At 38.6% G+C, this 72089-nt stretch overlaps 4 protein-coding genes and 1 non-coding gene across 5 annotated transcripts; 4 read left to right on the forward strand and 1 right to left on the reverse strand.

Moving 5' to 3' along the window:
- Positions 1-7487: 7487 nt before the first annotated feature.
- LOC130962940 (uncharacterized) lies at positions 7488-9077 on the reverse strand. Its single transcript, XM_057889098.1, has 5 exons — positions 8927-9077; positions 8549-8597; positions 8138-8405; positions 7892-8024; positions 7488-7783 (listed from the first exon to the last, which is right to left on the reverse strand). Exons 1-5 carry the CDS (start codon positions 9075-9077, stop codon positions 7488-7490), a joined length of 897 nt encoding a protein of 298 aa, XP_057745081.1.
- A 6314-nt stretch (positions 9078-15391) lies between these two features.
- LOC130962941 (uncharacterized) lies at positions 15392-20753 on the forward strand. Its single transcript, XM_057889099.1, has 4 exons — positions 15392-16469; positions 16609-17932; positions 18038-20065; positions 20186-20753. The coding sequence occupies exons 1-4, from the start codon at positions 15392-15394 to the stop codon at positions 20751-20753; spliced, it is 4998 nt and encodes a 1665-aa protein (XP_057745082.1).
- A 19740-nt stretch (positions 20754-40493) lies between these two features.
- Positions 40494-40841, forward strand: LOC130962942 (uncharacterized). Its single transcript, XM_057889100.1, has one exon. The coding sequence runs from the start codon at positions 40494-40496 to the stop codon at positions 40839-40841; it is 348 nt and encodes a 115-aa protein (XP_057745083.1).
- Positions 40842-53938: 13097 nt separating this feature from the next.
- On the forward strand, positions 53939-54046 carry LOC130964285 (small nucleolar RNA R71). The gene has a single exon (XR_009080386.1). It is a non-coding gene; the product is annotated as a small nucleolar RNA R71 (small nucleolar RNA).
- Positions 54047-61878: 7832 nt separating this feature from the next.
- LOC130962944 (uncharacterized) lies at positions 61879-63079 on the forward strand. The gene is made up of 2 exons (XM_057889101.1): positions 61879-62246; positions 62464-63079. Exons 1-2 carry the CDS (start codon positions 61879-61881, stop codon positions 63077-63079), a joined length of 984 nt encoding a protein of 327 aa, XP_057745084.1.
- The last annotated feature ends 9010 nt before the right edge of the window (positions 63080-72089 follow it).

The following is a 72089-nucleotide window of genomic DNA, read 5'->3' on the forward strand; positions in this document are numbered from 1 at the left end:
AGTGATTTTTGAAAAAGATTTTGAAATTAGAATTTAAAAAGATATGATTGAAAAGATATGATTTGAAAACAATTTTAAAAAGATTTGATTTTTAAAAATTAATGACTTGCCTAACAAGAAAAGATATGATTCAAACATTAAACCTTCCTCAACAGAAAAGGCAACATACTTGAAATGTTGAATCAAATCATTGATTGTTAGCAAGTATCTTTGAAAAAGGAAAGAAGTTGATTTTGAAAACATTTGATTGAAAAGATATGATTTGAAAAAGATTTGATTTTGAAAAACTTTGAAAACTTGAAAAAAAATTTGCATTAAAAACAGAATCTTCCCTCTTGTGCTATCCTGGCGTTAAACGCCCAGAATGGTGCACATTCTGGCGTTTAACGCCCAATGCACTACCTTTTTGGGCGTTAAACGCCCAACCAGGCACCCTGGCTGGTGTTTAAACGCCAGTCTGTCCTTCTTCACTAGGCGTTTTGAACGCCCAGCTTTTTCTGTGTAATTCATCTGCTGCATGTTCTGAATCTTCAGTTCCCTGTACTATTGACTTGAAAATAGAACCAAGATCATATAAACAATGCATGCAAGACACCAAACTTAAAATGAGACACTGGACTCAAACAAGAAACATAAAATATTTTTGGTTTTTATGATTTTTATAATTTTTTTTTTGGTTTTTTTTTTCGAAAATTAAGTGGAAAAGAAAATAAAGATATCAAAATTCTTAATGAGAATTCCAGGAATCATGCAATATTAGTCTAAAGCTTTAGTCTAAAGAAATTAGACATGGCTAGCCAAGCTTCAGCAGGACATTGCATTCAAGAGTTAAATTGATGAGAATCAATCAGCTTTGGTGATGATAAGAACATCACCTTGAAACACTAGAATTCATTCTTAAGAACTCTGAAAAATACCTAATCTAAGCAACAAGATGAACCGTCAGTTGTCCATACACGAAACAATCCCCGGCAACGGCGCCAAAAACTTGGTGCACGAAATTGTGATCACTACAACTTCGCACAACTAACCAGCAAGTGTACTGGGTCGTCCAAGTAATAAACCTTACGCGAGTAAGGGTCGATCCCACAGAGATTGTTGGTATGAAGCAAGCTATGGTCACCTTGTAAATCTTAGTCAGGCAAACTCAAATGGTTATGGGTGATATGGGAATAAAACATAAAGATAAAGATAAAGGTACTTATGCAATTCATTGGTAAGAACTTCAGATAAGCGAATGGAGATGCTTTGTCCCTTCCGTCTCTCTGCTTTCCTACTATCTTCATCCAATCCTTCTTACTCCTTTCCATGGCAAGCTGTATGCAAGGGTTTCACCGTTGTCAGTGGCTACCTCCCATCCTCTCAGTGGAAATGTTCAACGCACCCTGTCACGGCACGGCTATCCATCTGTCGGTTCTCAATCAGGCCGGAATAGAATCCAGTGATTCTTTTGCGTCTGTCACTAACGCCCCGCCCTCAGGAGTTTGAAGCTTGTCACAGTCATTCAATCATTGAATCCTACTCAGAATACCACAGACAAGGTTTAGACCTTCCCGATTCTCTTGAATGCCGCCATCAGTTCTAGCTTATACCACGAAGATTCCGGTTAAAGAATCCAAGAGATATCCACCCAATCTAAGGTAGAACGGAGGTGGTTTTCAGGCACACGTTCATAGGTGAGAATGATGATGAGTGTCACGGATCATCACATTCATCAAGTTGAAGAACAAGTGATATCTTGGAACAAGAACAAGCGGAATTGAATAGAAGAACAATAGTAATTGCATTAATACTCGAGGTACAGCAGAGCTCCACACCTTAATCTATGGTGTGTAGAAACTCCACCGTTGAAAATACATAAGAACAAGAGTGATCATTGGCTTCGGTCCCAAAGAGGGAACCAGAAGAACCAAGATGCAAATACAATAGTAAAAGGTCCTACGTATAGGGAACTAGTAGCTTAAGATTTACAAAGATGAGTAAATGACATAAAAATCCACTTCTAGGCCCACTTGGTGTGTGCTTGGGCTGAGCAATGAAGCATTTTTCGTGTAGAGACTCTTCTTGGAGTTAAACGCCAGCTTTTGTGCTAGTTTGGGCGTTTAACTCCAATCCTTGTGCCAGTTCTGGCGTTTAACACTGGGAATTCTGAGGGTGACTTTGAACGCCGGTTTGGGCCATCAAATCTTGGGCAAAGTATGGACTATCATATATTGCTGGAAAGCCCAGGATGTCTACTTTCCAACGCCGTTGAGAGCGCGCCAATTGGGCTTCTGTAGCTCCAGAAAATCCACTTCGAGTGCAGGGAGGTCAGAATCCAACAGCATCTGCAGTCCTTTTCAGTCTCTGAATCAGATTTTTGCTCAGGTCCCTCAATTTCAGCCAGAAAATACCTGAAATCATAGAAAAACACACAAACTCATAGTAAAGTCCAGAAAAGTGAATTTTAACTAAAAACTAATAAAAATATACTAAAAACTAACTAGATCATACTAAAAACATACTAAAAACAATGCCAAAAAGCGTATAAATTATCTGCTCATCAGTGTTACTCCTTCAGGAGTTTGATATTGAGATAAAAGACAGGAAGGGGTTAGAAAATCAAGAAGCTAACCACCGTTCCAAAATTGAGCCTGAAAAAAGGGTACAACACCTACAGCTGTGACTGAAACATTCCTAGATGAGCAACTATTCCTCATTCAGCAGGCTCCATGGTTTGCAGACATTGCAAATTACAAAGCCATGAATTTCATTTCAAAGGAGTACAGTAAACAACAGGTGAAGAAGCTGCTGACTGATGCAAAGTACTACTTTTGGGAGGAGCCATACCTTTTTAGAAGATGCTCAGATGGTATGATCTGGAGATGTGTTCCAGATGAGAAAACACAGCAGATTCTTTGGCACTATCATGGTTCTGATTATGGAGGCCACTTTGGTGGTGAACAGACAGCTACAAAGGTCCTTCAGATCGATTTTTACTGGCCGACTCTCTTCTGAGATTCAAGAGCATTTGTGAAGAACCGTGACAGATGTGAAAGAGCTAAGAATCTCCCTACCAACCATGAGATGCCACAACAGGGGATTCTTGAGATTGAGTTGTTTGATGCATGGGGTATTGATTTCATGGGACCCTTTCCACCCTCCTATTCCAACAACTATATCTTGGTGGCAGTTGATTATGTGTCTAAGTAGGTGGAAGCAGTGGCTCTACCCACCAATGATGCCAAAGTGGTGATGAGTTTTCTTCAAAGATATATTTTCAGCCGGTTTGGTGTCCCAAGGACACTCAGTAGTGATGGTAGAAGCCACTTATGTAATGGACAATTGGACTTACTCCTGTAGAGGTATGGTGTCCATCATAAAGTGGCAACCCCTTATCACCCTCAGACAAGTGGACAGGTTAAGGTTTTCAACAGGGAACTCAAGAGAATTCTAGAGAAGACCGTCAGTGTCTCAAGGAAGGACTGGTCTCGGAAAGCTTGATGATGCTTTCTGGCATACCGAACAGCTTACAAGACTCCTATTGGCATGTCCCCTTATCAGTTGGTATATCGCAAAGCCTGTCACTTGCCAGTTGAGCTAGAGCATAAAGCTTACTGGACAATCATGTATCTGAACATTGATGTTCAGGATGCAGGAATTAAGAGAATGCTTCAGTTGAATGAGCTTGATGAATTCAGGTATTCAGCCTATGAGAATGTCAAGCTCTATAAGGAGAGAACTAAGATATGGCATGAAAAGAAGATTGCCATCAGAGTCTTTGAGCTAGGTCAAGGAGTGCTTCTGTTCAATTCAAGGCTCAAACTCTTTCTCGGGAAGCTGAAATCCCAGTGGTCAGGACCGTTTGTGGTAACCAGAGCTTCACCATATGATAATGTGGAAATTTAGGAAGAGAATTTTGAAAGAAAGTTTACAGTGAATGGCAAGAGGTTGAAGCACTATCTTAGAGGCGAGATTGATCGCCAAAGGTCCGCTCATCTGCTGAACTAGTAGAACTAACCGTCAAGCTAGTGACGCTAAAGAAGTGCTTGTCGGGAGGCAACCCGATCATTTCGTATCATTGGTTTATTTTCTGTTGCATTGGTTTTATTATTTACTAGCAACTCAACAGGCACTAACGTGCCTGTTCAGCCGCTTTTCTATTATTTTGAAGAAATTAATTTAATTTTTAAAATACATTATTCGTTCTTCAAATTTATTAGATTAACTTTTTTTAATTTTAATATTGCCGAGATCTTATTTATATCATATTTTAGTGTAGGTGTTAATATATCATTTACCCTTTAAATTTGTCAAATAAGTATTTTTTTCATCATTTTAAAATTAAAGTAGCCTTATTTATATGATATTTTGTTGAGAGTAAAATTACTATAAAAAGTTTTAAAATGCTAAATTATAAAGCACACAATAAAGATATATGTATATATTATCAGAAAAAGGTATAGTTCAAAAAATAACAACAAAAATGTTATCCTAATTTAAAAAGAGTATATCTATAAACCCAAATACATGTTAGTTATTTACAAAAGATTAATTCTGCCTAAAGACCATGGATATTCATGTTTGTCTTCTTCTTTTCTAAGTGGTAGGCCAAAATATGATTCTAAATTTGAAGAGGCCTTCATTTTCCTACAAATAGTGGAAAGATAGAAGAAATGAATATGCTTATTTTGTTCATTTTTAAATCTCAAACTATAAGAGAATTAATGAAAAAATTAGGAGAATACAAAGATTGTGTACCTGAAAAAAATCCTTCATAATTCATCATACATCTCCTTGTCAATAACTATTTGCATCTTGAAAAGTTGTTAGATTTTGTTTACCATAAAAATAACCATGTAAACTCTTCAGGTTTATTCAATTAAATTGATTGCTTATTATAGAAAAGAATTCAATTAAAACCTGTAGAATTGTGATATTTTGTTTTGCATTGAACTTTCAGAAAGGACAAAAGAAATGACATTAATCCTTGTTTATCATTGACAAAATATATACAAATTAAATGATATTACATCCTTTTTTGTTAGGTTTTTTTTGTTAATAACAATTACCTGCAATGATATTGTTTTGTATCGAAATGAGTTAGGTGTGTTCTTCTAAGTGCATGGCTGAAAAAGAGTTAAAATTTTAACATAATTGGTATATAGGACGAAATAGACGGAAATATTTATTATGTAATAAAAGTTTATTGCATTACCTTTTATTCTTTTAATCCAATATTTCTCTTTTTATCATCTTCCATAATTGAGTTTTGTCTGCTTTAACTGTACCTCTCCAACCAATAGAATAAATTATGATTGGATGAACATGAGTCAATTTCACGTTTGATCAACAACACAAACAAAAATATGTATCATCAATGCAGTTGTCACTGTCATTAATGCTGTAATTCCTTACTTTATTGTTGATTGGTCTCATTGATGCAATTGATTGCTCATCTTTCCATGTACTCCATAACGATTAGAATCTTGTTTCCTGTAATTTATTGAATATATGTATCACAATATATTTCAGTAGTGTTTTATATATTACTTTAGAATTAAGTAATGATACATTCGAAATCAAACATACCTCTACCTTTTATTGGTTTTAAAATTTTAATTTTTATAATTTTATTGCTAAAATTATAAAATTGATAGCAACATTTAAAGAAATTAAATTTTGAATTTTTTCAAAGTAAATGTAAATATTGCAAATTATAATTTCTTAAAAAACCAATAATGATATATTTTAAGGATGTATGATATAATTTTTATAATTTATGTGAATCGTAGTTGGTGCATACCTGTTGGGTAAAGTAGAGGTTCCAGTTCCTTTCCCTTATCTCTTTTAATATGCTGATGAGCTATCTTGATATCAATTTATCTGTTAAAAATCTTAGTCATTAGTTGTTAAAATTAGTGAACAAAACTATCTATTCCAATGTTGATATTGTAATGATAAAATTACATAATACACGGATTATACACGGATTGTAATGATGCTAAAATTTTTTCGTCACCCAGAAATTTGTTTACGACTAAATCATTAAGTTGTTGCACATCATGATTCTTGGGTGTCAATATCGCTCTCTCCACCCATGAGATTGCAAATTTGGAAAGATTTTTTCTATTAATTTGTGTAATGACGCCTCACCTTCCAATGGTATTGCCATGTGTACTTCTATTTGTACCAAGTCTTCACATATGGTAGGCTCAATCCCATCTCCTATGCGCATAAGATACTCCGCAGAATCACGATCATTAAGAGATCCCATATTTTGTCGTGAGTGGAGAATTTCGGTGAATGCCCACAAATGTGATTTAACAATAGAAGCTGATTATTATTTTCTAAGATGTCTCGCAAATGGATTATTGTTTTCTAAGATGTCTCACAAATGTGTAGTCCAATGATTCCATTCTCTCTTTATTAGCCATTGGTGCTTCATCCCAAATTATCGTTGTCGTCTGCCTAATCAGTTTTGCGAGATCAGATTGTTTACTTATATTGCACGTAGAGGATGGCTCTGCATTAATTGTGATCTTAAATCTAGAATGACCTGTTCGACCATTAGGCAATAAAGTTGCAGCCATTCCTGAGGACGCAGCTACCAAGACAATATGCCTTTTACTTCTTAAGTCTGCAATTATAGCTCTGTAAAAAAATATCTTACCTGCTTTTCCTGGTCCATCAACAAAGAACATTCCACTTTCTCTTCGATCAACTGTATTCATAATGCACTTGAAAGCTGTAGACTGGTCATGATTTAATCTTTCTATAGAACACAGGTCTTCTTGAGAAACTTCGATGGACATTTCTTCTTGAATAATTCTAGGCATGAAGTTGTCGTTGTCATTGTTCGAGGTTAGAGCTGGTAAATCGTATTGTGCAATATATTTTCCATGCTGTAGGAGGATGTCATTTAAATCCCTAAGCAAACGATTTGTCAACCCATTGCAGGTTGTAGTGCTTGTTGATGCGTAATCATCCACCCTACATGAAAGAAACTCGTCCCACAGACTTCTTACATATGTTGGCTCACAAAAAATTAAAATGGTGGCAAACAACCTTCTTAAAGCACATGGCATTCTTAAAATGGATGCCTCAACCAAACATGATCTTATACTACTATCACTCTTCAACAGTCTTTGATGCTGAGTGGATTGCTTAAAGGATGAATATTGGACACCATCGGCTGTAAGCAAATCATCCCAACCAGTTGGGCCTCTTACATTTGACAACAGAATACGCAAATAGAATTTTTCACCTTCTGTTGGCGAAACGGTATAGATCCGAACGATAGCTCTCTTTTGTGACCTGCGTCGATGCCATTCTTTTTCCTTGCTGTGACAACTGTAATATTCTGGGATTTTTCTATACAAAAGATGCCTAGATTGTTGGTCATCGGCCCAATTAAGTGCAAAGAATTCAGTGAGCATTGTTCTTGAGAAATAGTCATTATTAACTATTTCAGAAATATTTTGGTGCTCAGAAAAGCTCACTTGATGTTAATTTGGCAAATGAACTTGCAACCTTTCAACTGATGGGTACATTTGGTAAAGGTTGAATCTAAATATCCTCCAGTATACCTCTGGAGCAGCAATCCATCTTGCATCAATAAATTGTTGCACCTCATCATAATGAGAACTTCTGTGAACATCCATTGCCACACGGTCTAGTCCCTTATAGCAATACTTATATAGATATTTTATGCTCTTGATACTGCTGCATATCTGTACATTGAGATGACAATCATACTTCAGTAGTAGCCAAGGGTTGTACGAAACCACCCATCTATTGTCAACTGTGACATTTTAGTTTATAGGGATTAGAGTATCAAATCGCCTCCTATATTGAGGATATGATTCATCACTTCGTCGTGTCTCTGGTACGAACTCTTTTGGGTACTTACGTTTACATTGACCGTTCTTCATGCACGGTGATGATTGATTTAGTGTCCCACAAGGACCATAAACCATATGCCTTAGCACTGCCTCATGTAAGTGTGGTTCTGTTTCTTTACATGGTATTCCACTCAGACCAAACTATCATATTGGTCAGGATCACTCAACTTGTCATTGTTTTCTAAGATTAGCAACATATGTACGTGTGGTAATCCTCTTTTCTGAAGCTCGGTGACATAAATATAACTTTTCACCTTTTCCAATACACCTTTGGTAATAACATCCTGCTTTAACTGTTCGAACTTGGCTCTGAAAATTTTAGTTGCTAGATCCGGATGATCCTGTGGAGTTTGAGTTGGACTGAGTTTCGAAGCTATTTCTGACCATGATGAATTGCATGTCATAGTTAAAAAAATATCCGGTTTGCCTTCTTTAAGAATAATAGCCATTCTATCCTCGTACCGTTGAGTCATGTACTGCCCACGAACGACGATGGTAATATCGTTCTTTTGCCAACATTTTCTAAAATCAATTTTAGAGAAAAGTATTATTAGTTTTAAAGTTTAAATTCAGGAACACGTAATGATCAATCGTGTGGCCATTAAATTGAATAATTACTAGCATTATTCTCCCCTGTGTGCAAAGCATCTTATAAGCTTTGATACAGTTCAACTCGAAGTTCCTTTTGTCTTTGTCGAACCCATCTTAACTTGCCTGTTTCCATTTTCACATAGTTGTCAACAACATATTATTGAAGAAGTCGTCTCGCTTTCAAAAATGTTGAGTGATCATCGGGGCGGATCTACAAATAATGAGGATTATAGAAAATTGTTAAAAATTGTGAAATGATGTATTGGTACAAACTATCATCAATGAAAGTCTATAAATAATGTAGCAAATATAGGAGTTTGTACCTGGAGCATATAACTATAATATGTCTGCCATGATACTTTGTTTCCACGTTGGGTTCCGAATGGAAAAAAGAAGAGGATATTGTAGTGGTTCGTAGTAGCCAACAAATTCCTGAATCCTTCTGAGGTTACCAGCATGAGTTTGAACCTTGATATCTCGTCCGCGCACCATTGTTTCAATGTCATCACCGACTGTTATGGCTGCTACTTGTGAAGCAGTTGGGAGACTGTGTTGTGGTTGATTAGCAGGTCGCTCTCTGATCACCAAACTACACTCTTGCATATCTAGTCGTTGTGCAAGCTGGCGGAATACATGGATAAAAGGATTATATCAGTGCAACAATTGTTGTAGCTTCAAAACCAAACTTTTATGCAGTTGTGTGTTCTTCAGCATCCTATTTTGTAACTCGTGCTCAGTATCGTATATATACAGTTGCAAGAAGCGTGGCCGCGTCCCGTGATCTGGATGAAATCCTCCTATACTGTGGTACATTGATCCTTGAGAACGGAATGTATATATACCATGACTTGCTGTAGCTAATTGTTCGTCTATGTATACACTGCACGGAGTGAATGAAAAAACATGATTGTAACCACGAATGTGTTTCCTGAATGGTTCCCTTCTGCAGAAGGGTCTAAGAAGATTTCAAGTAATTTCTGAGGAGCATTTACTTAGGGCAAAGAGACATTTCCTCCATTGCAACACATGTTAAATGTTTCATGGTGAAATAGATGTGCATTACAGTGTGTACATGTCCTTGTCGTAGATAATGTAGTTTGAAGCATTGTTGTATTCTCTTGAAAATTTTGAGCACCATTGTGAGATGTTCAGACATGGTGACTAATTTCTGCACTCGCATAGGAATATTAAAATATTATGTTATAGATTTCTTTTCCTACATGTGCCAATAATTGTATGGTTAGGTACTCGGGTAGAATTCATTAACTATTTCATATTATTTTAGATTGTAAAATCAAGAGTGAACAAAGAATATGTATACAACTTCTCAATTGAGGTTTGTTTTTTGAAAAATAAACGTAATTTTTAAAGATGTAGTGTCTTTTTCTAGATTTTTCTGTTGCCTAAACTCATATAAGATTGTCAAAGTTTGAAGTTCTAGGTAATATATGAGGTTAAATATATATTTAATAGAGCAAATTTTTATTTTGAGTTATACTAAAATATACAAAGAATATTTTTAAAATGATATGATTCTATTGTGTTTTTGTTTACTATTCAATTTTATGAAAGTTTTGAATGTCACCCAGTAATTTGTAATAATTTTAACTATATTTTTTAAAATTATTATGATACATTAACGATACAATAAAAATTTTGTCCATTAAAATTGCATAAATATTTTTTATGGTTAACATGCATGGTGTACTTTTAGTTTGTTACTTTTGTAGGTGTTTATGTAAATAATATTTCCTATATTATTAAATTTTAATTTGATAATCTTGATATCATCAAGGGTTTATTCCCTAATTACTGTAACATCGTTAAAATTTATTTTCCATCACTAAATAATATTGTGTCTCATGGTTTTTGCTATTGGATAACAGTTGTAGTAGCATTTTTTCTAGTTAGTACTTAAATTAGTGATTCATTAAAAATTTTTCTTGTAACTCATAAGAATGTATACACCGTTATCTATGTTTTTAATTTGAGGTCTACATTATTTAGTTACCTATTGACTTGTAACTTTTAATATAACTTTTAATATAATATTTAGTTTTTTTTATTTTAAGAAATTAGAACACATTGTGCCATTAGTAAATTTTACCATTTATAAATTCTTAATTTGTTAATGACCTTATAATAAAAAGGACCCATATAAATTGTACAGCTTATTTTTAAGTATATAAGATAGGACATCAATATTTTTGTAGGATCTGATAATTGTTGTTTTTGTGTTTAAATTATATATTTTTTTGTTCAGTTTTTCTCTTTAATTTTAAAAGATATATGTTGTTACGAAAATTTTATTATAAAATTATTCTAATTATTATTAGTTTTATGAATGTATCAACTATTTTAAATGTTTTATTTGTTAAGTATTTATTTTAAATTTTTTTATTAAATTCAGAATTTTGTTTACAATATACAGTAAGCAATATAGAAAATAAGCATAAGTTAAACTAATAAGAGAAGAATTAGTTATCATAATATTAGTTAATTTTGATTGCGTGAAACAAAATATCGATAACTTTAATTATTTTAGAATTAATAAAAAATTAGTGCTTAGCAATAAAATAAAGCGTGTTCATTAAGTTGGTTAATTTTATTAATATTTTATGTTCACAAAATTTAATGTGCAGACAAAATAACTTATATCGATATTTTTATATATTTAAAGCATATAAAGATACTAACCAGAGGATCTATTACTTAGATCAGCTCTATTACCATGTATTTCTGTACCTATATTTATAAAGAGCAATATAGAAAATAAGAATAAATTAAATTCATAAGAGAAGAATTAATTATCATAATATTAGTTAACTTTGATTGCGTGAAATAAAATATCGGTAACTTTAATTATTTTAAAATTCATCTATATTTCTTTATTATAATACAAATAGTTTTTTTTATGCTTGTATTATATTTTTTTAAAGTGTTTTTTTCAAAGGTTTGAATCTCGTCCATTAATGTTTGAGATATTTTAATTTGTTTTTTTAATTTGTTATCATAAATTGATGATATGATGAGTATTTTATCAATTAAGACAATTAATAATTCAAAAATATGTTTAAAAAATAATTTATTTGTTATACTGTAATGTATTCTTGTTTTTTTGTGTTAACGTTGACAATAAAAGGAACCAATCTTTATAATAAAAGAAATTAATCTTTATTTACACGGTGCTTTTTTAATCATAGGGAATAAAAAATAATAGTTCTTGTAATTTTTTTAACCGTTATATATAGTCCAATATATAATATATATTGGCATAAATTTCATTAGTGAGTACACTTTTATATGTAATTTTTTTAAAAATTAATACTGGACATAAAAAAATATAAACCATGTGTTGTAAATTTAATTATTCGAATGACTTTAGTTAATAATGATTTATTTTTCTTTATAACTTAAATACTATTGTCCCATGAAATAACTATTAATAAAATAATTATATTTTATATACTATCAGTTATTGTACTATAATGATATATTGCTCAATTATATATTATTGTATTATGGGTTATTATGTATGAAAAATACTAATAAGAAATAATAAATAACTAATATTTTGCTGACGTAATTTTATTTACATCATTATTATCATTATAGTATAACGTAATTTAATATTAATTATTTATATTTTAATAATTTTTAAAAAATATCATGAAAAATCAAAGATAAAAATATAATTAATAAATTTAATTTCAAACTATAATGTATCATGAGTATGTAGTGTCAGATTTTTCTATTAGAAGTGGTTCAGTTTTTAAATTCTGTCGTGGGTAAACCCAATTTTTTAATAAAAAAAAAAACAGGGGCAAAAGAGAAAAAAAATTGGATACTAAACATGTATCCCCATTATATATTGATATGGATAGCTTTCATAATTTTTTTAACCCTTATATTTGTGTGTAAGTGAGATATATCCTAATTTTATTTTTAATTATTTAGAAATATATATCATTACCAAAGTTCTAAAATATGAGAACATAAAGAATTTAAAATAATTAAATTAAAGTGTTGTTAAAAAATTTAATGTTACATTCATTTATTACTTTAATATATAAATTTTATTTTTTATTATAAAATTATTATGATAAACTTTATATAAGAGTATTTTTTGTCGTTAGTCTTACATGACATTATTCTTTTATTCTTTTTTAATATAAATATAAATATATAAATATTATATATTCCATTATATACTATATTATAGGATGAAAATAAAATATATTAAAAATATATATTATTATCATTTAGACCATTAAATTTTTTTTAATTATTTTTATGGATGAATAATGTCTAAAAAGTTGGATACCAAATTTTTTATTTTAACTTTATAACTTCCTATATGATTGATGTGTTGTTTGATTAAGAAAGACACTGCAATGTATGTATAATTTCGTGATATATATAAAATAAATCATGTATAGTAATATTAATTTAATTATTTTGTTATAGAATATCAATGATAGAATAGCAACCAATTATGTTATTTTGAATTTTGTTACCTGTGGCAGTTCTATTGTCATGCGCTTCCATTTTGAAACGTATAATATAATTATTAAGAACTAATTCAATTCATAACAAAGAAATTTAAATTTATTTATCGTGTTATTTGTAACAGATTGATTATAGGTGGTAGCTCTGACCATTTGTCTAATTGTAGTCAATCTAGTTACCCCTATGTTTGTAGTTAATTGGGTACCTCTACCTTTGTTTCACATTGGAGTCAGAAATGGAGTTGTATCAGTTGATATCGCTATTTGTTTTCCTTGTCAAATAATCTCCTTACACGTCTTCTAGCTAGGAGTTGTTTTTGTTCTTCAGTCATATTCTATCTTCTTCGTCTAGCATAATCTGTCCAAGTAAGTAAACGTTGATGTGACTATTAATTTCGTGAAGTTTTTATTTCTATTTGTCAGAAAGATAGCAATAATATGCAGAAAAGAAAAACGATTTGTGAGACCAAGATTGAAAGGGAAAAAGTAATTTAATTCTCTTGAGAGTTAAGTATGACTGAAGGTGGAACAATTTTTTATTGAAAGTGAGTTAGTTTTTAAATTGAGTACGTAGTAGTAGCAATTTTTTCAATTTTAAAATATATCGTGAGTTGATAGTGAATCAGTTTGATGGGGTAAATTCTTTTTTTCATAAAAAATAAAAAATATAGAGGACGTAGTAACAGCTTATTATATTGAATCCAGTGTTTAACAAAAAAAATAAGCAGGGGTAAAATAATAAGAAAAAATTGGATACCAAATTTTCTTATTTCTATTATACATTGGTATAGTACATTATATATTGGTATAGTCCATTATATATTGTATTGGTATAGATTTGATTAATGAGTACACTTTTATATGTAATTTTTTTTGACATAAAAAATATGTAAACCATGTATTTCCGTACCTACGTTTTTAAAGATACTAAGCAGGAAATCTATTACTTAGACTAGTTCTGTTACCATGTATTTTCGTACCATGTTTTTAAAGAACAATATAAAAAATAAGCATAAGCTAAACTAATAAAAAAATTAGTTAACATAATATTAGTTAACTTTGATTGCGTGAAACAAAATATCGGTAACTTTAATTATTTTAGAATTAATAAAAAAATAGTACTTAGCAATAAAATAAAGAGTGTTCATTAAGTAGGTTAATTTTGTTAATATTCTACGTTAAGAAGATTTAATGTGCAAACAAAATAACTTATATCGATGTGTTTACATGTTTAAAGCATATAAAGATATAAACCAGGGGTTCTATTACTTGGACCAGCTCCGTTACCATGTATTTCCGAACTTATATTTTTAAAGAGTAATATAGAGAATAAGCATAAATTAAATTCATAAGAGGAGAATTAGTTATCATAATATTAGTTAACTTTAATTGCGTGAAACAAAATATCGATAACTTTATTATTTTAGAATTAATGTATTTTCTTTATTATAATATAAATAGTTTTTTCTATGCTTCTATTATGTTTTTTATAGTATTTTTTTCAAAGGTTTAAATCTCTTCCACTAATGTTTAAAATATTTTAATTTGTTTTTTTAATTTGTTACCATAAATTGATGGTATGATGAGTATTTCATCAATTAAAGACAATTAAGAATTCAAAAATATATTTAAAAAAAAAAATTATTTGTTATACAAAACGTTGATAACAAAAGGAATTAATCTTTATAATAAAAAGAATTAATCTTTATTTATGCAATGCTTTTTTAATCGATAAAAAATAATAGTTCTTGTAATTTTTTTAACCGTTATATATAGTCCATTATATATTATGTTGGTATAAATTTGATTAATGAGTACTTTTTATATGTAATTTTTTTTAAAAAATAAATACTGGACAACAAAAATATATAAATCATGTGTTGTAGATTTAACTATTTCAATAACTTTAGTTAATAATTATTTATTTTTCTTTATAACTTAAATACTATTGTCCTATTGAAATAACTATTAATAAAATAATTATATTTTATATACTGTTACGGATCCGGCCCACGGACCCCGGACCCACGACCAAGACCCGAACCCGGTTTACCGGGTCAACCCATCTCGTCTTTCTAGAAGGCCCCAAATCTCTAGATCTTCTAACTAACTTTCGAATTCAAACATCTCCCTTATCTTAAGCAAATAAGATAAAGATAAGATTATCACCATCACCTATAAATAGAGGACCCAGATCCCTCCAGGTATTCATTCATCCCACATACCTTATACCTCTTAGATCTATTCTGACTTGAGCGTCGGAGTGTCTTTGCAGGTACCTCCCCTCCGCTCCATCAGGGCCGTCCGACATCCGACCCGACCCGCAGGTTCCCGATCCTCCTCTCAACCCGTATCAGAAGCATTCTGTACATTGGCGCCGTCTGTGGGGACCTGCAACAATCAGACCGGATGGAGGGCATCCTGGAGGATAACCCATCATGCCAGGACGACTCCCAACCGCGACGTCCGATCTCAGAACACCATGAAGCCACAAACCAAGCAAAAATAGCAAGCACCGTCCACCACGCAAACGAGGACGTCACGACGGACCCACAACATCCCGAGAAAGCCAGGGACAAAGCGGCACAAATCATCCAGGATCTCTGTCTCCGAGTCCAAGAACTTGAAGGCAAGCTAAGCGACCGGGAAAAACACAATAACGAGCATGGAAGCCAGGCAACTTCCAGGTCAAGATCCCACCACGGAAGGTCGCCAATCCGGCAGCACAATAGGAGAGATGGTCGCAGCACCTCACGCAACCGCCGACGCGAGAAGTCGCCCGAACGACGATACGACAAGAAACACCATCGCAGCGATTCTCGGGATGTAAACCGTCAGCATGATTCAGACGAAGACCGGAGATACCGAAGCACCAAACGCACGAGAAGCGACCATACTATAATGGGAGCTACGCCCTTCACGGAAGGAATCTTAAGAGCAAAACTCCCCAAAGGTTTCGACAAACCCACCGACATGAAGTACGACGGAACCAAAGACCCTCAAGAGCACCTAACGGCCTTCGAGGCCAGAATGAACTTAGAAGGAGCATCCGACGCAGTCCGATGCAGAGCCTTCCCAGTAACCCTGGCCGGGCCAGCGATCAAATGGTTCAACGCCCTCCCAAACGGATCCATAACTAGCTTCCACGACATCACAAGAAAATTCATGGCCCAGTTCACAACCCGAATCACCAAAGCCAAACACCCTATCAGCCTGTTAGGGGTCACACAAAGGCAAGAAGAATCCACAAGAAAATACCTCGACCGTTTCAACGACGAATGCCTAACGGTCGACGGACTCACGGACTCCGTTGCCAGCCTCTGCCTAACTAACGGACTCATGAATGAAGACTTTCGCAAACATCTCACCACCAAACCAGTGTGGACCATGCACGAAATCCAGAACGTCGCCAAAGATTACATCAACGACGAGGAAGTCAGCCAGGTCGTCGCCGCCAACAAACGGCAGCACGCCGCCACCCAACACGGCAACCCGACTCCCCATCATAACGCACCACCCAAAGAGAACCAACGAGACCACCTTAAACCGACCACCAAGAATAGGAAAATTTTCCAACTACACTCCCCTAACAACATCAATTACTGAGGTATACCACCAAATAGCAGACCGAGGCATCATCCCCAGAGCCCGACCACTCAAGGAAAGGACAGGAGGAAACAAAACCCTCTACTGCGACTATCACCGCGGATACGGCCACAAAACACAAGATTGTTACGATCTCAAAGACGCTCTTGAGCAAGCTATACGAGACGGCAAACTCCCCGAGTTCGTCAAAATCATCAGAGAACCAAGGCGCGCCGACAGAGACAAATCACCAGAAAGAGAAGGACGCAACCCAAGAACCCAAAAACCACCCAGGGAAAACACCGAAGAAGATCCGACCATCATAGTGAACGTCATCACGGGCAAAGACGTACCAAATAAATCAAAACTGACAATGAAAAAAGACCTCAAGATAATGGCCGTCAAAAACCACGACCCAGTAACCATTGCCGACAGCACGATAACCTTCTTACCCGAGGACTGCCAGCACGGCACCTCGGCAGGAGATGCCCCCTTCGTCATATCAGCCCGAATCGGAACAGGACTAGTAAGAAGAATACTCGTGGACACGGGTGCCGACTCCAATATCCTCTTCCGAGGAGCCTTCGACAAACTCGGGCTCCGCAACGACAACCTCCAAACGCATCGCCACGGCGTCACGGGCCTCGGAGATAACTTCCTCAAACCAGACGGCTCGGTCACCCTCCCCATCACCATAGGAACAAGCAATCAGAGAAAGACGATCCTATCCGAATTCGTCGTCCTAAAAGACTCCACAGCCTATAACGTCATTCTCGGGAGAAAAACAATTAACGACTTCTCGGCAGTCATCTTCACCAAATACCTCCTCATGAAATTCAAAGCCGATGACGGCACCATCGGAACCATTCACGGAGACCGAGAAGTTGCAGCCGAATGCGACAACAATAGCTTAGCTCTAAGGAAAAAATCCCGGGACGCGGCCGGAATATTCCTTGCCGACCTAGACGCACGGCTTGACGGCCAACCTAGACCGGAACCAGAAGGGGACATGGAAAAACTACAAATAGGGCCAACCAAAGATGAATACACGTTCATCAACAGAAACCTCCCACACGACCTCAAAGAAGAACTCTCTCAACTTTTGAAACAAAACAGAGACCTATTCGCATTCACACCAGCCGACATGCCGGGAATAAGTCCCGATCTAATGTCTCACCATCTGGCAGTAGACCCCCTAGCCAAACCCGTGGCGCAAAGAAGACGGAAAATGTCACCAGACCGAGCCGCCGAGGTCCAAAAACAAGTAAAGGCCCTGCTCGAAGCCAACTTCATCCGAGAACTCCCTTACACGACCTGGCTAGCCAACGTCGTACTAGTTAAAAAGACTAACGGGAAGTGGCGAATGTGCGTTGATTACACAGATCTCAACAAAGCATGTCCGAAAGACGCCTTCCCCCTACCAAACATCGACGGACTAGTAGATGCAGCATCCGGACACCGGTACCTCAGCTTCATGGACGCATACTCCGGCTACAACCAGATCCCGATGCACCGACCAGACGAAGAAAAAACAGCATTCATCACCCCAGACGGAACCTACTGCTATAAAGTAATGCCCTTCGGCCTGAAAAACGCCGGAGCCACCTATCAGCGACTCGTAAACAAGATATTTCGCAACCTAACCGGGAACAAAATAGAAGTCTACATCGATGATATGCTCGCCAAAACGGAATCCGGGGAGCAACTAACCGACGATCTAAAGGTCATAATGAACACCTTGCGAAAACACCAAATGCGACTCAACCCAACAAATTGCGCTTTCGGAATGGAAGCAGGAAAATTCCTCGGATTCATGATCACACAACGCGGAGTTGAGGCAAACCCGGAAAAATGCCGTGCCGTCCTGGAGATGACAAGTCCCAAGAACCTCAAAGATATCCAAAAGCTCACCGGCCGACTAACCGCACTATCCCGGTTCCTCGGAGCCTCGGCACAAAAGGCAATTCCTTTTTTCAAACTTATGAAAAAAGGGATTCCGTTCAAATGGGAGAAAGAATGCGAAGAAGCTTTCCAACACTTCAAAAAGGTCCTAACAGAACCTCCAATCCTTGCAAAACCTCAAACAGGGGAAACACTATACTTGTACCTCTCCATAACGGAAGAAACAATCGCAGCAGCACTCGTCCGGGAAAACGAGAAAAAGGAACAAAAACCCATATACTTCATAAGCAAGGTGCTACAAGACACGGAAGCCCGTTATTCACGACTAGAAAAACTGGCTTTCGCACTCCTCTCGGCATCCCGACGACTACGACAATACTTCCAGGCCCACCCCATAACGGTCCGAACCGACCAAACGGTCAAACAAGTATTACAAAAACCCGACCTAGCAGGAAGAATGCTAGCATGGTCCATCGAGCTATCCCAATTCCAGATCAGGTTCGAGCCCCGAAACGCCATCAAAGCACAAGCCTTGGCCGACTTCATCGCCGAAATGACTCCGACGAAGCTGACACCCGAACCATGGAAACTGCACGTCGATGGCTCATCAAACTCCACTCACGGAGGCGCCGGAATCATACTCGAAAACCAAAATGGGATCACAATTGAACAATCAATAAGATACGACTTTCCAGTATCAAACAACCAAGCAGAATACGAAGCCCTTTTGGCAGGCCTAAACCTAGCTCGGGAAGTCGGCGCCAAGATACTCGAGGTTAACACCGATTCCCAGGTGGTATGCTCCCAAATCAACAGGAGCTACCAAACCCGGGACCCCCTGCTCCAACAATACCTTAAAAAAGTAAGTGAAACAAAAGAAGGATTCGAAAACGTCTCCATACATCACGTCCCCAGGGAACGAAACGCCAGGGCAGATCTACTTTCCAAACTAGCCAGCACGAAGTCAGGACACGGCAACAGATCGCTAATCCAGGAGGTCGTTAAGTCGCCTTCCGTATCAACGGAAATCAACGCACACCTAACATCCTCAAATCGGGAATCTTGGACATACCCGATCTTGCAATATCTCCGCGACGGAATCCTACCACCAGACCCGAAAGAAGAGAGGAAGATAAAAAGAGAAGCCGCTAACTACACCATCATAGCAGGACAGCTATACAAACGCGGATTCTCGCAACCCCTACTCAAATGTGTAGAATCCGAGGACACGGAATATATACTCCGCGAAATCCACGAAGGCTGCTGCGGTCACCACATCGGAGGAAAAACGCTAGCCCAAAAAATCATCAGGGCCGGCTACTTCTGGCCCACAATCATTCGAGATTCCATACAACTCACAAAAAGCTGCGACAAATGCCAAAAGCATGCCAATATCCACCAAGCCGCCCCACACCAACTCAGCGTTATATCGGCTGAACGGCCATTCGGCATTTGGGGAATCGACCTCGTCGGGCCCTTCCCCACGGCACCCGGCCAACTTAGATATCTCATCGTCGCCATAGACTACTACACCAAATGGATTGAAGCCGAACCCCTGGCCTCCATCACGGCAACCCAATGCCGGAAATTCGTCTGGCGATAGATCATTACTCGGTTCGGAATTCCCGAAGTCATCATCTCCGACAACGGAACCCAATTCACAGACAAAAAATTCAGAGAACTCTTAGAAGGATTGCACGTATCCCATCGCTTCAGCTCGGTAGAACATCCCCAAACAAACGGACAGGTGGAATCCGCCAACAAAATTATCGTCAAAGGACTTAAGAAACGACTTGACGAAGCCAAGGGATTGTGGGCAGACGAGTTGGGATCAGTCCTATGGTCATACCGAACAACACCCCAAACAAGCACGGGAGAAACGCCCTTCCGACTCACATACGGCGTAGAAGCTGTCATCCCAGTAGAAATCGGAGACCCCAGCCCCAGAAAAACGGTTGGAGGTAACGACGAAGAAGCAGAACGAGACCTCATAGACGAGGCAAGAAGCATAGCCCACGTCAAAGAATTAGCACTCAAACAAAGGATCAGCCTAAGGTATAATCACGGCGTCATCCGACGAGAATTCGCGGACAACGACCTCGTCCTACGACGAAACAACATCGGCCTCCCGACCCCAGGAGAAGGAAAGCTCGCACCCAACTGGGAAGGACCATACAGGGTCAAGGCCGTAATAGGAAAAGGAGCGTATAAACTCGAACGACTAGACGGCAGCGAAATACCAAGAACTTGGAACGCGGCCAACCTACGAAGATACTATACTTAAATAAGTCACTCTTTATTTTTTCCTTTAAATCACCCTTTATTTCCCTTTATTTTTTGTTCATTGTCTTTTAGAACCTCGGGTACTCTTTCCCTCACGAAGGGTTTTAACGAGGCCCAACTATTCAAATAAAATTCTTTACAAAGTTATTTTCACTTCATCCCCATTACAAGTCACTACTGTTTCTTAAAACACCAAACGAAGACACGGCCATCGCTGGAGGACTGATCACCCTCCAGGCCGAACACACGGGTACCCAAAAAACCGACCAAACAAACGGTTACAACAAAAACAAACAAAAATGCAAGAAAAGCCCGAACGGCCAAATAAACACCACAAGCGGATCATACAAAAGGCCCGGACGGCCGAAAATACTATTGAACGATCCCCAAAAAGTCACGGCCCTTGGCCAAATAAAAACATTCAGAAACTTAACATGTTCAAAAATAAAGTACGAAAAGAAACTACTCAAATATCTACAATCCGACCATCACGAACGGTCTTGAAAGCTCCCGTCACAGACACATCCACACCAGGGGCCAACACAAGAAACTGCGCTTTCATCGTCTCCTCGGTAGCAGCAATGGCATCCCCGGCATCAGCCAACAAAGCCGCTTTCTCCTTCTTCAAAGCCTCAACCTCAGCCTTTAAGGTTTCCGACTCAACGAGGAGCAGGGCAGCTTGAGAACTCGCATCCGAAGATTTCTTCCGCTCCTCAGCCAATTGAGAAAGAAGCGAAGTCTCAAGGCCGGCAAGTCGGAGAATCTCCGCCCCGGCATCCTCCGACGACTTCTCCGCCTTCTCCTTTGCAACCTTGGCTGTCCCAAGCTCCTCCTTTAACTTGGTCACATCGGCCTGGGCCTGCCGAAGCTTCTTATCCAACAAACCCACTTGGGCCATCACAGGCTCCGCCTTCCTAACAACCACAGCAGACCGGAGAAGGGCACGGTAAACTGACTGAGCCTGGCCAGCAATGTCACAACCATCAAAAAACGACTCTGTCCCGGGCATTAAATGCTGATCAATAAAGCTCGTAGCGTCGAAACGACGGTCCATCACGCTAGGAACCAAGCCCTCCTCCTCAAAAGTATCACTACCCGGCTCCTCGGTTCTACTCCTCTTCCGAGAAGCCTCAGCAGCCGACACCACGACTACCTCAGGCGAGCCAGGAGGAGCCTCAACACCAGCAGGTCCCCCCGAAGGAACTACCTCCTGAGGAATAGCCTGCGAATCCACGGCCGGGTTGGAGACAGGGGTCGAAGGAGACGAAGACCCTTCCTCCCGAACCAAAGCAGCCTTCAACCTCGCCAAGGTAGTTAGCCCGCCCGCCATCTCAACTGCAAGGAAAAACAAAGAAAAGTAAAAAAAAAAAAAAAAAAAAAACAAAAATAATAATAATATACATATATATATATACACACCAATATATGTCCGACAAGCCTCGGGATCCCCCATAACGTCCCGAGGATTCAACGGACTCTCGCCAAACAAATGCCATAAAACGCTGGCGACATCCTTATCCTCCCGAGACAAATCGTCATAAAGAACTTTAGTCAGAACCGACGGCCCGGCACCAAAATTCCAGTAAGTCGGAAACCGGCGCTCGCCTTCCAAGGTAAGCCAAAACGGACGGTGCCCCTCAACGGGACGCACCTTAAAATACTCCCACTTAAACCCATGAAAGGAGTCCTCAAACAACCCGAAAATCCGACGGTGAGGCTGAGCCCGGAAAGACATATACCCTTTCTTATGCTTCCCCTCTTTAGTCGGAAGCGTGCACAAGAAAAGGAAAAGGAAAACAGGAACCGAAACCGGGAGATCAAGATACTGGCACACCAACTCAAAACACCGAACAGCTGCCCAACTGTTCGGATGAAGCTGAGACGGCGCCACGGAACACCGACTAAGTAGACCTTGAACAAACGGAGAGAAGGGGAACCGCACCCCGAGCCGAGTAAACATGGATTCGTAGACCTACATCCAGTCCGGCACGGTGGGAGAACGGAGGTTTAGATAGCAGACGCGCTCATCCGCATCAGGGAGCTCGAGTATATATCGCCCCTCCTCTTCACCGCCACCGCAGATCGCTCCCTGATCGCGGAGCCGTTGGAGATCACCCTCCGTCAACCGCGATGGAACGCCCCACACATCGCTGGTCACCCAACCATAGCGATTGGGAACGCCCCTGGAAGGGGAATGGGGGCACCCACACCCTCATTTCTCCGACGCTGCATACCTAAAACAGGGAAGAGCACCACCATCAGCCCACCAACTCGACACAATTGCGAAAAACAAAAACCTAAGACACCACTACAAGTAAAACAGAAAATGGCGGTGCTCAGCCCCTTCCCCAAACTCAATACACCAAACACAGCAAACAAAGACAAAGGGAAGTAGGCAGAACAAAACATGGCAAAAACAGAAAAAGGCACAAACAAACGAAGTAGCAAAAAGAAGATACCAACCTGGTAATAGTAGAAGAAAACTCGAAAGAAATGCAGGGAAATGAGGAGAAGCAGAAGCAGCACCAGGAAAGCAAAAAGCAGTTTTCTCTCAGGAAACGAAGAAGTTCTCTCTCAAAAGAGAAAAACGGACGAGGGAAATAAAAACCAAAAACGAAACGGTTTCAAAAAGACGAAAGGACGCACCTAACCCTCCACGCAATGAAAACTCTCGGGGGCAAAAAAGAGAAAACCCCCACCACAATAAATGCCCCCTCGGAAAAGCAAACTAATCAATTACGCCTCAAAAGACGCAACAGGCGCAGCAGACACGGAAAGGTCACGTCGAGACCAAAGTACGGTCAAGACGAATCTCTCACCAAACGAAATCAAGAAGCCGACCTTGTCGCCAAACGAATACTCGACCAGTACCAAAGACGCAGAAAAACGCTTCGAACTCTTAGCGACAAACCGACCTTACTCGCTCTCTCGCTACGGGGGCAACTGTTACGGATCCGGCCCACGGACCCCGGACCCACGACCAAGACCCGAACCCGGCTTACCGGGTCAACCCATCTCGTCTTTCTAGAAGGCCCCAAATCGGCCCTCTAGATCTTCTAACTAACTTTCGAATTCAAACATCTCCCTTATCTTAAGCAAATAAGATAAAGATAAGATTATCACCATCACCTATAAATAGAGGACCCAGATCCCTCCAGGTATTCATTCATCCCACACACCTTATACCTCTTAGATCTATTCTGACTTGAGCGTCGGAGTGTCTTTGCAGGTACCTCCCCTCCGCTCCATCAGGGCCGTCCGACATCCGACCCGACCCGCAGGTTCCCGATCCTCCTCTCAACCCGTATCAGAAGCATTCTGTACATATACTATCAGTTATTGTACTATAATGATATATTGATCACTTATATACTATTGTATTATGGGTTATCCTGTATGAAAATTACTAATAAAAAATAATAAATAACTAATAATTTGTTGACGTAATTTTATTTATATCATTATTATCATTATAGTATAACATTATTTAATATTAATTATTTATATTTTAATAATTTTGAAAAAATATCATGAAAAATTAAAGATAAAAATATAATTAATAAATTTAATTTCAAAATATCATGTATTCTGAGTACGTAGTGTCAGTTTTCTTTATTAAAAGTGGTTTACTTTTTTAAATTCTGTGGTGGGTAAACCCATTTTTTAATAAAAAAAACAAGGGTAAAAAAGAAAAAAAAGAATTGGATACTAAACCTGTATCTCCATTATATATTGGTCTGGATAGCTCTTGTAATTTTTTAACCATTATAATTGTTTGTAAGTGAGATATATCCTAATTTTATTTTTAATTTTTTAAAAATATATATCATTGCTAAAGCTCTAAAATATGAGAACATAAAGAATTTAAAAAAATTTAATTAAAGTGTTGTTAAAAAATTTTATGTTACATTCATTTATTACTTTGTTATATAAATTTTATTTTTGATTATAAAATTATTATGATAAACTTTAATATAAGAGTACTTTTTATCATTAGTCTTACATGACATTATTTTCTTATTCTTTTTTAATATCTATAACAATATATAATGACAAAACTTGTTTTGGTGTCTAATTTTTTTAATTCTAATTTTACCTTTTCTAATAATCCATTTCACTATATATCAGTTATTCTACGTTAAAAAACTTCCACTACTTCATCTTCTCTCTTATTACATACATTCGCATTCTCTCTTATCTCATTAATTCACATTCACGGAACTTCTATCATTACCTCTTACCTCCCTTCCTATCTATCATCTCATATTACTGTTATTGCATAATTAAAAAAACTTTTAAAACTTTTTATTTATTTATCTTCTCTTGCATCCTACTCATTTCACTTAAATATACTACCGTAAAACCTAATATAATTTGCCTAAAAAAAGTTAAGTAATTTTTTTAATCTTATAATCATTTTATATTTTAAGATTCAAAAATTTGTTTTTTTATTTTTATTCAAGGTTTATTTTTATATTTTATTTTAGTTTTATTAATAAAAAAGTATTAACATTAGTTTTAATATTTCACCTTTAGGATAAATAAAAAGATGAGAATTTTTATATAAATTAGATGATTGAAAAACTATTTATTATAAAAAAAAGTTAAGTCTATTTCTTGACTATAGAAATATATATAATTCACTCTTTGATTTAATCAAAATAAATATATGTTTATTTAATTTTTAAATTTTACATCAATTATTAAAATCATGATATAATACATGTACTCCAATAAAAAAAGTGAAAATAATTTCATAACTATTTTTTTTGTTGGAACGAAACATGACTCAATAACTATAAATTAAATTCTATTCTAAACAACTATAGATAAGTAAAATAAGTAATAAAAAACAGACATAAAATTTAACTTTTTTGTTATTTGGTACAAAAATAAATATAATAAAATAAATCACTGTTTTCATACATAATGACATAAAATTTAACATTATCCTTCTCTAGAGTCATTTATTTTTTTAGTTTTTATCTTTATTTTTGTATTTTATTTTAATTTTATTAAACCAAAAAGTACCAATGTCATTTAATTTTAATTTTTAACTTTTATCATAAATAAAAATATGTGGCTTTGTATGCATTAGATAATAAAAAAAATACTCATAATAAAAAAAATTAAATTTACTCATTCGTTACATTTATAGGAGTGTAAACGATTCACATAAGAGTTGTGAGATTTTTTTTTGAATTTTATTTTTAAATTAGTATTCACTTTTGGGTGTAATAATTATGAACTAATATATGATGGTAACTACCTGCGATTGAAGAGAAGATAGAACGAGAATAAAAAACAGAGGAAGAAAAAGAGAAAAAGCTAATATATAAGAATAGTAGTGAAGCATATGAAGATAGATAATGGTAAGAAAAAAGAATAATGAAACCAAAAATTAAAAATTCTAAAAGAATAATAAAACTAAAGATAATTTAAAATGTTGAATATAAAATTATAAGAAATAATTTTTTTAGCTATTAAAATTATGCGAAAGAAAGAGTGATTTAAATATAAATTTTTATAAATTTATAATTGAGAAATGAATAAATTTACAAATATTTATAAATTTATATCTTCATTGTTATACATAATAACAACGTAATGATTTTAGTATTATATCTAAATTAATTTAAATTCAATTATTCTATATATTAAAAAAATTAAATAACTTATAAATTTTTTTATTTTTTATTTAGTATTTTATACAAAATTTTTGAATGCTTGATATCTTAATTTTTTTTAAATGTTAAAATATGGTTTAACAAGTTAGTATGAAAAATAAGTATTTATATAATAGTTATAGATCTAGATATCTAAATCAAATAAGAAAATAATTTTTTTAACAAATTTTTAACAGCTCAAAAGTTAACACAATGGATATGTATGAATCAAAGTGATTAATAAAAATGAGAGCTACGATAATGGTACGGTGATAATTGATTACCATTGGGGTTAATAGAAGAAGAAAATAAGGAAGGATAATAAAACAGGGCAACATAATAGTGACGGTGAGACAATACTAATTATACATGTAAAAAAAATAAGAGAAAATAATAGTTTATAGTATGATGAGATGATATAATCAAAATAAAAATTAATAATTTTTAAATAATAATAAAATTTAAGATAATTAAAGATTTTTAATATAAGATTAAAAAAATAATTTTTTATTTATTAGAATTGTGTATCTTCTAAAAGAGAGTTTTAAATATGAATATAAATTTATTCCAAATTAAATAGGATTGAGAAAATAAGTAAATTTAATATATAGATAACTAATTTGTAAATAATATTAGTAAATCTTTATTTTGATTTTGTTACACATAATAACAACATAATTTTTTTAATTTAAATTTATTTAGTTATTTTATACTTTTTATATATATTAAATAATTTAAAATATTTTATTTTTTCATAATTTATTTTTTAATTATTGATGTTAAATTTATACTTTTAAAAATAAAATATAAAAATATTTTTTAACTCAATAGAAAAGCGGTTAAACAGGCACGACAGTGCCTGTTGAGCCGTTAGTAAATATAAATACATAAATATTATATATTTCTTTATATATTATATTGTAGGATGAAAATGAAATATACTAAAAAAATATTATTATTATTATTTTGACCATTAATTTTTTTTAAATTATTTTTATGGATGAATGATGTCTGAAAAAGTTGGATACCAAATTTTTAATGTTAACTTTATAACTTCATATATGATTGATGAGTTGTTTGATTAATATAATTTCGTGATATATATAAAATAAACCATGTATAGTAATATTAATTTGATTAGATTTGTTACAGAATATCAATGATAGAATAACAACCAATTATGTTATTTTGATTTCAGTTATCTGTGGTAGTTCTATTGGGCTTCCGTTGTATTTTTAAAAAGTAAAATATAATTATTTAGAACTAATTCAATTTATAACAAATAAATTTAAATTTAGTTATAGTGTTACCTGCAACAAATTGATGATAGGTGGTAGCTCTAGCCATTTGTCTAATTGTAGTCAATCTGGCTACCCTATGTTTGTAGTTAATCGGTACCTCCACCTATGTTTGGCGTTGGAGTTAGAAATGGAGTTGGAAATGGAGTTGTATCAGTTGATATGGCAATTTGTTTTCCTTGTCGAATCATCTCCCGATAACTTGCACGTCTTCTAGCTAGGTGTTGTCTTTAATCTTCGGTCATGTTCGGTCTTCTTCGCCTAGCATAATCTGTCCAAGTGGGTCGACGTTTACGTTAGTGTTGATTTAGTGAAGTTTCTATTTCTAAAAGATAGCAATAATATGCAGAGAAGAAAAATGATTTGCGAGACCAATATTGAAAGGGAAGAGTAATTTAATTATCTTGAGGGTTTAGTATGACTGAAGGTGAAACAGTTTTTTTATTGAAAGCGAGTTGATTTTTAAATTAAGTAGGTAGTAATAGCAGTTTTTTTTTGAGTTTTAAAATATGTAGCGGGTTAATAGTGAATCAGTTTGATATTCTGTCGTGGGGTAAATTCTTTCTTTGATAAAAAAATTAAAAATATGGAGGACGTAGTAACAGTTTATTATGTTGAATTCAATGTTTAACAAAAAAAATAAGCAGAGGTAAAATAGTAAGAAAAATTCAGATACCAAATTTTCTTATTCCCATTATACATTGGTATAGTCCATTATATATTGGTATAGTCCATTATATATTGTATTGGTATAGATTTAATTAATGAGTACACTTTTATATGTAATTTTTAAAAAAAATAAATATTGGACATAAAAAATATGTAAACCATGTGTTGTAGATTTAATTATTCCAATGACTTTAGTTAATAATGATTTATTTTTCTTCATAATTTAAATACTATTGTCCCATTGAAATAACCATTAATAAAATAATTATATTTTATATACTATCAATTATTGTACTATAATGATATGTTGATCACTTATATACTATTGAATTATGTGCTATTATGTATGAAAAATACTAATAAAAAATATTAAATAATTAATATTTTGTTGACGTAATTTTATTTATATCATTGTTATCATTATAGTATAACGTTATTTATATTAATTATTTATATTTTAATAATTTTTAAAAGATATCATGAAAAATTAAAGATAAAATATAATTAATAAATTTAATTTCAAAATATCATGTATCCTGAGTACGTAGTGTCAATTTTTTTTATTAGAAGTGGTTCCGTTTTTAAATTCTGTCGTGGGTAAACCCATTTTTTAATAAAAAAGAAACAGGGACAAAAGAGGAAGAAAGAGTTGGATACTAAATTGTGTATCCCATTATATATTGGTATAGATTTGATTTTTATTGAGTTTCTACTGTTTTTCCTTTGTTTTACGTGTGTTTTGATCATGTAGAATATTAGAAAACAGGAACCCGAAAACTTAGAAAAATTTTGGCCATCCTGGAGAGGTAGGTTTCGGACTTGGTGGCGCCAAACTTGGGATATTCAAGTTTGGTGCTGTGTGTGCGTGCAAAATGGAGTTTTCTCTCTAGAGGGTTGAAGCCAAACATAGGATTCCCAAGTTTGGCGTGGAACATAGCGCATAAAAAGAAGAATGGCTCTGTAAGGTTGACGCCAGACTTTGGCTTTTCCAAGTCTGGCGCCAGGAGCGACGCATCACGAGGACGCAAATAGACAAGAGGTGCCGCCAATCTTGAGCATTTTCAAGTTTGGCGTGGAAGCTGCGTATGCATTCTGCTAGGGGGATGCCAAACTTGGCTCCCCTGCCATTTGCCGTGGGAAATAAGTTAAAAAAAAGAGAACGAAGGTGCCAGGTTTGGCGCTAGAAGGAGGTCTTGTGTTCAGCAGATACGGCACCAAACTTCAAAGTTCCTAGGTTTGGCGCCAGGTTGTACATTTTGGCCAACGCCAAACGTGATCCCCCATATCCTAACCATATCACATGGCATCCCTCTGATTGATCCTTTCCCTTTTTACCTTACCTATTTATTCATTCCTTCATGCACTTTCTACTAAGCCTACACCACCAACCCCGACCCTCTCCTGACTTCCCTTCCCCCTTGACCGAATCCCACCCCCCTTCCCAATATATTCCACTCCACAACCCAACCTCCCATACACTGCAACCATCCCCTCTTGCCTTCCCAATACATACATGTGATCACCCCCACAGCCTTTCCTAAAGCCCGTGACCCCCTTCAAACGAGACTACTGGTGCACGAAATTGCAATCACACTTTTGCAATCCCGCACAACTAACCAGCAAGTGCACTGGGTCGTCCAAGTAATACCTTACGTGAGTAAGGGTCGATCCCACGGAGATTGTCGGCTTGAAGCAAGCTATGGTTATCTTGTAACTCTTATTCAGGATATCAAAAATTATCAGGATTGATTGTGAAAAGCAAAAGAACATGAAATAAGTACTTGTTTTGCAGTAATGGAGAATAGGTTGAGGTTTTGGAGATGCTCTGTCTTCTGAACCTCTGCTTTCCTACTGTCTTCTTCTTCAAACACGCAAGGCTCCTTCCATGGCAAGCTGTATGCAAGGGTTTCACCGTTGTCAGTGGCTACCTCCCATCCTCTCAGTGGAAATGTTCAACGCACCCTGTCACGGCACGGCTATCCATCTGTCGGTTCTCAATCAGGCCGGAATAGAATCCAGTGATTCTTTTGCGTCTGTTACTAACGCCCCGCCCTCAGGAGTTTGAAGCTCGTCACAGTCATTCAATCATTGAATCCTACTCAGAATACCACAGACAAGGTTTAGACCTTCCGGATTCTCTTGAATGCCGCCATCAGTTCTAGCTTATACCACGAAGATTCTGATTAAGGAATTTAAGAGATATCTACTCAATCTAAAGTAGAACGGATGTGGTTGTCAGGCACGCGTTCATGGTTGAGAATATGATGAGTGTCACGGGTCATCACATTCATCCGGGTTAAGAACAAGTGATATCTTAGAACGGAAGCAAGCATGATTGAATAAGAAATAGTAGTAATTGCATTAATCCATCAAGACACAGCAGAGCTCCTCACCCCTAACCATGGGGTTTAGAGACTCATGCCGTGGAAGGTACACAAAGAAACGTGTAAAGTGTCATGAGGTCCAGATACAATGTCAAAAGATCCTATTAATAGTGAACTAGTAACCTAGGGTTTACAGAAATGAGTAAATGACAGAAAAATCCACTTCCGGGCCCACTTGGTGTGTGCTTGGGCTGAGCATTGAAGCATTTTCGTGTAGAGGCTCTTTTTGGAGTTAAACGCCAGCTTTTATGCCAGTTTGGGCGTTTAACTCCAATTTCTATGCCAGTTCCAGCGTTAAACGCTGGGAATTCTGAAGCTGATTTACAACGCCGGTTTGGGCCATCAAATCTCAGGCAAAGTATGAACTATTATACATTGCTGGAAAGCCCAGGATGTCTACTTTCCAACGCCGTTGAGAGCGGGCCAATTGGACTTCTGTAGCTCCAGAAAATCCACTTTGAGTGTAGGGAGGTCAGAATCCAACAGCATCTGCAGTCCTTTTCAGCCTCTAGATCAGATTTTTGCTCAGATCCCTCAATTTCAGCCAGAAAATACCTGAAATCACAGAAAAACACACAAACTCATAGTAAAGTCGAGAAAAGTGAATTTTAACTAAAAACTAATAAAAATATACTAAAAACTAACTAAATCACACTAAAAACATACTAAAAACAATGCCAAAAAGCGTATAAATTATCCGCTCATCAACTACACTTGTGCCCTCCCTCCTGAACCCCAATGCACTTACCCCCTCTCCACTATATATAGCCTCCTATTTCCCACTTCAAACCACATCCCACAACACTTCCGTCCCTCTTTCTAAACTCAGAAAATACTAACTCTATTCCTCCTTCTATACTCTCCCCTCCACTTATCCCTAAAACACAATACCTGCCCTACGTAGCAACCCCTCCTCCAACCACATCCAAGCCCTTATTCATACACCTCAACCTAACCGTACCGCCTCCTCCTTCAATACCACCCTCTTCTATCCAGCACTTCCCCCTTCGTTCACCCCTTTCTATTTTCTGTTTTATTCTGAAAAAAAAGAAGAAAACTTTTAGCATTAATTTTTATTTTCTTCTGTTTCAATTTCTGCTATTCTTTCTTCTTCCCATTTGTATTTTTTTATTTTGTTTAGGGACGAGCATAGTTTTAAGTTTGGTGTTGTCGCTTTGCCAGTTTTATTTTGTTATTTTCATGGCACCAAAGACCTCCCAACCTTCCTAGAAGAGAAAAGAAAAGGAACCGGTCACCAGTTCTCATGATGCACGACGTTTTCGCACTAAATTACATGAAGAACATTTTTATGAGGTCACTAGCAAGGGGCCGGTTCTCCAAGAAGTGCGATTTAACCTCCAACCGAATGAATATCCAAAAATTCAACACCAAATTCAAAGAAGAGGATGGCAACTTCTGTGTAATTCGCACACACAGGTGGGACAATTGATGATTCAAGAATTCTATGAAAATCTATGGATTACATACAAGGATGTATCTGGAGTCAATGAAAGGAACCACAGAAGCTTTGTAAAGGGAAGAGTCATTAATTTTAGCCCAGAGATTATCCGGCAGACCCTCCAAATACCACGAAATATGCCCTCACTTCAGTCCTACAGTGAGAAGGCGAATAGAGATCAGCGACTGGAGCAAGTAGTCACTGACATATGCATTCCAGATGCCCAGTGGAAATTGGGGGCAGAGAGGATGCCATGCCATCTCAAGAGCAGTGACCTGAATTTGTTGCGGTCCTCCTATGGGAGTCCATGAAACTGACAGTTCTGTTGCACTAGAGTGACCAGTTAAGGCTTAAACTCAAAATTATTGGCACCAATGGCAGATACAGATATACTGTGCCCAAAAAAGTCAGGTGTGGGTGCAGTGTATGAGCCAAGCACCTTCCTTGCTTGCTCTTCAGTGTTCAGATTCCCTCCATTAGCTGCCATAGTGGTATCTTCAACTTTCTTCTCAAAGGTCTCCTTGAGATTTTCTCTGGCTTCTTGTTGCAAATGTCGCCTCAAGGTTCTTTCAGATTCAGAATCAAACTCGAAAAGGGGTTCTTTATCCCTATTCCTGCTCATAAACAACAGTAAATAATGAAAAAGTGAGAGTCTCTATGTCAGAGTATGGAAAAGCCGCCTGTGAGATATCCTACGTAAAAAAAAATTAAAACAAAAAGTAAACAATTAACAAAATAATTCGAAAATAAGAATGCAAAATTTAACCTAAAAATTTTTTACAATCGAAAATAAAAGGGTTCAAACATTTTCAAAATTCAAAAAGAAAGAAAAACACTAAAGGGATACTAAACTTAAAATTTGAAATTAAATGAAAATTAATAAAGCAAAAATTTGAAATTAAAGGGAAAGATAAATAATATAAAAATAAAAAATTTAAACGAAACACAAAAGCAAAATTGAAAATTAAAAGAAAAAATTGAATAAGCAAAACTAAGAAAAATACCTAATCTAAGCAACAAGACAACTGGTAGTTGTCAATCACAAACAATCCCCAGCAATGGTGCCAAAAACTTAGTGCAGATTTTCGGAATATCGACAACTGAACCGGCAAGTACACTGGATTGTCCAACTAATATCTCAAGTGAGTGAGGGTCGATCCCAAGAGGATTGTCGGACTAAGCAAGAAATGGTTATCCTGTTGAACTTAGTCAGGCAAACAGTAAAGAGAGTTGTTGTTGTTGTTGTAAACACATAAAAATAATAAATAAGCATGCAAAGAAAAGCGGGTAAAGGTTTAGTGAAAAACAATGATGAGAAATCAGTTAAGGTCTCGGAGATGTTTAGCTTTCTGGAATAAAACTTCTTACTAACTATTTTAACAATGAATGATTCATTCTATGGCAAACCATAAGTGATTAAATCCAAATCTTTTAGTAATTTAATCTCCTCTAACCCTCATCAAACGCCATTCCCGTTGTCACTCAATTCAGATTGGAGGGTGATGTTCAGAAAACTAGTTTATACCACAAAGGCCCTAATCACCCTAATCTCGGCTGAATAGATATTGCCTATCCCCATCAGATTGTGTGATTAGCCGTCTAGGAGGAGTGTTTTCAAGCTGTAGTTCAAGCGAGATAACTCTCCCGAGAATCACAAGAACTCATGTAGAAAAGGGTCATACTCTCGTTCCACCCAATTCATAATATCAAGAACAAAAACAACACCTTAGAATTTAATCAAACATATATTAAAATAGAAGAATAATAATCTTAATCCATAGAAATAAACAGAGCTCCTAACCTTAACCAGGGGGTTTAGTTGCTCATAACTTATAGAGAAAATAGGTTTCTGAAAAAGTGCAGAAAGAAGAAGATCCTAAACTTAAGTGATCTTTTCCTTTAAATACTAACCTAATAATAAATTCTAGACCTAAAAAGATATTATTTTGTAAATAAAAATTACAAAAAGAAAATCGAATAAAACTAAGAAGTGCTAAATCCACTTGGAGGCCCAAAGAGGAAGCGCATGTCTTAAGATTAAGCATTAGTTCATGTCGGTATAGCACTATCAGGCCAATGGGCAAGCAGAAGCCGCGAACAAAGTCATACTGGCTAGGCTCAAGCGAATACTACAAGATGCAAAAGGTGCATGGGCCAAAGATTTTCCCCAAGTCTTGTGGACATATCAGATAACTCTCCATTCCACAACTAGAGAATTCCTATTCCGATTTGTTTATGTCATAGAAGCCATGATTCCAGTAGAGGTTAATAAAGAAAGTCTAGGGGTCAGATTCTACAATGAAGTGAGAAACATTCAAGCTCAAAGGGAAGAACTCGATCTCCTTCCCAAAGTCCAAGAACAAGCTCGGGTAAAGGAGGAAGCATTAAAGCAAATAATGACCATAAGGTATAGTGGTGCAAATTTTGAATACCACAAACTAATTGGCAAGTGCACCGGGTCGTACCAAGTAATAACTCAGGTAAGTGAGTGTCGATCCCACGGGGATTAATATATTAAGGAACAATAGTTGAGTGATTAGGCTAGTTAGACAAGAAAAAAATGAATGGTTTTAAGCATAAAACAGTAAATCAGAGATTGAATGGTTGGTGAGAATAATATGAGAATACACTTAAGGTTTTTGAGATATATAAATTTTTATATTAACAATTCTTATCAACTACTTTTATCATGCAAGGATTCAATTCATAGCAAACCTTAAGTGATCAAACCTTAATTCCTTAGTAATTTAATCTCCTCTAAACCAATCAACCACCAATTCCTCGTTCACTTAATTTAAATTAGAAGATTAAGTCCAAATCTAGTTCATGAGCTAGACAAACCCTAAGTACCCAAAAATGAAGCTATTATATCTAACATATCGCGTGAATCCAGATAATCAGAGAGTTGTGAGGAATTGATTTCAAGCTGTAATTCCAATAATATAACTTTTTCAAGATTCAACAAGAATTCAAATAGAAAAAAAGTATCTTCCAATATACTTTAATTCCTAGGATGAAGAATGAAATCAATCCTTGAATTTAAATCTGTGCATTGATTAAGAGTAGAATGATAATAGTATTAATCCATTAAAATAAACAGAGCTACTAACCTTAACAATGGAGGTTTAGTTTCTCATGGATAAAAGACAAACTTAGAGTAAAAGTGTAAAAGTGCAGAATGAGAAAGAAGAAGATAAGAGAGTCCGAAAGGTTGAATCTTTTCTCTTTTTATATCTAATCCTAATTAATACAAAATTAAAATTCTAAAACCTAATAATATCTTTTCTTAATTCAAAAATTAAATTAAAAACTAAAAATGTCTTTCTTGGATTGTTGCTGCACATGTGGTCCCCACCTGAAAACACGGACCTGGCGCTAAACGCCAGGTAGTGGCGTTTAGCGCCACCAAATATAATGCAATTTCAACTTTTCAGATCACCTGGTGCTAAATGCCGGGTAGTGGCATGATGACTTGCATCATCTACCCTTCTTTCTTGCATAAAGAAGACCATAAAAGAGCATAAATCTCATTTGATCAGTACAATTCATGCATTATTTGATGAATATTATGGTACACTACTTTGAGATGAGTTGTGCTAAATTTCAGGTGAAAAATACATCAAAAATGGGTAGAAGACAAACAAGAAGCTAAGCGTGTGAAACTGGCGTGCCACTTGGAGCAAACACCACAAAAATGCACTGGCGTGGCACGCCAGTACTAAAGTCCAGAGAAGAAGTCCAAGCATGCATATGGGCATGGCACGCCAGGGACTGGGCGTGGCACCCTAGTACAAAATTCCAGAGAGCAAAATGGAGGACACAAAAGGGGCATGGCACGCCAGATTGGGCATGGCACGCCTGACCCATCAACTACTATGGGCGTGCCACTTAAGCAAAGGGGCGTGGCATGCTAACTCACCATCTCAAGAAGAACCTCCACTATGGCGTGCCACTTGGTGTCGAAGGCGTGGCACGCCAGCTCCAAGAAGTCACTTGGGCGTACCACTTGAGAACCCAGGCGTGGCATGCCAAGCTTGAAGAGTTTACAAATGCATGGGCCTGCCACTTGAGCAGCATGGCGTGACACGCTGGTACAATAATCCAGAGAAGGAGCTGAAGGCAACTAAAGACTAGGCGTGCCACTTGAAGTCGAAGGCGTGCCACGCCAACCTCTCAATCTCACTTAGGCGTGCCACTTGGTATCGAAGGCGTGGCGCGCCAACCCAATCATCTCACTATGGCGTGCCACTTGAAGCTGAGGCGTGGCACGCCAACCACTGGAATCAAGGCAAGATTTTGAGCATGGCATGCTAGCCTTCAGGCGTGGTACAAGTTTCCAGAGAGGATGAAGGAGGCCAATTACATGGGGCAGGCCACATGGTATTGAAGGCGTGGCATGCCATTCACCATTCTTCACTTAGGCGTGCCACTTGAGTAACCAAGAGTGGCACGCCAGTGTCATTCAGAGGGCAAAGAAGCATTGGGGCATGCCACTTGAGTTCGTGGTGTGGCATGCCAAACAGAGGAACCAGTCACTCACAAAGGGGTGTGGCACGCCAAACCCTGGGCGCGCCACGCCAGTGCAACTTTCCAGAAAAGCTTAGCCAAGCAAAGAACAAGGGCTTGGCACGCCAGACCCTAGGCATGGCACGCCAGTTCAAGTTTCCAGAGGTAAAGAAAAGTTGAAAAAGGCAAAGGGCGTGGCACTTGAGTTCGAAGGCGTGACACGCCAAGGTTGATAGAGAGATGAGCGTGCCACTTGAAGGATTGGGCGTGGCACGCCAAGCTAGAAATGAAGGGCACGTGACACGCCAGTAAAGTGCCAGCCACACGCCAGCTAAGAAGTCACGCTTATTGAGTGTTTTGTTTTCCTCCAAAATGTAATTTCCCTTTTTCGCTTTTGTAAATCTTTTATTTTACTAGGAGTAGTATAAATAACCCCAGGGTGTTCTGAAGAAGGGGGTTAAGCAGTCAGTTTTAGATCCACTTTTACACTTCACTTTTGAGTACTTTTTGAGCTTTGTGTAGCTAACTTCCCTCTCATTGAGAGAGGGAGCTCTGTTGTACTTGATGGATTGATAATAATTCTTTTTCTCTTCATCTTCTCTTTGATTTGCTAGAAGGAATTTTGTTCTTAATTCTTAGTGTTTAATTATCTTGGGAAAGAGATTGAATGCAATTGGGTTTCATGGGAACCTTCGGAAAGGAAACATAAAACCATGCTTGAAATCCCTTCTCACACTTGTGTAGAATCTGGGTTTTGGTGTTTGGATACGTGACATATAATCCTCCCTCTACCTGGACCTATAAGGGTGTGTGGTATAATCAGGGACCAAGCAAATCTCTCTTCACGAGCAATTAGACCAAGGAATTGGCTATTGATCAAGATCTGAGAGATTGAGTCACCAAGGGATTGGGGCTCAATCAATCATGATTGCCAAGAGGTCAATAAGTTGCATGATTGAAGAGGATATAAGCTAGATTTGATCCAAAGAGACAACATCTCCCAATCTCAATGAACTTCCCCATTCTTATCTATCCATTTCTTTACAGCTTAATTTTTACATTCAGTAATTCCCCACTCCCATTTACATTCAAGTCATTTATGATTCAGCATTTTACATTCTGCAATTTCCGTTTATGCACTTTCTTGCTTTTCTTTATATTCTAGTCTTTTACATTTATGTCATTTATAATTCTGTACTTCACAATCTTATTGATCCGCTTGGCTAATTCATCAACCAATTAAAACTGCTTGAATTTGCCAATCTCCGTGGATACGATCCCACTCCACTGTGGGTTATTACTTGGCGATAATTTTGGTGCGCTTGCCAAAAGAACTAATTCACTAATTTTTGAATGGGGTGTGAATTAGAACTCATCAAGTTTTATGGCGCCGTTGCCGGGGATTGGCTCAAATTTGATAGTGATTAAATTGATTGGAGAGCTAGATTAAGTAATTTAAATTCCTTGTTATTTTAATTTCTTTTATTTAGCATTTTTTATTATTTTATTTTGAGCTCTATTTCCTTCTTCCTTGATTATTTTATTCAGTATCCATATTTACACTCTTATAACTGTTCGATCAATTGCACCACTCACACTAACAACTACTCTAACAAAAGTAATTTCTTCATCTATTTTCTTTCTTGCTTTTTTTTGCCTTGATTGGTTGTATGACAGGTAGGAGAAGTGGGGCTTCAACTTCCTTTGATTCTGAACCTGAGAGGACCTTCCTTAGATTAAGGAGGGAAGCAAGAGGGAAGAGAGTCGTTGGTGTTGAGGAAGAGGAAGAGTATTTTGAAACAAACATGGAGGAGAATATGGAGAATCACCATGAGGAAGAAGTTCATAACCATGCCAGAGAAGGCCCAGTCTATCATGATGGGCAAGAAAGGAGAGTCTTAGGCTCCTACATCAACCCAAACCCAGGAAATTGTGGCAGTAGCATCCTAAAGCCAATAATTCATGCCAATAATTTTGAGCTGAAGCCTCAGCTCATCACACTTGTTCAGAAAAATTGCTCATATGGAGGAAGAGCCCAAGAAGACCCTAATCAACATCTCAGCACATTCTTGAGGATATGTGATACTGTAAAGTCCAACAGGGTACACCCTGACATCTACAAACTACTCTTGTTCCCTTTCTCCCTCAGAGATAAGGCAGCAAAGTGGTTGGAATCATTCCCCAAGGATAGCCTAACTACATGGGAGGAGGTCATGAACAGATTCCTTGCAAGATTTTACCTTATAAAAAGAATCAACAGGCTGAGAGCTGAGGTGCAAACTTTCAGACAACAAGATGGAGAAACACTCTATGAGGTCTGGGAGAGATTCAAAGATCTGACAAGAAGATGCCCACCAGAAATATTCAATGAGCGGGTACAACTACATATCTTTTATAAGGGACTATCCTATGAAGCAAAGAAGGCAGTGGATCATTCTTTAGGAGGCTCACTCAACAAAAAGAAAACCATTGAAAAAGCCATAGATGTCATTGAGACTGTAGCTGAAAATGAGTATTTCTATGCTCAGAAAGGACTCAGAAGAAGGGAGTGCTAGAACTCAACTCTGTAGATGCTTTGTTAGCTCAAAACAAGGCAATTGCAGCACAAATAGCAGCCATAACCAAGAGGATGGAGGCCAACCAAGCCTCAGTCATTCAAGACCAAACTCCTCAACAAGAAGGAAATGTACCAGAATCTGAAGGTGACTGGAAACAAGCTAATTATGTGAACAATTCATCCAGAATACCATATGACCCACACTCTAAGACATACAACCTAGGTTGGAAGAACCACCCAAACTTCGGGTGGGGAAATCGACAAAACCATAACCAGGACCACAACAAGCCTTATTCATCAAATCAGCATCCCAACCACAAACCCAACCATCAAACAGGGAACCATAGACCTTACCATAACTCACAAAACACATCATACCATAACAACCAACCTATACACAACAACCTCAATCAAGATGAACCATCCTCAATTATGCAACCATGCAAAATCAAGAGCAACTTTGAGAGGATAGAGAGCACAACTGTCATCCCAGATTTTAGGAGCAGTCTCCACCCTCATGGACAGACAAGCACAAATTAATAGAAGGATAGATGCTAATCAAGAGGAATACAAGTCAAATCTGAAAAATCAAGGCGCATCAATCTCAAAGTTGGAAGCACAAGTGGGGATTTTGTCCAAGCAAATCCCACTTCCCACACACACATTTCCCAGTGATACCATGGCTAACCCAAGAGGGGAATGCAAAGCCATAACTCTAAGAAATGGGAAGATTGTAGAGGAAGGAACCCCAAGCAAAGATAATCATGAATAGGTTGCATCAAAGCATGGGAACAAGGATGAAGGGGAGATCCCAGCTTCACCTCCACCAAAACCAGTCTTGAAGCCCTATGTGCCAAAGGCACCATACGCACAAAGACTGAGAAAAGATGAGAAGGATGGCCAGTTCTCCAAGTTCCTAGAGATCTTCAAGAGGCTCCAAATCAACATACCATTTGCTGAGGCATTAGAACAAATGCCATTCTATGCCAAGTTCTTAAAGGATCTTATAACCAAAAAGAGGAACTGGGAGGCAAAAGAAACCATAGTATTGACTGAGGAATGCAGCGCCATCATACAGAAGAAGCTGCCTCAAAAGCTGAAAGACCCATGGAGTTTTTATATCCCCCTGCATCATAGGGGACATCACTTTTGAGAAAGCTTTGTGTGATTTGGGAGCTAGCATAAATCTTATGTCCCTAACCATGATGAGAATGATTAAGATTGAGGAAGCCAAGCCAACAAGAATGGCACTCCAATTGGCTGACAGAACATTTAAGTTTCCACATGGGGTGGTGGAAGATTTGCTAGTGAAAGTAGGAAAATTCATTTTCCCTGCTGATTTCGTTGTGCTGGACATGGAAGAAGAGGCCAACACGTCAATTATCCTAGGAAGACCATTTCTAGCTACTGCTGGAGCCATCATTGATGTGCAGAAAGGGGAACTAGTCTTGAGATTGCATGAAGAGAAAATAGTCTTTAACATCTTTAAAGCAATAAGTTACCCCAAAGAATCCATAGGAGAATGCATGCTGGTAGACTCCATGGAATAGATAGTTCAAGAAGTCATGAAAAAAGAATAATGTGGAGAAAGCATTGAGCTGGAACAAGCACCAGATGGAGAACTACCAAAAGCAACCATGAGGAACTCGATCATGCCAACTACCACAAATAACAAAGATGCATAGTCACCAAAACTAGAGCTGAAAGCCTTACCACCCAGCTTGAAATATGCATATCTGGGTGCTAACAACACTCACCCAGTAATCATAAATTCAAGTCTGAGTAAGAAAGAAGAAGAGGAACTTATCCAAGTGCTGAGACAACACAAGGACGCCATAGGCTGGACACTTGCAGATTTAAAGGGGATCAGTCCTTCAATGTGTATGTATAAAATATCAGCTGAAGAGGATGCCAAACCCTCAAGACAACAACAAAGGAGGCTGAACCCAACTATGAATGAAGTGGTTCAGAAAAAAGTGTTGAAATTGTGGCAAACAGGGGTGATCTACCCCATCTCAGACAGCCCTTGGGTAAGCCCGGTGCAAGTAGTCCCTAAGAAGGGAGGGATCACTGTTGTGGCAAATGAGAAGAATGAATTGATACCCACAAGGACAGTGACCAGATGGCATATGTGCATTGACTACCGGAAACTTAATGAAGCCATCCGGAAAGATCACTTTCCCCTACCCTTCATGGACCAGATGCTTGAAAGATTGGCAGGACATGAGTATTATTGCTTCCTGGATGGATATTCGGGCTACAATCAAATTGTTGTAGACCCCAAGGATCAGAAAAAACTTCATTTACTTGTCCATATGGTGTCTTTGCTTATAGGAGAATGCCCTTTGGATTGTGCAATGCACTTGCAACATTCTAAAGGTGCATGCTCTCCATTTTTTCAAATATGATTGAGAAGTTCATAGAAGTATTTATGGACAACTTCTCTGTGTTTGGGAACTCATATTCTGATTGCCTATACCATCTTACTCTTGTGCTAAAAAGGTGTTAAGAAACCAACCAGGTTTTAAACTGGGAGAAGTGCCATTTTATGGTGACTAAAGGGGTGGTTCTTGGTCACAAGATTTCAAAAGATGGTATAGAAGTAGTGGTGCACGAAATTGCAATCACACTTTGCAATCCCGCACAACTAACCAGCAAGTGCACTGGGTCGTCCAAGTAATACCGTACGTGAGTAAGGGTCGATCCCACGGAGATTGTCGGCTTGAAGCAAGCTATGGTTACCTTGTAACTCTTAGTCAGGATATCAAAGATTATCAGGATTGATTGTAAAAAGCAAAAGAACATAAAACAGGTACTTGAATTGCAGTGATGGAGAATAGGTTGAGGTTTTAGAGATGTTCTGTCTTCTGAACCTCTGCTTTCCTACGGTCTTCTTCTTCAAACACGCAAGGCTCCTTCCATGGCAAGCTGTATGTAGGGTTTCACCGTTGTCAATGGCTACCTCCCATCCTCTCAGTGGAAATGTTCAACGCACCCTGTCACGGCACGGCTATCCAGCTGTCGGTTCTCGATCATGTCGGAATAGAATCTAGTGATTCTTTTGCGTCTGTCACTAACGCCCCACAATCGCGAGTTTGAAGCTCGTCACAGTCATTCAATCATTGAATCCTACTCAGAATACCATAGACAAGGTTTAGACCTTCCGGATTCTCTTGAATGCCGCCATCAATTCTAGCTTATACCACGAAGATTCTGATTAAGGAATCCAAGAGATATCGACTCAATCTAAGGTAGAACGGAGGTGGTTGTCAGGCACGCGTTCATAGTTGAGAATATGATGAGTGTCACGGATCATCACATTCATCCGGGTTAAGAACAAGTGATATCTTAGAACGGAAGCAAGCATGATTGAATAAGAAACAGTAGTAATTGCATTAATCCATCAAGACACAGCAGAGCTCCTCACCCCCAACCATGGGGTTTAGAGACTCATGCTGTAGAAGATACAATGAGAAATGTGTAAAGTGTCATGAGGTACAGATACAATGTCAAAAGATCCTATTAATAGTGAACTAGTAACCTAGGGTTTACAGAATTGAGTAAATGACAGAAAAATCCACTTCCGGGCCCACTTGGTGTGTGCTTGGGCTGAGCATTGAAGCATTTTCGTGTAGAGACTCTTCCTGGAGTTAAACGCCAGCTTTTGTGCCAGTTTGGGCGTTTAACTCCAATTTTTATGCCAGTTCCGGCGTTAAACGCTGGGAATTTTGAAGCTGATTTGCAACGCCGGTTTGGGCTATCAAATCTCGGGCAAAGTATGGACTATTATACATTGCTGGAAAGCCCAGGATGTCTACTTTCCAACGCCGTTGAGAACGCGCCAATTGAGCTTCTGTAACTCCAGAAAATCCACTTCGAGTGCAGGGAGGTCAGAATCCAACAGCATCTGCAGTCCTTTTCAGCCTCTGAATCAGATTTTTGCTCAGGTCCCTCAATTTCAGCCAGAAAATACCTGAAATCATAGAAAAACACACAAACTCATAGTAAAGTCCAGAAAAGTGAATTTTAATTAAAAACTAATAAAAATATACTAAAAACTAACTAAATCATACTAAAAATATACTAAAAACAATGCCAAAAAGCGTATAAATTATCCGCTCATCACAACACCAAACTTAAATTGTTGCTTGTCCCCAAGCAACTGAAAATCAAAATAGAATAAAAAGAAGAGAATATACTATAGACTCCAAAATATCAAAGAAACTTAGTTCCAATTAGATGAGCGGGACTAGTAGCTTTTTGCTTCCGAACAGTTTTGGCATCTCGCTTTATCCTTTGAGGTTCAGAATGATTGGCATCTATAGGAACTCAGAATTCAGATAGTGTTATTGATTCTCCTAGTTAGGTATGATGATTCTTGAACACAGCTACTTTATGAGTCTTGGCCGTGGCCCAAAGCACTCTGTCTTCCAGTATTACCACCGGATACATACATGCCACAGACACATGATTGGGTGAACCTTTTCAGATTGTGACTCAGCTTTGCTAGAGTCCCCAATTAGAGGTGTCGAGGGTTCTTAAGCACACTCTTTTGCCTTGGATCACAACTTTGTTTCTACCCCTGCCTTTTGGTTTAAAGGGCTATTGGCTTTTTCTGCTTGCTTTTTCTTTTTCTCTTCTTTTTTTTTTCGTACACCATTTTTTTTTTGATTCACTGCTTTTTCTTGCTTCAAGAATCAATTTGATGATTTTTCAGATCCTCAATAACAGTTCTCCTTTTCCATCATTCTTTCAAGAGCCAACAATTTTAACATTCTTAAAACAACAAATTCAAAAGACATATGCACTGTTCAAGCATTCATTCAGAAAACAAAAAGTATTGTCACCACATCAAACTAATTCAACTAGTTTCAGAGATGAATTCAAAATCCTGTACTTCTTGTTCTTTTGTGATTAAAGCATTTTTCATTTAAGAGAGGTGATGGATTCATAGGACATTCATAGCTTTAAGGCATAGACACTAAGATACTAATGATCATGTAATAAGACACAAACATAGATAAACATAAGCATAAAAATTCGAAAACTAGAAAATAAAGAACAAGGAGATTAAAGAACGGGTCCACCTTAGTGATGGCGGCTTGTTCTTCCTCTTGAAGATCTTATGGAGTGCTTGAGCTCCTCAATGTCTCTTCCTTGCCTTTGTTGCTCCTCTCTCATGATTCTATGATCTTCTTTAATTTCATGGAGGAGGATGAAATGTTCTTGGTGCTCCACCCTTACTTGTCCCATGTTGGAACTCAATTCTCCTAGGGAGGTGTTGATTTGCTCCCAATAGTTTTGTGGAGGAAAGTGCATCCCTTGAGATGAATCTCTCCATCTCCCATGGCTCTGAGGTGGAAGCTTTTGCCTTTCCTTTCCTCTTTCTAGAGGTTTCTCCGGCCTTAGGTGCCAAAAATGGTTATGGAGAAACAAAAAGCAACGCTTTTACCACACCCAACTTAGAAGGTTTGCTCGTCCTCGAGCAAAAGAAGAAAGAAGAGAGAGAGTGGTGGGGTAGGTGGGGATCCTGTGGGGTCCACAGATCCTGAGGTGTCAAGGATAATTCATCCCTGCACCAAGTGGCGAGCAAAAATGCTCCTACTACCAATCCTGGCGTTAAACGCCGGGCTGGTGCCCATTTCTGGCGTTTAACGCCAGCTTGGTGCCCATTCCTGGCGTTTAACGCCAGTCTGGTGCCCCTTTCTGGCGTTAAACGCCCAGAATGGTGCCAGACTGGGCGTTAAACGCCCATTTGCTGCCCTTACTGGCGTTTAAACGCCAGCAAGGTTTTCCTCCAGGGTGTGCTATTTTTCTTTCTGTTTTTCCTTCTGTTTCTGCTTTTTCAATTGAATTTGTGACTTCCCATGATCATCAACCTATAGAAAACATAAAATAACAGAGGAAAATAATAAATATAACATTGGGTTGCCTCCCAACAAGCGCTTCTTTAATGTCAGTAGCTTGACAGTTGGCTCTCATGGAGCCTCACAGATGTTCAGAGCAATGTTGGAACCTCCCAACACCAAACTTAGAGTTTGAATGTGGGGGTTCAACACCAAACTTAGAAGTTGGTGGTGGCCTCCCAACACCAAACTTAGAGTTTGACTGTGGGGGTTCTGTTTGACTCTGTTTTGAGAGAAGCTCTTCATGCTTCCTCTCTATGGTTACAGAAGGAGAACCTTGAGTCTTATAGTTTGCACTGTCTGCAAGCCACGGAGCTTCCTGAATAGCAAACAATTGCTCATCCGGAAAGGTTTCAGAGATCTCAGTAGGAGGGAGGGATGCTCCTGCTACTGGTTCTATCCGGGACAGGTGATCAGCCACTTGATTCTCTGTTCCTTTTCTGTCTCTTATTTCTATATCAAACTCTTGCAGAAGCAACACCCATCTTATAAGCCTGGGTTTTGAATCCTGCTTTGTGAGTAAGTATTTAAGAGCAGCATGGTCAGTGTACACAATCACTTTGGATCCCACTAGATAGGATCTAAATTTGTCAATGGCATAGACCACTGCAAGTAACTCTTTTTCTGTGGTTGTGTAATTATTCTGTGCATCATTTAGAACATGGCTGGCATAATAAATGACGTGCAGAAGCTTGTTATGCCTCTGTCCCAACACTGCACCAATGGCATGGTCACTGGCATCACACATTAGTTCAAATGGTAATGTCTAATCTGGTGCAGAGATGACTGGTGCTGTGACCAGCTTGGCTTTCAGGGTCTCAAATGCCTGCAGACACTGTGTGTCAAACACAAATGGTGTGTCAGCAGCTAGCAGGTTGCTCAAAGGTTTTGCAATTTTCGAAAAATCCTTTATGAACCTTCTGTAGAATCCTGCATGCCCCAGAAAGCTTCTGATTGCCTTAACATTGGCAGGTGGTGGTAATTTTTCAATTACCTCTACCTTTGCCTTATCCACCTCTATTCCCCTGCTTGAAGTTTTGTGCCCAAGGACAATTCCTTCAGTCACCATAAAGTGACATTTCTCCCAGTTTAAAACCAGGTTAGTCTCTTGGCACCTTTTCAGGACAAGTGCTAGGTGGTCAAGACAGGAGCTGAATGAGTCTCCATATACTGAGAAGTCATCCATGAAGACTTCCAGGAATTTCTCCACCATATCAGAGAAGATGGATAACATGCATCTCTGAAAGGTTGCAGGAGCATTACACAGACCAAAAGGCATCCTCCTGTAGGCAAACACGTCAGAAGAGCAAGTAAAGGCTGTTTTCTCTTGGTCCTGAGGATCTACTGTAATTTGGTTGTAACCTGAATAGCCATCCAAAAAGCAGTAATAATCATGACCAGCTAGTCTTTCTAGCATTTGGTCTATGAATGGTAGAGAAAAATGATCCTTTCTGGTGGCTGTATTGAGCCTTCTGTAGTCAATACACATATGCCACCCTGTGACTGTTCTTGTAGGAACCAGTTCATTTTTTTCATTATGAACCACTGTCATGCCTCCTTTCTTGGGGACAACTTGGACAGGGCTCACCCAGGGGCTATCAGAAATAGGATAAATAATCCCAGCCTCTAGTAATTTAGTGACCTCTTTCTGCACCACCTCCTTCATGGCTGGATTTAGCCTCCTCTGTGGTTGGACCACTGGTTTGGCATTATCCTCCAACAGGATCTTGTGCATGCATCTAGCTGGGCTAATGCCCTTAAGATCACTTATGGACCACCCAAGAGCTGTCTTGTGTGTCCTTAGCACTTGAATCAGTGCTTCCTCTTCCTGTGGATTTAAGGCAGAGCTTATAATCACTGGAAAAGTGTCATCCTCTCCCAGAAATGCATACTTCAGGGATGGTGGTAGTGGTTTGAGTTCAGGTTTGGGAGGCTTATCCTCCTCTTGAAGAATTTTCAAAAATTCCTTTGTTTCCTCTGGTTCTTCTTGATCAGGTTGAGCATCCTTGAAGATGTCCTCAAGCTCTGATTCTAGGCTTTCAGTCATATTGATCTCTTCCACTAAAGAGTCAATAATGTCAGCGCCCATGCAGTCATTTGGTGTGTCTGGATGCTGCATAGCTTTCACAGCATTCAACTTGAACTCATCCTCATTGACTCTCAGGGTTACTTCCCCTTTTTGTACATCAATGAGAGTTCGTCCAGTTGCTAGGAAAGGTCTTCCTAGAATGAAAGTTGCACTCTTGTGCTCCTCCATTTCCAGCACCACAAAGTCAGTTGGAAAGGCGAATGGCCCAACCTTGACAATCATATCCTCTATTATGCCTGATGGATGTTTAATGGAGCCATCAGCAAGTTGGAGGCATATCCGGGTTGGTTTGACTTCTCCAGTCAACCCAAGCTTTCTGATAGTGGATGCAGGTATTAGATTGATGCTTGCTCCAAGATCACATAGGGCTGTTGGTGCGCGAAATTGTGAACTATACTTTTTCACAACTCTCATAATCCCTGGTAATGGCTCCAAAAACTTGGTGCGCTCAATACCATGGCATTACACAACTTCGCACAACTAACCAGCAAGTGCACTGGGTCGTCCAAGTAATAAACCTTACGTGAGTAAGGGTCGATCCCACGGAGATTGTTAGTATTGAAGCAAGCTATGGTCATCTTGTAAATCTTAGTCAGGCAAACTCAGATATATATGGTGATGAACGAAAATAACATAAAAGATAAAGATAGTGATACTTATGTAATTCATTGGTAGGAACTTCAGATAAGCGCATGAAGATGCCTTCCCTTCCGTCTCTCTGCTTTCCTACTGTCTTCATCCAATCCTTCTTACTCCTTTCCATGGCAAGCTCGTGTAGGGTCTCACTGTTGTCAGCAGCTACCTCCCATCCGCGCAGTGAAAGCTAATGCACGCACTCTGTCACAGTGCTGCCAATCACCGGTTTGGTTCCCTCCCCTACCGGAATAGAATCACTCTTTTGCGTCTGTCACTAACGCCCAGTAGGTTACAGGTTTGAAGCACGTCACAGTCATTCAGTCATTGAATCCTACTCAGAATACCACAGACAAGGTTAGACCTTCCGGATTCTCTTGAATGCCGCCATCAGTTCTTGCCTATACCACGAAGACTCTGATCTCACGGAATGGCTGGCTCGTTTGTCAGGCGAGCACTCGGTTGTCAGGCGATCAACCATGCATCGTGCAATCAGGAATCCAAGAGATATTCACCAAGCCTCAGATGCTTGTAGAACAAGAATGGTTGTCAGTCACCTTGTTCATGGGTGAGAATGGTGATGGGCGTCAATCATCACCTTCATCATGTTGAAGAACAAGTGATATCTTGGTAAAAGAACAAGCGGAATTGAATGGAAGAACAATAGTAATTGCATTAATACTCGAGGTACAGCAGAGCTCCACACCTTAATCTATGGTGTGTAGAAACTCCACCGTTGAAAATACATAAGAACAAGGTCTAGGTATGGCCGAATGGCCAGCCTCCCAAAGAGGGTTCAATCATAAAAACATGATCAAAAAGCTCTCTAATACAATAGTAAAAGGTCCTACTTATAGAAAACTAGTACATAGATGAGTAAATGACATAAAAATCCACTTCCGGGCCCACTTGGTGTGTGCTTGGGCTGAGCAATGAAGAAATTTCGTGTAGAGACTCTCCTTGGAGTTAAACGCCAGCTTTAGTGCCAGTTTGGGCGTTTAACTCCCAATTAGGTGCCAGTTCCGGCGTTTAACGCTGGAATTTCTTGAGGTGACTTTGAACGCCGGTTTGGGCCATCAAATCTTGGGCAAAGTATGGACTATTATATATTGCTGGAAAGCCCAGAATGTCTACTTTCCAACGCCGTTGGGAGCGCGCCAATTGGGCTTCTGTAGCTCTAGAAAATCCACTTCGAGTGCAGGCAGGTCAGAATCCAACAGCATCTGCAGTCCTTTTGAGTCTCTGGATCAGATTTTTGCTCAGGTCCCTCAATTTCAGCCAGAAAATACCTGAAATCACAGAAAAACACACAAACTCATAGTAAAGTCCAGAAAAGTGAATTTTAATTAAAAACTAATAAAAATATACTAAAAACTAACTAAATCATAACAAAAACATACTAAAAACAATGCCAAAAAGTATACAAATTATCCGCTCATCACAACACCAAACTTAAATTGTTGCTTGTCCTCAAGCAACTGAAAATCAAATAAGATAAAAAGAAGAGAATATGCAATGAATTCCAAAAACATCTGTGAAGATCAGTATTAATCAGATGAGCGGGGCTTTTAACTTTTTGCCTCCGAACAGTTTTGGCATCTCAGTCTATCCTTTGAAATCCAGAATGGTTGGCTTCTTTAGGAACTTAGAATCCAGATAGTGTTAATGATTCTCTTAGTAAAGTATGATGATTCTTGAACATAGCTATTTATTGAGTCTTGGCTGTGGCCCAAAGCACTCTGTCTTCCAGTATTACCACCGGATACATACATGCCACAGACACATAATTGGGTGAACCTTTTCAGATTGTGACTCAGCTTTGCTAAAGTCCCCAATTAGAGGTGTCCAGGGTTCTTAAGCACACTCTTATTGCCTTGGATCACAACTCTTATTCCTTTCTCTTCTTTTTCTCTTTTTTTTTCGTTTTTTTTTCGGTTTTTTTTTTTTTGAAATGCTTTTTCTTGCTTCAAGAATCATTTTATTGATTTTTCAGATCCTCAGTAACATGTCTCCTTTTTCATCATTCTTTCAAGAGCCAACATTCATGAACCACAAATTCAAAAGACATATGCACTGTTTAAGCATACATTCAGAGAACAAAAAATATTGCCACCACATCAAAATAATTAAACTATTATAAAATTCAAAATTCATGCAATTCTTTCTTTTATCAATTAGGCACGTTTTTATTGAAGAAAGGTGATGGATTCATAGGACATTCATAACTTTAAGGCATAGACACTAAGACACTAATGATCATAAGACACAAACATGGATAAACATAAGCATTAAAATTCGAAAAACAGAAGAACAATAACAAGGAAATCAAAGAACGGGTCCACCTTAGTGATGGCGGCTCTTTCTTGCTCTTGAAGATCCTATGGAGTGCTTGAGCTCCTCAATGTCTCTTCCTTGTCTTTGTTGCTCCTCCCTCATGATTCTTTGATCTTCTCTAATTCATGAAGGATGATGGAGTGCTCTTGATGCTCCACCCTCAGTTGTCCCATGTTGGAACTTAGTTCTCCTAGGGAGGTGTTTAGTTGCTCCCAATAGTTTTGTGGAGGAAAATTCATCCCTTGAGGAATCTCAGGGATCTCATGATGAGTGAGATCTCTTGTGTACTCCATCCTTTTCTTGGTGATGGGCTTGTCCTCATCAATGGGAATGTCTCCCTCTATGTCAACTCCAACTGAATAACAGAGGTGACAAATGAGATGAGGAAAGGCTAACCTTGCCAAGGTGGAGGTCTTGTCCGCCACCTTATAGAGTTCTTGGGCTATAACCTCATGAACCTCTATTTCTTCTCCAATCATGATACTATGGATCATGATGGCCCGGTCTATGGTAACTTCGGACCGGTTGCTAGTGGGGATGATTGAGCGTTGTATGAACTCTAACCATCCTCTAGCCACGGGCTTGAGGTCATGCCTTCTCAATTGGACCGGCTTTCCTCTTGAATCTTGCTTCCATTGTGCGCCCTCTTCACATATGACTGTGAGGACTTGGTCCAACCTTTGATCAAAGTTGACCCTTCTAGTGTAAGGATGCTCATCTCCTTGCATCATAGGCAAGTTGAACGCCACCCTCACACTCTCCGGACTAAAATCCAAGTATTTCCCCCGAACCATAGTGAGATATTTCTTTGGATTCGGGTTCACACTTTGGTCATGGTTCTTTGTGATCCATGCATTGGCATAGAACTCTTGAACCATCAAGATTCCGACTTGTTGAATGGGGTTGGTAAGAACTTCCCAACCTCTTCTTCGGATCTCATGGCGGATCTCCGGATATTCACCCTTTTTGAGTGAAAAGGGGACCTCGGGGATCACCTTCTTCAAGGCCACAACTTCATAGAAGTGGTCTTGATGCACCCTTGAGAGGAATCTATCCATCTCCCATGACTCGGAGGTGGAAGCTTTTGCCTTCCCTTTCCTCTTTTTAGAGGTTTCTCCGGCCTTGGATGCCATAAATGGTTATGGAAAAACAAAAAGCAATGCTTTTACCACACCAAACTTAAAATGTTTGCTCGTCCTCGAGCAAAAGAAGAAAGAAGAGAGTAGAAGAAGAAGAAATGAGGAAGAGGGAGATGGTGGTGTATTCGGCCAAGAAGGGGGAAGAAAGGGTGTTTAGGTTGTGTGAAAATGAAGAGTTGAAGAAGGGTATTTATAGGAGAGAGGGGGGTAAAGGTTCGGCCATTATGGGTGGGTTTGGGAGGGAAAGTGGTTTGAATTTGAAGGGTGAGGTTGGTGGGGTTTTATGAAGGATGGATGTGAGTGGTGAAGAGAAAGATGGGATTTGATAGGTGAGGGGTTTTTGGGGAAGAGGTGTTGAGGTGATTGGTGAATGGGGGAAGAAGAGAGAGTGATGGTAGGGTCCTGTGGGGTCACAGATCCTGTAGTGTCAAGGAAAAGTCATCCCTGCACCAAATGTTGCTCAAAATCACGTTTGAGCCATTTCTGGCGTTAAACGCCGGGCTGGTGCCCATTCCTGGCATTTAACGCCAGGTTCTTGCCCTTTACTGGCGTTTAACGCCAGTCTGGTGCCCCTTTCTGGCGTTAAACGCCCAGAATGGTGCCAGACTGGGCGTTAAACGCCCAACAGCTAGCATTACTGGCGTTTGAACGCCAGTTTCTTCTCCTCCAGGGTGTGCTATTTTTCTTCCTATTTTTCATTCTGTTTTTGCTTTTTTCATTGTTTTTGTGACTTCTTATGATCATCAACCTACAAAAAAGATAAAATAACAAAAGAAAATAATTAATTATAAAACATTGGGTTGCCTCCCAACAAGCGCTTCTTTAATGTCATTAGCTTGACAGAGGACTCTCATGGAGCCTCAGAAATGCTCAGAGCCGTGTTGGAACCTCCCAACACCAAACTTAGAGTTTGAATGTGGGGGTTCAACACCAAACTTAGAGTTTGGTTGTGGCCTCCCAACACCAAACTTAGAGTTTGACTGTGGGGGCTCTGCTTGGCTCTGTTTTGAGAGAAGCTCTTCATGCTTCCTCTCCATGATGATAGAGGGATGTCCTTGGGCCTTAAACACCAAGGATTCTTCATTCACTTGAATGATCAACTCTCCTCTATCAACATCAATCACAGCCTTTGCTGTGGCTAGGAAGGGTCTGCCAAGGATGATGGATTCATCCATGCACTTCCCAGTCTCTAGGACTATGAAGTCAGTAGGGATGTAATGGTTTTCAATCTTCACCAAAACATTCTCTACAAGTCCATGAGCTTGTTTTCTTGAGTTGTCTGCCATCTCTAATGAGATTCTTGCAGCTTGCACCTCTAAGATCCCTAATTTCTCCATTACAGAGAGGGGCATGAGGTTCACACTTGACCCTAAGTCACACAAGGCCTTCTTGAAGGTCATGGTGCCTATGGTACAAGGTATAGAAAACTTCCCAGGATCCTGCCTCTTTTGAGGCAGTTTCTGCTTAGACAAGTCATCCAGTTCTTTGGTGAGCAAGGGAGGTTCATCCTCCCAAGTCTCATTTCCAAATAACTTGTCATTTAGTTTCATGATTGCTCCAAGGTATTAGCAACTTGCTCTTCAGTAACATACTCATCCTCTTCAGAGGAAGAATACTCATCAGAGCTCATGAATGGCAGAAGTAAGTCCAATGGAATCTCTATGGTCTCATTTTGAGCCTCAGATTCCCAAGGTTCCTCATTGAGGAACTCAGAGGAGAGTGGTGCACGCCCACTGGGGTCTTTCTCAGTGGCGTCTTCTTCCTCTCTTTCCACTCCATATTCGGCCATGTTGATGGCCTTGCACTCTCCTTTTGGATTTTCTTCTGTATTACTTGGGAGAGTACTAGGAGGGAGTTCAGTAACCTTCTTGCTCAGCTGACCCACTTGTCCTTCCAAATTTCTGATGGAGGACCTTGTTTCATTCATGAAACTTTGAGTGGTCTTATTAGATCAGAGACCATTGTTGCTAAGTCAGAAGTATTCTGCTTAGAACTCTCTGTCTGTTGCTGAGAAGATGATGGAAAAGGCTTGCCATTGCTAAACCTGTTTCTTCCACCATTATTGTTATTGAAACCTTGTTGAGGTCTCTCTTGATTCTTCCAGAGAGATTTGGGTGATTTCTCCATGAAGAATTGTAGGTATTTCCATAGGGTTCTCCTAGGTAATTCACCTCTTCCATGGAAGGGTTCTCAGGATCATAAGCTTCTTCCTCAGATGAAGCATCCTTAGTACTGTTTGGTGCATTTTGCATTCCAGACAGACTTTGAGAAATCAAATTGACTTGTTGAGTCAATATCTTATTCTGAGCCAATATGGCATTCAGAGTGTCAATCTCAAGAACTCCTTTCTTCTGACTAGTCCCATTGTTCACGGGATTCCTTTCAGAAGTGTACATGAATTGGTTATTTGCAACCATTTCAATCAATTCTTGAGCTTCTGCAGGCGTCTTCTTCAGATGAAGAGATCCTCCAGCAGAGCTATCCAAGGACATCTTAGATAGTTCAGAGAGACCATCATAGAAAATACCTATGATGCTCCATTCAGAAAGCATGTCTGAAGGACATCTTCTGATTAATTGTTTGTATCTTTCCCAAGCTTCATAGAGGGATTCTCCATCCTTCTGTCTGAAGGTTTGGACTTCCACTCTAAGCTTACTCCATCTTTGTGGTGGAAAGAACTTTGCCAAGAAGGCATTGACTAGCTTTTCCCAAGAGTCCAGGCTTTCTTTAGGTTGAGAATCCAACCATATTCTAGCTCTGTCTCTTACAGCAAAAGGGAATAGCATCAGTCTGTAAACCTCAGGGTTAACCCCATTAGTCTTGACTGTGTCACAGATTTGCAAGAATTCATCTAAGAACTGATGAGGATCTTCCATTGGAAGTCCATGGAACTTGCAATTCTGTTGCATTAGAGAAACTAATTGAGGCTTAAGCTCAAAGTTGTTTGCTCCAATGGCAGGGATAGAGATGCTTCTCCCATAGAAGTCGGGAGTAGGTGCAGTAAAGTCACCCAGCACCTTCCTTGCATTGTTGGCATTGTTGTTGTTTTCGGCTGCCATGGGTTCTTCTTCTTTGAAGAATTCGGTTAGGTCTTCTAAAGAGAGTTGTGCTTTGGTTTCTCTTAGCTTTCTCTTCAAGGTCCTTTCGGGTTCAGGATCAGCTTCAACAAGAATGCCTTTGTCTCTGCTCCTGCTCATATGAAAGAGAAGAGAAAAAGAAAATATGGAATCCTCTATGTCACAGTATAGAGATTCCTTGAGGTGTCAGAGGAAAAGAGAAATAGAAAGAAGAAGGAGAAGAAGAATTCGAACTTTAATTGGATAAGGTTCGAATTGTGCATTTAGAAGGAGTGGTACTCCATAAATAGAAGGATGTGAGAAGGAGGGAAGAGGATTTTCAAAAATTCAATCAAAAAGATGTTGATAATTTTCGAAAATTGAAGTTGGAAAAGAAATCAAGTGATTTTTGAAAAAGATTTTGAAATTAGAAATTAAAAAGATTTGATTGAAAACTATTTTGAAAAAGATGAGGTTAAAAAGATTTAATTGAAAAGTTATGGTTTTAAAAAGATGTGATTGAGAAGATATGATTTGAAAACAGTTTTAAAAGATATGAGTTGAAAACAATTTGAAAAGATATGATTTTGAAAATTAATGACTTGCCTAACAAGAAAAGATATGATTCAAACATAAAACCTTCCTTAACAGAAAAGGCAAAAAATTTTCAATCAAATCATTAATTGTTAGTATCTTTGAAAAGGAAAGAAATTGATTTTGAAAACATTTGATTGAAAAGATATGATTTGAAAAAGATTTGATTTTGAAAAACTTGAAAAAAATTGATTTGAAAACAAAATCTTCCCCCTAGCACCATCCTGGCGTTAAACGCCCATAATGGTATACATTCTGGCGTTTAACGCCCAAAATGCTACCTTTTTGGGCGTTAAACGCCCAACCAGGTGCCCTGGCTGGCGTTTAAACGCCAGTCTGCCTTCTCCACTGGGCATTTTTGAATGCTCAGCTTTTTCTGTATAATTCCTCTGCAGCATGTTCTGAATCTTCAATTCTTTGTATCATTGACTTGAAAAGACACAAATTAAAAATATTTTTGGATTTTTAATAATCAAAATGCAACAAGAATCAAATAACAATGCATGCAAGACACCAAACTTAGCAGTTTGTGTACTACTGACACTATATGAGACACATAAACACTCAAGCCAAGAGAATTCAAAGATCAGAGTAAGAAATCATCAAGAATTACTTGAGGATCCTTAAGACACATGAATGAATGCATGCAATTAACACTAAACTTAAGATGAGACACTAGACTTAAACAGGAAACATCAAATATTTTTGGTTTTTATGGTTTTGCAAATTTTTTTGTATTTTTCGAAAATTAAGTGGGAAAAGGTATCAAAATTCTTAATGAGAATTCCAGGAATCAGTGCAATGCTAGTCTAAGACTCCGGTCCAGGAATTAGACATGGCTTCACAGCCAGCCAAGCTTTCAAAGAAAGCTTCGGTCCAAAACACTAGACATGACCAAAGGTCAGCCAAGCCTTAGCAGATCACTGCTCCAAAAGCAAAATTGATGAAAATCAACAAGCTCTTGTGGTGATAAGTTGAAACCTCGGTCCAATCAGATTAGACATGGCTTCTCAGCTAACCAGATTTCAACAAATCATCATGAAACTCTAGAATTCATCTTCAAGAATTTCGAAAAAAAATACCTAATCTAAGCAACAAGATGAACCGTCAGTTGTCCAGCCTGAACAATCCCGGGCAATAACACCAAAAATTTGATGTTGTTGCCGGATCTTGGCACTGATGTTACCAAAGGCTTGCTCAAAACTAGAACAATCCCCGGCAACGGCGCCAAAAACTTGGTGCGCGAAATTGTGAACTATACTTTTTCACAACTCTCATAATCCCTGGTAATGGCTCCAAAAACTTGGTGCGCTCAATACCATGGCATTACACAACTTCGCACAACTAACCAGCAAGTGCACTGGGTCGTCCAAGTAATAAACCTTACGTGAGTAAGGGTCGATCCCACGGAGATTGTTAGTATTGAAGCAAGCTATGGTCATCTTGTAAATCTTAGTCAGGAAAACTCAGATATATATGGTGATGAACGAAAATAACAAAAGATAAAGATAGTGATACTTATGTAATTCATTGGTAGGAACTTCAGATAAGCGCATGAAGATGCCTTCCCTTCCGTCTCTCTACTTTCCTACTGTCTTCATCCAATCCTTCTTACTCCTTTCCATGGCAAGCTCGTGTAGGGTCTCACTGTTGTCAGCAGCTACCTCCCATCCGCGCAGTGAAAGCTAATGCACGCACTCTGTCACAGTGCTGCCAATCACCGGTTTGGTTCCCTCCCCTACCGGAATAGAATCACTCTTTTGCGTCTGTCACTAACGCCCAGTAAGTTACAGGTTTGAAGCACGTCACAGTCATTCAGTCATTGAATCCTACTCAGAATACCACAGACAAGGTTAGACCTTCCGGATTCTCTTGAATGCCGCCTTCAGTTCTTGCCTATACCACGAAGACTCTGATCTCACGGAATGGCTGGCTCGTTTGTCAGGCGAGCACTCGGTTGTCAGGCGATCAACCATGCATCGTGCAATCAGGAATCCAAGAGATATTCACCAAGCCTCAGATGCTTGTAGAACAAGACTGGTTGTCAGTCACCTTGTTCATGGGTGAGAATGGTGATGGGCGTCAATCATCACCTTCATCATGTTGAAGAACAAGTGATATCTTGGTAAAAGAACAAGAGGAATTGAATGGAAGAACAATAGTAATTGCATTAATACTCGAGGTACAGCAGAGCTCCACACCTTAATCTATGGTGTGTAGAAACTCCACCGTTGAAAATACATAAGAACAAGGTCTAGGCATGGCCGAATGGCCAGCCTCCCAAAGAGGGTTCAATCATAAAAACATGATCAAAAAGCTCTCTAATACAATAGTAAAAGGTCCTACTTATAGAAAACTAGTACATAGATGAGTAAATGACATAAAAATCCACTTCTGGGCCCACTTGGTGTGTGCTTGGGCTGAGCAATGAAGAAATTTCGTGTAGAGACTCTCCTTGGAGTTAAACGCCAGCTTTAGTGCCAGTTTGGGCGTTTAACTCCCAATTAGGTGCCAGTTCCGGCGTTTAACGCTGGAATTTCTTGAGGTGACTTTGAACGCCGGTTTGGGCCATCAAATCTTGGGCAAAGTATGGACTATTATATATTGCTGGAAAGCCCAGAATGTCTACTTTCCAACGCCGTTGGGAGCGCGCCAATTGGGCTTCTGTAGCTCCAGAAAATCCACTTCGAGTGCAGGGAGGTCAGAATCCAACAGCATCTGCAGTCCTTTTGAGTCTCTGGATCAGATTTTTGCTCAGGTCCCTCAATTTCAGCCAGAAAATACCTGAAATCACAGAAAAACACACAAACTCATAGTAAAGTCTAGAAAAGTGAATTTTAATTAAAAACTAATAAAAATATACTAAAAACTAACTAAATCATAACAAAAACATACTAAAAACAATGCCAAAAAGTATACAAATTATCCGCTCATCAGCTGTCTTGGTGCAAGCACCTTCTAATGTGCATGGTATCATAAAGCTTCCTGGATCTTGAAGCTTTTCTGGTAAGCTTTTCAGAATGACTGCACTCATTCTTCAGTGAGAAATACTTTCAGTTTCTCTCCAATCCTTCTTATGAATTAAGATCTCTTTCATGAACTTAGCATAAGAAGGTATTTGCTCAAGTGCCTCTGCAAACAGAATCTTTATTTCAAGAGTCCTTAGATAATCTGCAAAGCGGGCAAATTGCTTATCCTGCTCCGCTTGGCGGAGTTTCTGAGGATAAGGCATCTTGGCTTTATATTCTTCAACCTTAGTTGCTGCAGGCTTATTCCTTACAGAAGTGGTTGAAGAATCCTTTTTAGAGGGATTACTGTCAGCACTCTCAGGTGTCTGATCCTCCCTTGGCATCTGAACGCCAGGAATGGGTGAAGATTGGGCGTTTAACGCCAACTTCTCCCCCTTTTCTGGCGTTTGAATGCCAGAACTGGGCAAGGAATGGGCGTTTAACGCCAGCTTTCCTTCCCTTTCTGGCGTTTGAACGCCAAAAGTATTCCTCTCTGGGCTCTTACTGTCCTCAGAGGGATTTTGGGCAGTGGCTTGGTTATCCTCTGTCAATTGTTCCTTATTTGACTTTTTGCTCTTTTGAGTGGTGTTGTTCAGTGTCTTCCCACTCCTCAGTTGAACTGCTTGACACTCTTCTGTTATCTGTTTAGATATCTGCTATTTTGCTCGATTCAACTACAGTTCTATGTTCTTGTTAGCAACTTTAGTTTCATGGAGCATCTCTTTAAATTCTGCTAACTGTTCTGTCATCAGGAGCAATTGTTGATTAAGCTCAATCATCTGTTCTTGAGGATTAGGATCAGTGACTACTGCCATGACTTCCTCTTTTGGAGAGAACTCACTGCTAGAGTACAAATATTGGTTTCTGGCAACAGTGTCTATAAGCTCTTGAGCTTCTTCAATTGTCTTCCTCATGTGTATAGATCCACCAGCTGAGTGGTCTAGAGACATCTGAGCTTTTTCTGTAAGTCCATAGTAGAAGATGTCTAACTGTACCCACTCTGAAAACATTTCAGAGGGGCATTTTCTTAGCATACCTCTATACCTCTCCCAGGCATTATAAAGGGATTCATTATCCTCTTGTTTAAAGCCTTGGATGTCCAGCCTTAGCTGTGTCATCCTCTTTGGAGGGTAAAAATGATTCAGGAATTTGTCTGATAACTGTTTCCATGTCTTTATGCTTGCTGTAGGTTGGTTATTTAACCACCTTTTAGCTTGATCTTTTACAGCAAATGGAAACAGTAATAGTCTGTAGACATCCTGATCCACCTCTTTATCATGTACTGTGTCAGCAATTTGTAAGAACTGTGCCAGAAACTCAGTAGGTTCTTCTTGTGGAAGACCGGAATACTGGCAGTTTTGCTGCACTATGATAATGAGTTGAGGATTTAGCTCAAAGCTGCTTGCTTTGATGGGAGGTGTACAGATGCTACTCCCATATGCAGCTGTAATGGGGTTAGCGTATGACCCCAGAGTCCTTCTGGACTGTTCAATTCCACTTAGGTCCATGATGGATAAAGGGAAATGATATGGATTGCAAGTAGATATATATATATATATATATATATATATATATTTTTTTGACCGAAAATAATAAAATAAAATAAATGGAAAATAAAGTCAAATTTCGAAAACTAAAAGAAAATAAGATCAAAGCAAATTGAAAACTGAATCAATTAGTCAATTAAAAAGATTTTGAAAAAGATTTGATTTTTGAAATGAGGAGAGAGAAAAATAACAAAATGACACCAAACTTAAAATTTTTAGGAAATCAGACACTAATTTTCGAAAATTTTTAAGGGAAAAACACAAAGAGGACACCAAACTTAGAATTTTTAAGGATCAAAAAGGGACTAGGGACATGCAAATTCGAAAATTAAAAGAAAAGCAAAAGCATGCAATTGACACCAAACTTAAAATATGAAAATAGACTCAACTAAAAGACTCTAAACCAACAAAAATAAAACAGTCCTAATCTAAGCAACAAGATAAGCTGTCAGTTGTCCAAACTCGAACAATCCCCGGCAACGGCGCCAAAAACTTGGTGCACAAAATTGCAATCACACTTTGCAATCCCGCACAACTAACCAGCAAGTGCACTGGGTCGTCCAAGTAATACCTTACGTGAGTAAGGGTCGATCCCACGGAGATTGTCGGCTTGAAGCAAGCTATGGTTACCTTGTAACTCTGAGTCAGGATATCAAAGATTATCAGGATTGATTGTAAAAAGCAAAAGAACATAAAACAGGTACTTGAATTGCAGTGATGGAGAATAGGTTGAGGTTTTGGAGATGCTCTGTCTTCTGAACCTCTGCTTTCCTACTGTCTTCTTCTTCAAACACGCAAGGCTCCTTCCATGGCAAGCTGTATGTAGGGTTTCACCGTTGTCAATGGCTACCTCCCATCCTCTCAGTGGAAATGTTCAACGCACCCTGTCACGGCACGGCTATCCAGCTGTCGGTTCTCGATCATGTCGGAATAGAATCCAGTGATTCTTTTGCGTCTGTCACTAACGCCCCACAATCGCGAGTTTGAAGCTCGTCATAGTCATTCAATCATTGAATCCTACTCAGAATACCACAGACAAGGTTTAGACCTTCCGGATTCTCTTGAATGCCGCCATCAATTCTAGCTTATACCACGAAGATTCTGATTAAGGAATCCAAGAGATATCGAGTCAATCTAAGGTAGAACGGAGGTGGTTGTCAGGCACGCATTCATAGTTGAGAATATGATGAGTGTCACGGATCATCACATTCATCCGGGTTAAGAACAAGTGATATCTTAGAACGGAAGCAAGCATGATTGAATAAGAAACAGTAGTAATTGCATTAATCCATCAAGACACAGCAGAGCTCCTCACCCCCAACCATGGGGTTTAGAGACTCATGCTGTAGAAGATACAATGAGAAATGTGTAAAGTGTCATGAGGTACAGATACAATGTCAAAAGATCCTATTAATAGTGAACTAGTAACCTAGGGTTTACAGAATTGAGTAAATGACAGAAAAATCCACTTCCGGGCCCACTTGGTGTGTGCTTGGGCTGAGCATTGAAGAATTTTCGTGTAGAGACTCTTCCTGGAGTTAAACGCCAGCTATTGTGCCAGTTTGGGCGTTTAACTCCAATTTTTATGCCAGTTCCGGCGTTAAACGCTGGGAATTTTGAAGCTGATTTGCAACGCCGGTTTGGGCTATCAAATCTCGGGCAAAGTATGGACTATTATATATTGCTGGAAAGCCCAGGATGTCTACTTTCCAACGCCGTTGAGAGCGCGCCAATTGGGCTTCTGTAGCTCCAGAAAATCCACTTCGAGTGTAGAGAGGTCAGAATCCAACAGCATCTGCAGTCCTTTTCAGCCTCTGAATCAGATTTTTGCTCAGGTCCCTCAATTTCAGCCAGAAAATACCTGAAATCACAGAAAAACACACAAACTCATAGTAAAATCCAGAAAAGTGAATTTTAATTAAAAACTAATAAAAATATACTAAAAACTAACTAAATCATACTAAAAACATACTAAAAATAATGCCAAAAAGCGTATAAATTATCCACTCATCAAGTAGACAAGGCAAAAGTGGAAGTAATTGAAAAATTACCTCCACCTTGCAATGTCAAAGCAATCAGAAGCTTTTTGGGACACGCTGGGTTCTATAGGAGGTTTATCATAGATTTTTCAAAGATTGTAAAACCCCTTAGAAACCTACTTGTCTCAAATACTCCCTTTTTTTTTGATAGAGAGTGCATGGTAGCCTTTGATGAACTCAAAAAGAAACTTTCCTCTGCACCTATTATAGCACCACCAAGCTAGGATCTTCCCTTTGAACTAATGTGTGATGCATCTGATTTTACTGTTGGTGCTGTTCTAGGACAGAGGAAAGACAAGCTAGTACATGTTATTTACTATGCCAGCAAGGTCCTTAATGAGAATCAAAGGAACTATACCACCACGGAGAAAGAACTTTTAGCCATAGTTTTTGCTTTTGATAAGTTTAGATCATATCTCATTGGCTCAAAAGTAATTGTGTTCACTGATCATGCAACACTCAAATACTTGCTTACCAAACAAGAATCTAAACCTAGACTAATAAGGTGGATCCTGCTGCTCCAAGAATTTGATATTGAGATTAAAGATAGGAGCAGAACAGAGAACAAGGTAGCTGACCACCTCTCAAGAATCCCACAAGAAGAAGAAATGTAGCAAGTAGCAGTAAATGAAAGCTTTCCTGATGAATAATTGATGATGATTCGAGTAGCCCCGTAGTTTGTAGAGATAGCTAACTTCAAGGCTATTGGGGAGCTACCAACTAACATCAATAAGCACATGAGGGGGAAAGCTAATCAAGGATGCCAAACACTACATCTGGGATGACCCCTATTTGTTCAAAAATTGTACTGATGGAGTCCTAAGAAGGTGTATATCCCATGAAGAAGGTCAGGAAGTGTTATGGCAGTGCCATGGGTCAGCATATGGAGGTCACTTCAGTGGAGAAAGGATAGCAGCAAAAGTGCTTCAATCCGGATTTTACTGGCCAACAATGTTTAAGGATGCCAAGGAAATGGTGTCAAGGTGTGGTGAATATCAAAGAGCTGGTAATCTAACCATGAAGAATGAGATGCCACAACAATACATACTAGAGCTAGAGCTATTTGATGTATGGGGGATTGATTTCATGGGACCCTTCCCAACCTCCTACTCAAATAGCTACATATTGGTGGCTGTTGATTATGTCTCAAGGTGGGTAGAAGCCATAGCCATTTCAATAAATGACAACAAAATTGTGATAAGCTTCTTGAGAAGGAATATCTTCAACAGATTTGGAGTCCCCAGAGCTCTCATTAGTGATGGAAGGATACACTTCTGCAACAAACAACTCGAGACACTCCTTCTCAGATATGGAGTCAAACACAAGGTGGCAACCCCTTATCATCTGCAGACCAATGGACAAGTAGAGATTTCCAACAGGGAGCTAAAAAGGATTCTCGAAAAATTATTGGAAGCTCAAGGAAGGACTGGTCTAAGAAGCTAGACGATGGTCTATAGGCCTACAGGACAGCCTTCAAGAACCCCATTGGGATGTCACCATACCAACTAGTATTTGGCAAGGCTTGCCACTTGCCAGTTGAACTGGAGCATAGAGCCTTCTGGGCTCTAAAACTACTGAATTTTGATGAGCAAGCTGCTGGAGAAAAGAGATTAATACAACTCAATGAGCTGGAAGAGTTTAGAAATCAAGCATATGAGAATGCAAAAATCTACAAAGAGAACACAAAAAGGTGGCATGACCAAAGATAGCAAGACGGGAGTTCACTGAAGGACAGAAGGTGTTACTCTACAACTTAAGACTCATGTTCTTCCCTGGAAAACTTAGGTCTCGATGGTCAGGACCTTTCACCATAATCAAAGTGTTTCCCTATGGTCATGTGGAGCTCATGGAGGACAAGACTCAGAGAACTTTTTCTGTCAATGGCCATAGACTCAAACACTACTTGGGAAGCCCCTTGGAGGAACAGAGAGTGAGCTACAAGCTCAGCTGAAGATGAAGGAATGTCAAGCTAATGACAATAAAGAAGTGCTAGTTGGGAGGCACCCCAACACTTTATCCTTTTTTATTTAATTGATTTTCTTAGAAGTAGTTTAAATTTTGTTGCTTTAGATAGTTTAATTTTCAGTAATTAGGATTAGTTTACAATTGTAGATTGGAAAGTTTGATATTAGCTTTGATAGCTAGATTTTCTTTACACTCTCTTATTTCTTTCTATTTGGAAATTGCAACTTGATGAATGCATAACTAATGATGAGTGAATGGGCTGAGAACTAGCTAAAGTGCTAAGTTTGGTGTGGCCTCTCACCCACTTAATCTAGGCTTACAAATAATTAATAGTTTGATTTTGAAGATGAAGCCCATAGATTAAGTTTGGTGTGGCCACCACCAAAGATCACATAGCAGCCTAAGTCACCCAACTTGAAAGCACTTAATGCTTTGGATAAAAATATGAACGTGGTTTAATGAGTTCAGAGGAATTGGAATCAAAAGAAAATGAAAAGATTAATGTTATTCCACTCTTATGAACACATTAAATACACAATGATGAAACCAATTTATTAAGATGCCAAAGAATTAAGTTTGGTGTCCCAAGGGACACCCATCAGTTGCAATCCAATTCATTCTTGATGAGAAGGAATGTGAAGGGATTCTTTTGTCATTACTAATGGGTTCAGTTTCAATTTCAGAAGAGAAGATGGGGCCCACATGGTAAATAACTCACAAAGCAAGGAAGTCAAAGTGTACTTGCCCCTTGGAACTCGACACATGCAAATGACACTAAGAAAAGAGTTGGCGCCTCTTTCTATGCTAGGTGCCACTCCCCAAAGTGGGAAAACATTTAACCCTTTTTATTTCCCACCTTTCGAACCATACCATTCACCCATTATAAAAGCTTCACCCCCCATCTCCTCTCCCACTTCAACAACCCCCACACCCCTCGCCTTCGCTTCTCTTTTCATCTTCTACTATCTCTCATCCCCTACTTTCTTCTTTTTTTTCTTGATTGGGACAATCAAGTCTTAAGTTTGGGGTTGGTGCAAAACCTTGTTTTGCCTTCTCTTTCTTTCAACCCCCATTTTTTTACAACCTTAAGCACACTCTCCCAACTTAATGGCACCACCAAAAAGCTCAGCCTCAAAGAAAAGAAAAACTAAGGAACCAACCTCTGGATCCTCAAGCTCTTTTAATGACTATAAATTCCTCTCCGCATTCAACCAAAATCAATTCTATGGTTCGGTGAGTGACAGGAAAATCATTCCAGAAGTTGGGTTTCAACTAGGAAGGAATGAGCATATTGAAATCAACATTGAGATCGACAATAGGGGTTGGTCACTTCTATACAACCACCGAGGAAAGTGATAGAAAGCTTGGTGAGGGAATTCTATGCCAACACAATGCCTCAACCAAGACAACACTATGGCTACATTAGCTATGTAAGGGGGAAGTCCATTGACTACAGCCCCTCTAGCATAGAAAGAATGCTAATGGTGAAGAGGACAAATTCCACTCGGAGCTATGAAGAGAGAATGAAGCAGCAAGACCCTGGGTTTGAGGAGATCCTGAATGAAATTTGTGTGATGAATGTGCGTTGGATAAATGACAAGGATGGGATACCTAACTAATTGAGGAGAAGAGATTTGAGCCCCCAAGCTAGAGGGTGGCTAGAATTTGTGAGGAGGCCACTAATCCCCACATCCAACATTTCAGAGGTGACCAAGGAGAGAGCTGTGCTCATCTACAGCATCATGAGAGGAGAAAACATCAACGTGGGGGAGATGATCACCAACAACATCAACAAAGTGCTGAAAAGCACCAGTGACAACACAAGGTTAGCATTCCCCAGCATTATACAGAGGCTATGTGATAAGGCTGGAGTTGAAAAGATCATTGATGAAGTGCTTGTGAAGCACGGCTCGTCTCGCCGTGACCTTCTCTTGAATTCTCAAAGCTTCTTTCGCTCCATCCCCGCAGGGGCAAAGAACCCATCGCTGTCTCGGCTGTGCTACCGGAGGCTCTGGGGAAGTCGGCATAATTGCCAAAAAGATGGCCAAAGTGGTGGCTGTCCACCCACTCAATAGGGCTAGAGAACGAAGAGCTCATGCTCATGAACCACAAAAACAACAAGAAGAGGAAGAGGCAGAAGAGCAACCTCACTTCCTAGCACTTCAACCACCACCAAACTACCAATATCAGCAATTTCCAGAGGGATTCAACTGGAAGCAATTACAAGGAGATGTACACCAAATGAAGGGAGTCCTACACCACTTGAGGGAAGATGTCAATCAACTCAAGGAGACTCAACAACAACAATGGAGCCAAGTCAACCAGAACATTCAACAACTCCAAGGGAATTAGGAGCATATGAGGAAGGAGCAGCAAGAATAATTTGACTGGGGAGAAGTGCGAAGTGCACTGGACAAAATAGCAGAGCAAGGCAAGTGGCAACAGAGGAACCTGGCTGAATTCAGAAATCTCTATGATGCCAGGACCATATCCAGGAGGCAGTATGACATCAACACACAAGCAAAGTTGAATCACTCGTGTAACACTGTAGCCGCTCTAAACCCAGGATACCCAACCTTCATGCAAGGGATGGAAGAGCTAAGTGCAAGACAAGAGGAAATCCTAGCCAAACATAAGGAAGATGAAAGAAATTACATGAGGAGGCTAGGATTTTTGAAGCCCAAGGATACCAAGGCTCAGGAAGGTTCCTCCAAGGCCGGTGAAGGTGGCTCATCCCCTTCCAAGAAGAAGGACAAAGAGAAAGGGTCAATGAACTAAAGATGAAGCTACTCAAAGTTATTGAGTCCTATGGTTGACACTTTCCAATTTCTGAATTCTGTTTAAGCCTTTGCTTTATTTACTTCTTAAATAATCATGCTAGGATAGTTTATGTTTTATGCTTAGTTTTAATTCCTGTTTAAAGTCTTTATGAGTTTTTTTTACAAGAAAGAAAATGCCATGTATTTCAAGTCTTCATTTCAACTTAAAAAAAAGTAGAGCTTGTCTCCATAAGAGTTACTGTGAGTTGTGAAAAAACAATAAGAGAGACCAAGGCTAAGAGGGATTATCAAACAAACTAAGAAACAAGAAACTAAGTGTAGAACCTTGGATGAACTAAAAAAAATGAGTCATGGAGAACAACTAGTCCTAGAAGGTATAACAAAGGAAGACTAAGGGGTGTTCCTTGAATATCCATAGAACCAAGAGGTAGTAAGCAATAAAGGCCCAAGGCTCTGAGCATCAACTACTGGGATAGAAAAAGAAACATTAAAAAGCTCAAAAAAAATTAATGATCTTAGTAGATGCTTGTGGTGAAGATATGTTAAGAAGAGACCTGGGCAAGTAAATTCTTAGGGGTGTCTCAACACCTAGTACCCTAAAACCAACTGGTTTGGGAGTGATAATTGAAAGCCTAATTAAAGGGTTGTCTTGAGACAAAACACTTAGAGTCGTGGTCAAGAAAGCAATACAACCCTTACTACTTTAAGGAGTCAATCAATAGAAAGGACCCCTGAAGCCTATACCTGAAGGAACCCTCAAGGATCCAAGAATGTTCCATGACAATCAAAACATTCATACATGTGTTGGACACATAGTTTTACTCTTAGTTGTATTACAATCATTCGAAACCAAGGCCTCAAGATATAAAAGTTTACTCACATTGATTTGCTTAGGACAAGCAAAGCTTAAATTTAGTGTTGTGATGACTTGCATCATCTACCATTCTTTCTTGCATAAAGAAGACCATAAAAGAGCATAAATCTCATTTGATCAGTACAATTCATGCATTATTTGATGAATATTATGGTACACTACTTTGAGATGAGTTGTGCTGAATTTCAGGTGAAAAAGGCATCAAAAATGGGTAAAAAGACAAACAAGAAGCTAGGCGTGTGAAACTAGCGTGCCACTTGGAGCAAACGCCACAAAAATGCACTAGCGTGGCACGCCAGGAGCTAGGCGTGGCACACCAGTACTAAACTCCAAAGAAGAAGTCCAAGCATGCATATGGGCGTGGCATGCCAGGGACTAGGCGTGGCACACTAGTACAAAATTCCAGAGAGCAAAATGGAGGACACAAAAGGGGCGTGGCATGCCTGACCCATCAACTACTATGGGCATGCCACTTGAGCAAAGGGGCGTGGCACGCCAACTCACCATCTCAAGAAGAACCTCCATTATGGCGTGCCACTTGGTGTCGAAGGCGTGGCACGCCAGCTCCAAGAAGTCACTTGGGCATGCCACTTGAGAACCCAGGCGTGGCACGCCATGCTTTAAGAGTGCACAAATGCATGGGCGTGCCACTTGAGCAGCATGATGTGGGACGCTGGTACAATAATCCAGAGAAGGAGCTGAAGGCAACTAAAGACTGGGCGTGCCACTAGAAGTCGAAGGCGTGGCACGCCAACCTCTCAATCTCACTTAGGTGGGCCACTTGGTATCGTAGGCATGGCATGCCAACCCAATCATCTCACTTTGGCGTGCCACTTGAAGCTGAGTGATGAGCGGATAATTTATACGCTTTTTGGTATTGTTTTTAGGTAATTTTTAGTAGGATCTAGCTACTTTTAGGGATGTTTTCATTAGTTTTTATGCAAAATTCACATTTTTGGACTTTACTATGAGTTTGTGTGTTTTTCTGTGATTTCAGGTATTTTCTGGCTGAAATTGAGGGACCTGAGCAAAAATCTGATAGGAGGCTGAAAAAGGACTACTGATGCTGTTGGATTCTGACCTCTCTATACTCGAAACTGATTTTCTGAAGCTACAGAACTTCAAATGGCGCGCTCTCAACTGCGTTGGAAAGTAGACATCCAGAGCTTTCCAGCAATATATAATGGTCCATACTTTGTTCGAGTTTAGAGGATGCAAACTGGCGTTCAACGCCAGTTCCATGCTGCATTTTGGAGTAAAACGCCAGAAACACGTCACAAACCAGAGTTAAATGCCAAAAACACGTTACAACTTGGCGTTTACCTCCAAGAGAAGCCTCTGCACGTGTAAAGCTCAAGCTCAGCCCAAGCACACACCAAAGTGGGCCCCGGAAGTGGATTTCTACATTTAGACTTATTTCTGTAAACCCTAGTAACTAGTCTAGTATAAATAGGACATTTTACTATTGTATTAGACATCTTTGGTCTCAGTTTTAATCAGTTGTTCATCTTAGGAGACTATTGATCACGTTTTGGAGGCTGGCCTCTCGGCCATGTGATAAACCCCATTTGTAGGGTTTATCTTGTATTGATTTTTGGGGATTTTATCACCTTTTACCCACATTTATTCAATGAAATAGCATGGTTTTATAACTTCTCCCTTAATTGTGCTTAAGAGTGAAAACATGCTTTTTAGGTCTTAAAATAGCTAAATCTAATTCTCCTTGATTCTATTAGATGCCTTGATATGTTTGTTAAGTGATTTAAGGTTTAGGAGGCAAAGATTGGATCAAGGGAATGAAGAAAGAAAGCATGAAACGTTGGAGAACTCATGAAGAAATGAAAGAACCGGAAAGCTGTCAAGCCGACCTCTTCGCACTTAAACGACCATAACTTGAGCTACAGAGGTCCAAATGATGCGGTTCTAGTTGGGTTAGAATGCTAACATCCGGGGATTCAAAACGATATAAGATTTGCCAGAGTTGCTACACGTATAGTGGCGCACATGCGCATAGTACGCGCACGCGCCGTTGCTGCCACCTGGTTCACTTAAAGCAAAACGTGGCCAGCGAATTCTAAAGCCTTGTGGGCCCAATCCAACTCATTTCTGATGCTATTTAACCCAAGGAGTGAAGAGGGAAACAAATGTTAGTTACCATTAGTCATAGCCTAGTTTTAGAAGTAGTTTCTAGAGAGAGAAGCTCTCACTTCTCTCTAGGAGTAGGATTAGGATTAGGTTTAGTTCTTAGATCTAGGTTTTAATCTTTGCTTTCTTCTACTTCTACCTCTCAATTCTTTGTTGCTACATTAATCTTCTTCTACTCTTTTGTTGTAATTTCCTTTATGTTGTTCTTATATTTTGTTGTAGATCTAGTATTGTTCCTTCTACATTCTTCTAATTCAATAAGAGGTAATTCATAATAAATGTGTCTTCTTTGCTTTTCTATTGTTGATCTCTTGTTTTTGTAGTTGTAGATTCCTTTAATTCTTGCATTTAATAATGTTTACTTCTATTTCACTTTATGTGTTTGTTGAAATGTCTCTTTTAGTTTTAGTGTACATTTTGTTCCTCTTGGCCTAGGTAGAGTAATTAGTGACACTTGAGTTATCTAATTCCTTTGTTAATTGATAATTGGAGAGATTGCTAATTGGTTTGGAGTGCACTAAAGCTAGTCTTTCCTTGGGAGTTGGCTAGGACTTGTGGCTCAAGTCAATTCATCCACTTGACTTTCCTTTATTTAGTAAGGGTTAACTAAGCGGTAGCAATGAACAATTCTCATCACAATTGAGAAGGATAACTAGGATAGGACTTCTAGTTTTCATACCTTGCCAAGAGCCTTTTATAGTTGTTAGTTTATTTTCATTGCCATTTACTTTTTATGCTTCTTATCCAAAACCCCAAAATAACTCATAACCAATAACAAGACACTTTATTGTAATTCCTAGGGAGAACGACCCGAGGTTTGAATACTTCGGTTTATAAAATTAGGGGTTTGTTACTTGTGACAAACAATCTTTTGTATGAAAGGATTATTGTTGGTTTAGAAAATATACTTGCAACGAGAATTCATTTGTAAAATTCTATACCATCACAAATCCAATCATCAAAATGGCGCCGTTGCCGGGGATTTGCAATGGTGTTATGTTATTGGTTATTGTACATATGTGAATATTGTAAATAGCTTGTCTTTTGCTTGTTTACTAGATTTTGTTAGTTTTATTTTGTCTTTTCATAATGAATTCTCCCTATGGCTATGAGTTTGGTTCTAGTTTTGTTGTAGGAAATGTGCACCTCAATGATGACACTCATTATGGATGGAACCAACAAAGATGGGAGGAACCTCAAGGAATTGATCACTCCTATTGGCAACAACCTCCGGATACTTATAGGTATAATTCCCATCCTAATGCATGTCAATTTAACGGCTATGATGACTCTTTTTGTGACACTCAACAACCACCATCAATGCTTATGAATCTCACCCTCAACATGAACCTCAACCATTCTCACAAGCCTTTCCATACCAAGCACCTTCCTATGATCCATATCCATCATATGATCAAGCAACCATACCATACTCCTATAACCATTATGAGTAAGAACCTTTAGAACCACCACAATTCCAAGATTACTACTACCAAAAACCACCTCAATACACACAATCTTCACAACCTTACCAAGAAGAACCACCTTCCTATTATGAACCCTCTCTCCAAAATGATGAGCCTTCTTACCCACCACAAGCCCCAATAGACGATCCTCTCACTTTGTTACTTCAAGGACAAGAAGCTATGAAGCGGGATACACTTGAGTTTGTGACCAATTTGACCAAGGTGGTGCATACTCTAGCCCACCAATGTTTGAAGACTCAAGGCAATTCCGTAACCACATGTGAAAGGTCAAAAGAAGAGCAAAGTATGAAGGAGAAATTGGAAAATTCGGTGGAAAAGGAGGAATCAAATTTTGTGTTGGAACAATTGGAGAAGTCTATGATCATTGAAGAAAAGGAAGAAGTGGTTGAAGATTTAGGAGATGTTGAAAGTCCATGGGAATGTAGCATCATGGAGCACTCTTCCAAGAAGCTTGAAATTGATGTTGAGGAGGGTGCGCAACCTCCAAGACATATCATCGTTGGAGACTTGGAAGAGGCTTATCAAGAGATGGATTCAATCATGGATGAATTTCTCTCTACAATGGAATCCTCTCCCATTGGACATGGGGTTGAAATTATAGAAGAGTGTGCACAACCTCCCATACCCTTGGTGAACAATGAAGAAGAGAGTGAATCAAAAGAGAGCTACCAAGAGGAAAAAGTTGACATGGTGTATATTGAAATTGAAGAATATGAAGAGGTTGATCAAGAGATGGATTCATTCATCAATGAATTCCTATCCAAAATTGAATCACCTCCCATTGGGCAAGATAAAGTTCTTGAAGACAACACCAAGCCAAGTGAAAAAGGGGAAAAGGTTGAAACTGAAAAAGCTTGTGAAGAGGTGGAAACAACTAAAGAAGAGCCTAAAGAAGTAGACCTTGCATTGCCTAAGTGTGGGGAGGTCTCCCTTCCCAAGTCACCATCCAACACAACATTCAAGTGGGTAAAATTCTTATCCCTAAGCTTTACTTTCTCACCTGAATATGGTTTAATTGAAAATGATGGTCAACTTAGAGCTCTTTGTGGAGTTAAGAGTAGGAAAGAGTTGTGTAGGGGTTGGAAACATCATTCTAGGTTCATCATGGTTGCATGTTCAATGCTCAATTGCAAGGTTTGGTATAGAGCTAGATTGCTTGGGTCTAGGATGATGTTCGGTTGCTTAAATGAGAATTCCAAGAT

Source organism: Arachis stenosperma, chromosome 2 (genome assembly GCF_014773155.1).
Source record: "Arachis stenosperma cultivar V10309 chromosome 2, arast.V10309.gnm1.PFL2, whole genome shotgun sequence".
In the NCBI taxonomy this organism is placed as follows: domain Eukaryota; kingdom Viridiplantae; phylum Streptophyta; class Magnoliopsida; order Fabales; family Fabaceae; genus Arachis; species Arachis stenosperma.

Excerpts from the sequence above, each read along its gene's own strand:
- LOC130962941 (XM_057889099.1), top strand. The coding sequence starts at position 15,392 with ATGGAGGGCATCCTGGAGGATAACCCATCATGCCAGGACGACTCCCAA. Across the intron at positions 16,470-16,608 it reads GCACGCCGCCACCCAACACG|ACCGAGGCATCATCCCCAGA; the intron begins GCAACCCGACTC and ends ACCAAATAGCAG. Across the intron at positions 20,066-20,185 it reads CAATGCCGGAAATTCGTCTG|CTCGGTAGAACATCCCCAAA; the intron begins GCGATAGATCAT and ends CCATCGCTTCAG.
- LOC130962944 (XM_057889101.1), top strand. The coding sequence starts at position 61,879 with ATGTGTGATGCATCTGATTTTACTGTTGGTGCTGTTCTAGGACAGAGG. Across the intron at positions 62,247-62,463 it reads ATCCCACAAGAAGAAGAAAT|GTGTATATCCCATGAAGAAG; the intron begins GTAGCAAGTAGC and ends AGTCCTAAGAAG.
- LOC130962940 (XM_057889098.1), bottom strand. The coding sequence starts at position 9,077 with ATGCAAGAGTGTAGTTTGGTGATCAGAGAGCGACCTGCTAATCAACCA. Across the intron at positions 8,406-8,548 it reads AAGGAACTTCGAGTTGAACT|AAAATGTTGGCAAAAGAACG; the intron begins GTATCAAAGCTT and ends AATTGATTTTAG. Across the intron at positions 8,025-8,137 it reads CCAAAGGTGTATTGGAAAAG|TTTGGTCTGAGTGGAATACC; the intron begins GTGAAAAGTTAT and ends CCAATATGATAG.
- LOC130962942 (XM_057889100.1), top strand. The coding sequence starts at position 40,494 with ATGATGAGAATGATTAAGATTGAGGAAGCCAAGCCAACAAGAATGGCA.